This window comes from Arachis stenosperma, chromosome 8, assembly GCF_014773155.1.
Source record: "Arachis stenosperma cultivar V10309 chromosome 8, arast.V10309.gnm1.PFL2, whole genome shotgun sequence".
In the NCBI taxonomy this organism is placed as follows: Eukaryota; Viridiplantae; Streptophyta; class Magnoliopsida; order Fabales; family Fabaceae; genus Arachis; species Arachis stenosperma.
The window spans coordinates 6,077,246-6,149,334 of NC_080384.1; the positions used below are offsets into that span (position 1 = coordinate 6,077,246).

General features: G+C 33.9%; 3 protein-coding genes and 1 non-coding gene across 7 annotated transcripts; 1 reads left to right on the forward strand and 3 right to left on the reverse strand.

Annotated features, from left to right (window-relative positions):
• The first annotated feature begins 105 nt into the window (after positions 1-105).
• Positions 106-8,212, forward strand: LOC130943494 (fimbrin-2). The gene is made up of 14 exons (XM_057871394.1): positions 106-554; positions 652-822; positions 1,775-2,019; positions 2,100-2,271; positions 2,549-2,587; positions 2,669-2,737; positions 2,932-3,048; positions 3,527-3,738; positions 4,308-4,463; positions 4,591-4,790; positions 4,999-5,156; positions 5,396-5,492; positions 5,936-6,027; positions 7,700-8,212. The coding sequence occupies exons 1-14, from the start codon at positions 468-470 to the stop codon at positions 7,877-7,879; spliced, it is 1,995 nt and encodes a 664-aa protein (XP_057727377.1). The 5' UTR covers positions 106-467; the 3' UTR covers positions 7,880-8,212.
• Positions 8,213-20,824: 12,612 nt separating this feature from the next.
• LOC130946772 (uncharacterized) lies at positions 20,825-30,087 on the reverse strand. Its single transcript, XM_057875615.1, has 4 exons — positions 29,826-30,087; positions 29,484-29,696; positions 25,659-25,823; positions 20,825-21,050 (listed from the first exon to the last, which is right to left on the reverse strand). Exons 1-4 carry the CDS (start codon positions 29,829-29,831, stop codon positions 20,997-20,999), a joined length of 438 nt encoding a protein of 145 aa, XP_057731598.1. The 5' UTR covers positions 29,832-30,087; the 3' UTR covers positions 20,825-20,996.
• Positions 30,088-46,450: 16,363 nt separating this feature from the next.
• LOC130944371 (transcriptional corepressor LEUNIG_HOMOLOG) lies at positions 46,451-56,828 on the reverse strand. Of its 4 annotated transcripts, none has more exons than XM_057872666.1 (19): positions 56,635-56,828; positions 56,425-56,481; positions 56,083-56,180; positions 55,806-55,903; positions 55,305-55,414; positions 54,926-55,215; positions 54,743-54,818; positions 54,521-54,629; positions 53,337-53,386; positions 52,994-53,245; positions 51,047-51,115; positions 50,491-50,712; positions 50,044-50,185; positions 49,858-49,967; positions 49,273-49,422; positions 48,941-49,096; positions 48,745-48,861; positions 48,122-48,319; positions 46,451-46,946 (listed from the first exon to the last, which is right to left on the reverse strand). In XM_057872666.1, exons 3-19 carry the CDS (start codon positions 56,139-56,141, stop codon positions 46,803-46,805), a joined length of 2,352 nt encoding a protein of 783 aa, XP_057728649.1. In that variant the 5' UTR covers positions 56,142-56,180; positions 56,425-56,481; positions 56,635-56,828; the 3' UTR covers positions 46,451-46,802. The 4 variants fall into 4 exon arrangements, with proteins under 4 accessions (XP_057728649.1, XP_057728648.1, XP_057728646.1 ...); XM_057872665.1 differs by having other exon boundaries at positions 50,044-50,188; XM_057872663.1 differs by having other exon boundaries at positions 50,044-50,188; positions 51,047-51,118.
• An 8,903-nt stretch (positions 56,829-65,731) lies between these two features.
• LOC130947181 (small nucleolar RNA R71) lies at positions 65,732-65,839 on the reverse strand. The gene has a single exon (XR_009072582.1). It is a non-coding gene; the product is annotated as a small nucleolar RNA R71 (small nucleolar RNA).
• Positions 65,840-72,089: the final 6,250 nt, after the last annotated feature.

A 72,089-nucleotide genomic window follows, 5' to 3' on the forward strand; every position in this document is an offset into this window, starting at 1 on the left:
GATTACGAGAGCTTAAATGAATTAAAAAAAGACACGGGATTAAACTTTGAAATTAATGTCTTATTTCTCTAACGGCAACAAAGGGGCCCCTCGCCAGTGTTACAAGGAACTTAGAAGTTAGGACTTAGTGTACAAGGACCCTGTTGCAATAATTTGAATTTTCTCTCTCTCTCCTAAACAACTTTGAAATGTGACAGCTCTTCCCTGTCCCAAAGTGTTTGTTCTTCTTCTGCCTTCTTTTCTAACACACTCTCCTACCCGTTCCTACTTTTTAATAAGCTTAATGGATATTAAGAGAAATGGTAAAGGGAAAGCGAAAGCTAGTAAGAGAAAAAATAGATCAGATACATAGGCTGCTTTTTCTTCCGAGTTCTGATCTCTCATCGCCCCTATAATTCTTTTGCATTAGGAAGGATCATAAAACAGGAGAACCAAAAGAAACTAATTCAAATAAATAAATAAATAACATGTCTAGTCATTGGGGCATTCTTGTTTCAGATCCATGGCTCCAAAACCAGTTCACTCAGGTGGAGCTTCGCAGCTTAAAATCCCAAGTAAGTTTTCATGCTTTGTTGTAAATGTTTTTGAGTATCGCTTTCTTCATCGCATCATTGATTATTTTCTAATGATTGTTTGTGGATGTGGGGGCAGTTTGTAAGCATGCGGAGGGAGAATGGGAGGCTCACTATTGGCGACTTAGCGTCCAAGATGTCAAGGATGAAAGTTGTGGGAGAAAATCTAAGTGAGGAAGAGAGAGCATCTTACCTCAACAATTTGTATCCCAACACTGACGATGATGTCGACTTTGAGTTGTTTCTCAAGGTATCTTGTTATTATTGAACTGGATTCAGTGTAATCCTTTCAAGTATAAAATCCTTTATTTATTTATTTTTTATTAGAAGAACTATATCCACACAACAGATCGCGTTTTAGTTCTATCATTTTCCTGATCTCTCCCAATCTTTCATATCCGTTCATTTTTGTATGTCTCGGAATTGGGAGACTCAGAAAATGTAAGAAATTAAAGAAACTGAATTCACATGAAAAATCAAAAAGATTTAAAAAAAAAAAGTTTTTTATACTTAAAAAAAGATATTTTAATCTAATAAATAAAGAAAAAATATGTTTATATTATTGTATCTAGATCTATTTGATAAATAAAAAAAATATATTTTTACATGTAATATTCAAACATTAAATTATTTTTATTTTTTCAAAAGATATTTTAAAACAATTACTTAAATAAGATCATTTATTAGGAAATGGATCCTCTCCATTTTTTTTTGTCACTAGAGGGAATAAAGTGTAATCTCCCACCTTTAATTTTGTAAGTGGGACTAGAAATAAATGAGAGAGAGAATGCAATAAAAGGTGACATCTTTTACTGGATACCATCCAATTTTTTTTCCACTAGAGAGGATTCAGTCCCTTTATTAGAAACTCACTTAGAAGAGTCTTAGAGTTAGTTTGACTTTCAATGCACAAAGATTCTAAAACTGGAGTTATAAATTGAAAACCGAAAATGCACCAACAAAAGAAAATGAGAGAACTGTAACCATATTTACATGTTAGAATATAAATAGCGCATTGAAAATAAATTACACTACATATATGTTTATACATAAATATATATATAAACACATATAGGATTACCGTGTAAAAACTTTATATGGTACACCAAAATTAACCTCAAATGAGGCTTAGTACACATTAGCATGGCTGCGACAAAGTTTTGTTTGAGTGATAACAGATGATAGTGTTATAATGATGGCAGGTTTACTTAAAACTACAAACTTTTGCAAGTTCAAGAACTGGAAGTACTGCGAAGAACTCCTCAGCATTCCTGAAGGCTGCTACCACCACATTACTTCACACAATAAGTGAATCTGAGAAGGCATCATATGTTGCACATATAAATAACTATCTTCTTGGAGGAGATGAGTTCCTCAAAAAATACCTTCCTATAGATCCTTCCACCAATGACCTCTTTGAAATTGCGAAAGATGGTGTTCTTCTTTGGTAGTATAAGCTTACTTTCTTCCGTATCTTACATTTTACTTTCTGCTTTGGTTGCTAATGCAAATTAACATTTATTGCAGTAAGCTTATTAATGTGGCAGTTCCGGGGACGATTGATGAACGCACAATCAATACCAAAAGATTACTTAATCCATGGGAAAGAAATGAAAACCACACGCTTTGTCTCAACTCTGCTAAAGCAATAGGATGTACTGTAGTCAACATTGGCACTCAAGACTTAATCGAAGGAAGGGTATGTTTGAATTGTATACCTTTCTAGTTTTCACATATGAAGGTAGCATTATCATTGACATGTAATTTTTTGGAATAACTTAATAGATTATGTTCAAAATCAAAGCCTTTAGTATACACTTGCTTGATTGTGTTTAATCATAGCTCAAGCTTCAAAGCAGCATCGTTTCAGCCAAATTATGAGCTCAAATGTTCAAATAAGAGGACTAGATAATTCCATCTTCTGTTTTACTGTTGGGATATTCTTTCTATTTAACTTAATTTTTGTTTCGTTTCAGCGTCATCTGGTGCTTGGATTGATTTCGCAGATTATTAAGGTAAAATGATCACTAGAATGTTACTCATAACCTCTGATTTTTGAGATTCTTATTGGTGTCGGTGTGCTAACTGCTAAACAGATACAATTATTGGCAGACCTGAACCTAAAGAAAACTCCTCAGCTTGTGGAGCTGGTCGATGATAGTAAGGTAATACTCATGGTAGCGTCTATGGTGCCTATGGCGATGACTATGCACGTATTGTTAAAATTAAAGTCACACTTTTTTTTTTTTACATCTTGGTAATACATTTTCTTTTAGTTTTTTAAATTAAAAAGCGTTGTTAAATAGTATAAAAGTGTTAACTTTAATTTTATGGCATCGTAACCACCATAAATCAACAGGAAATGGAAGAGCTGATGAATCTTCCACCAGAAAAGATCTTGTTAAGGTGGATGAATTTCCATTTGAAGAAAGCAGGGTACAAGAAGATTGTCACAAATTTCTCCTCTGATGTTAAGGTAACTAGTAATTTTTGAAATCACAATCTAGTCATGCTTTCCTTTGGTTGGGGGATGCTTAAAAACTATTTTCTTTCCACCATAAGTTTTAGCGTCACTGAAGTATACCAATTTGGGATTAGTTAAGGTGATAAATACTTTGGTACTTAACCAGTGGTCTTAGATTAGTTAAAGTGATAAAACATTTATCAAATCAAATCAAATCTCTATAATAACATCTATGACTTCTCTTAACTTTTATTGGTTAACATATGCTGTTCTTACATGTTAATAAAACACCATTAAACATTTATTTTGTTCTCCAGACGATATTAAATAGTACAGAATGAAACATTTACGTTATAAATTATTTAATAAATAAGGATCTAACAATTATCAATTCTTGATTTTTGGTTTCTTTATTAGGGTTCAAACAATAAAGTGGAAATACAAAAGTTGTGTAATAGGCATTTGAACATATATTGATATTCCCTTGCAGGATGCTGAGGCTTATGCTCATCTTCTAAATGTTCTTGCACCTGAATACACAAATCCTTCCACATTGGCAGTTAAAAATCCTTTCGAAAGAGCAAAGTTAGTGCTTGAACATGCAGATAAGATGGGTTGCAAACGATACTTGACTGCAAGAGATATAGTGGAAGGTTCCCCAAATCTTAACCTTGCCTTTGTTGCACATATTTTCCAGCACAGGTGATACTATTCTTTCTCTTAAGCGATATATCAGAAGTTCAAAATGCTTCAAATCTTATGTTGACCGGCTATATTGTCATGACTCTCGTATTCTTCTGTTTGGCCTGTGACAGAGACACAGACCTGTATTAGATCCACATCAAAATGGGCAAAATGTCTCCAACAAATTAAAATTTACTCAATTTTCTATTCACCTGTAAAATGGGGACAATGGTGACAAAGATAGACACAACTTTTATTTGTTTTGGTTTGATTGCCATTTTTTGTGTTAAGACACTTTCCAAACATGGCTTACTAACTTACACTTTGCATTTGCTCCTGGAAACTTCCGGATTGTAAAGCCAAAGTTATGGTGTTTGTTCTTGAAGCTTAATTTCTTGGCACAATTAACCTCTAAACTTGTCACCCGAAGTTCAAATTTGATTACTTCACAAATAGGAATACAAAGCGCCCTTGCTCATCATGTCGTTTAGTGTCTTTGTGCACCAATATTGAATATGAACTTGATTGCCTAAGTATATTGTTTTTCTAGAGTCTTCACGGTAACTGAATTATCTATCTTCTTATAGGAATGGACTTTCCACCCAAACAAGACAGAATTCGCTGCTTGAAGCACTGCCAGATGATACACAGGACTCAAGAGAAGAGAGAGCCTTTCGCCTCTGGATGAATAGCCTTGGCATTTCAACATACATCAACAATGTCTTTGAGGATGTCAGAAACGGGTGAGTTAGCACTAAAATTGGTTCTACACACATAACAGATAAAACAATTGTTGATTTCTCCCAAAATTTGCTTCATCTTTGTCTGAGATTTTAATCTCTTAAGCCGGAGGGTGCTGCTTATTTACAGGTGGGTACTCTTAGAGACTCTTGATAAGGTGTCACCTGGGATCGTTAATTGGAAGATTGCCAACAAGCCTCCTATTAAGATGCCATTTAAGAAAGTCGAGAACTGCAACCAAGTTGTGAAAATAGGGAAACAACTTAAGTTTTCGCTGGTAAACATTGCTGGTAATGACATTGTGCAGGGATATAAAAAATTAATACTAGGTACGTTGCTGATTTCTCAGTTGATTGTATCTTGCATGGAATGAGAAACGGTAGAGACTGTATTACTATAGTTTTTAATTGGAAAGAATGAGGAAAATGGAGCAGAATTATCTTACAGAAATTTTTTATATAAATTTCTATGTCTGTTTTTTCTATCCAAACACTAAATGTTTAAAGTCTAATAAAATATTATTAATCTTCTCTGCAGCTTATTTGTGGCAATTGATGCGATACAATATTCTACAACTTCTGAAGAACTTGAGATTTCACTCTTATGGGAAGGAAATTACTGATGCTGATATTCTACAATGGGCAAACATCAAAGTGAGCAGCTCGGGAAGTCAAAGGCAAATGGGTAGTTTTAAGGTACATGGAGTAAACTTCTAAATAGTCCTTGTTGAGTTTTGAAAAGCAATAAGTGCATTGATTGGCAGTCACAAGAAGACATATTGTTTTTTATTGATGAGTTTTAATAATTTTTTGCAATCTGATGGATTGGCAGCAGCACGATTTAGGTTTAGGGTTTGAAATTAGAAAAATAATTTATACACCAAAACAACCCAATCACTTTAATTAATGTGTGTTGCAATTAACTCTCATTTCAGGATAAAAGTTTATCGGATGGAATTTTTTTCCTTGAGCTTCTTAGTGCTGTACAGACCAGAGCTGTAAATTGGGGTCTCGTGACAAAAGGAGTCACCGGTATGTTTTCGTTTCCTTTTAACTCTCAATTTTTCAGTTTGCATGTTAATTACATGATTACCAACATGATTTGTAGCAGATTTGATACTTCCATCGAGAATTCCGGATTTTCAAGGCATTCACACTTTTTAGGTAGAGAAAAAGTAAATTAAGTATGTAAAACATGAAATTGTTTGACTTTAGTTAAAATTGACTTAGTTAAAATCATAATATTGGATGATTTTAAGAGTTAGATTGAGATTTTAGCTACCATGTTTCTTCAATCTCCATACAAAATGAATGGTTAAAATGTTGACACCAACATCATGCATGGGTTTATGTATCATTAATCCATTATTCATATCTGCTCTTTCATTAGCAAACTTGTGTGCGTTTATTTTGAACAAAAATTTAGGGGAACATAATAGTCTCATACTTGGATTACCCGTGTTTATCTTACACAGATCAGGAGAAAAAGATGAATGCCACCTACATCATCAGTATTGCAAGAAAGCTTGGATGTTCTATATTCCTGCTTCCTGAAGATATCACTGAGGTAGTTCGGAATCTATATTTTTATTACTACAATTCCACCAGCCTCTTCATTTACCAAGGTCACATAATAAAACTAATCAGATGAGATAAAAACAACAAAAATAAATAAGACTCAATTTGGTCATGAATTTTAACTTGATAATCAGTTTGGTTTTAATCCTAAATTTATGCAATTGGTTTTCTTGAGTTTTATAATCGTCAATATAAGATGTTCATCTCGTCATTAATCTATCTGACAGAATGTTTATGTGTGTAGTTAATTTTCACCGTGATAGTTTAAAATCTAGTTCAGATGATAATAAACGTGCTGAAATCAATTTAGCCCCATAAAAAATATTAATTTGGTCTCTTAAATTTTATATAAATAAAGATGAAAAATACTATTCTTACACTAAATAATTTTGGCAGTTAACATTCATATAAAAATATAAGTATTACTAATTAATTATGTTTTTAAATTATTTTTTAATTAATAAAAAATGCGTATTCAGTTTTAAGAAAATACTAGTGTCAAAACGTGATTTATTATAAAGGATGTAGGCGTAATGAAATTGAATAAAAATGTTAAATTTAGTCCATTAAATGACCTTTAGTGCAATTTAATGCAATGTTATTATACGTTATCACTAATGACAAAAAGGTTGATTTATAGTTATAAAACTTAGATACAAAATTGAGCAAATTTACTTTATCAATTATGGGATAGAAATTAAGAGACTAAATTGAGACTTTTTTACTTTAAAAACATCATGTATGATCATGTTCTTTCTTGAAACAAGCATAAACTTGATCCTTTAAGAATAAAAAAAGTAAATGAATGGTATAGAGGAAGAAATATGATTTTCTCAAAGAAATAAATTTATAGTTTTTAAATTTTCTAAAAAGAATGGAGACATTTTTAAATACTTAGATATATAATTATTTGTGTTGTTACATGACATATTAAGCTTTCGAGATGAATAATTTTATACATGATATTAGAACTTTTATGACTTTTATCCTTTTATAAAAGAAAAAAAAAAGACGAACAAAATTTATCCTTTAAAAAAAAGAGCTCTGATATGGAGAAACTTGTTAAATGTATTCATTTGCTTCTCTACCTTCATTAATTACTAGTTATAAAACTAGACTTATCTAATTTAAAAAGGTCATGTAACAATATGATCTTTGATTATTATAAATTTGGTCCTTGAGATTTTATTCGATAATTAATTTAGTCTTTGAATATTTTGATATTTTTTTTCCTTCGAAAATCAAATGAGTTCTTTCTATAAGTTGTTAGTTTTTTTTATATGAAAGTCGACGGTCTAGGATATTTTTTTGCCACATTCATTATAAACCGTTGTTCTCATATACATAACATTGGGAAATTCTATTTCAAAAAAAAAAAAAACATTGGGAAATTCACATTTGAAAATACGCAAGAAATATTTTTGTTACTACGTATTTTTTTCCTTTTGACAGAAGATACTACGTATTCAAATATAAGAACTTATTACTTAATTTCTATAAAAGAATCTTTTACGTGATCCGATGATCGATAAAATAAATTGTTGAAACAAACTCTTTATGGAAATGATAAAGGAGTAGTATTTGATAATGTGGTTTAGAATTAAATTTAAAGTTTATGTAATGCATAACCGTTGCCCCGTTAATTTTGTAAACATGTTCAGGTGAATCAAAAGATGATCCTTACATTAACAGCTAGTATAATGTACTGGTTCTTAAAGCACCCTCATGAAGAAAGAGCAGGCGGAAATTCAGACAGTGAGACTGGGAGTCAATTGGAGACTACATCAAATTCCACCGTGGATGACTCCGCTTCTGATTCATCAGCAGAAGACAATGTTTAGGGTACATGTAAATATAATGACCATTTTGTGATAAATGATTGTTATATGATCCATAAAAATATAGGAAGCATTTCAAGTGCACCGGGAGTACCGATGCTCCAGTTGTTTTAACCGTTGATCTAAATTATAAAAAATATATATAATATATATTAATTGAAATCAACGGTTAAAATAATTAGTGCACCGGTACTCCTTGGTGCACTTGAAATGTTTCCAAAAATATAATATCAAAACCCAAGGTTTACCCAAGTTGATCAAAAGATCAATGACACTAGGAAAACTAATGTTGGAGAGTAAATTTTGGTACAGCAATTGTTGGAGGGAATCCAAATATTTCTACGTCTTGCATACTTTCTTTCGGTCGGAGGGGGAGGGGAGTATTGAGTTGTTAGTGGGTGTGTTTTCTACAAAATTCTAAAAGTGAAATCGGTGATCCAATTATTTTAATTTAGTTTACTGGTGGTTTCATCATAATTCAATAGAAATAACTGAATCCTTATATAATAATATATATAAAATTATAATTAAACAAAAAATATACTCTAATATAAATTTTATAAACATACAAAAAAATAATCACTATAATTATATCTTAATTTTTAAATTTTTATTCGAAAAAATTTTGTTCTTTTATATCCTTTAATTATATACACACGAGTTCACTCTTATAATTTCTTATATTTTGTATTATCTTTAAGTATCACCAATTCTCTTATTAGTCTTTCTTTTTTGGAAGCTTTGTATTATCTGCAAGTATTAGTATTTCTTAACATCATTAGCTCGATTCTCTATTAGTACTTATAATTATTTTTTGTGTATGTGTGCACGCTTGAAAAATTATGAAAATAGTTGGTATTAAAGCCAAGTGAAAGTTTAGAATTACATTATTAAGATACTTTTACTACTGAACTGTTACTAAAATTTATGATAATATTTTCTAAAGTTTTTTGGCCTATATCAGAAATGCTTTAATTTTCAAAAATATTATAGCGGTGAGAGTCATTTATACGTTGATCAGATAGTGATCCTGGTAGTAAGTCTTATACAACGGCAATAAAATCATTGGTAAATTAAGATAGACTCGTAACATGAATCTTTGATAAAGGACAATGTCTCGGTTGTTAAAGACTTTATAAGTGAGTTAAAGTTAGCAAAAAAGTGTCATAATTGGTCTGTATCAATCATAAGTAAAAATGAGGTTTGTAAAAGACAGGTCTTTTGAGAACAAAAAAATAACAATATACACATGTTGAAATACAACTATCTAAGAAATAAGTAATAATAATATTATAAATATATTAGAAAAAAGAAAGTTAAGAGAATACCAAAAAAAGGATTATAATTTTATCCATACGAAGCTAATCTAGGTAGCAGCTAAATCCAATTTTAGATTAGGAATCAATGTCTCCAATTAATGGTCCTATACTCCTATGAGATACAAAATTTAAAAAATTTAAAGATTCTTTAATTACTCTATTAGAAAGTGATTCTCATGATGGTTTGGTATTTTTGAAAAATAAATATACCTTCGAAACTCTTAAATTATATATTAAGACTCCAAAAAATATTATTAAAAAAAATATAATTCTTTTGAAGTAATTTATAGAATATGTTATAAAATTATGAGAGTAAATGACAACTTTAGAGCTAAAAAGAATCATCAAAAGATGAAATAATTATTATTCATGCTATCTCAAAGGTCTATAATTCAAAATTTCAAAAAATTCCAACATGACGAGTTATTACAAAAAATTCCTAAAGAATGGATCTTAGAAGATATAATAAAAGAATAAAATTAGAAAATATAAAAGTAAGAGAGGTTATTAGGGAAGATCCTAAGAGCAACTCTAATGGTATAAAAGTGGAGTCCCTCCTCTGACACATAAGGACTTTGAAGCGTTGGAGTGAAAAGGAATGCAATTCCTTCACGGGGCCAAGAAGAGGAGTCCCTCTGAATGGGGACTCTATACATCCAATGATAACTTGCCAAATGGCAAATTATTTAAAAAATAAATAATTATAAAAATGTTAATAAATTAAATAATTATATTAAATAATTAAATAATAATTAATTAAATAATTAATTTAATAATAATTATAATAATTAAATAAATTAAATAATTAAATATTTATTTAATTAATAATTTATATTAATTATTTATATCATAATTAATATTAAATATTATTTATATTTATATTATTATATTAATTTAGGAGAAGAAGATTTCACACCATACCATCAATTTCTCCAAAGAAATGTCCAACTTCGAAATAGGCAGCAACATAGACAATTGAAAGAGGGCTTGATTGAACACATATGGCAATTTCACAATGCTTGTCGTCAACTATAAAGCTTAATTATGTTTTTCTTTGTATTAAGTAATTTTACAAATAGTGTAATCCCGAATTATATATTGTGTATTATTATTATTATATATGATATTAATTAATATTAATATCTTTTAATAGTGAATTATTTATAAATTTATAAATTTAAATTACATTATTAAAAAAATTAATTAAATTAATTTTAAGTATTTTAATTAATTAATTAAATGGGACCACAATAGGGACTAAAGTTAGTTCCTCCTAATGGAGAAGAGAGAGATGTTTTGAGTTCCTATTTACTGTTTATGACGCAAAAGCTGATGTAGAGTTACTTTTTATGACAGGTGGACCATAAACAGGAACTGGGATGAGTTTCCTACTGGAGATGGTCTAATATCACATTAAGGATGCATATATCTCAATCAGTAAGAGTATCAGGTCATTATTAGGCAAGAGAAGTAACTGTCTCTTGACATTCTATAAAGAATTCTATTATTGTCGAAAAATTAATGGGAATAAATAACATTAGGCCTAATGTACACCCAAAACTTTTGAAAATTTGATTAAGAGTCAATTTCAATTTAAGTTATTCGTTAAAGATTTTAATTTCAGAAATTATTTTATTAAAAGTAATTAAATTAAGTTTTGATAATTAAATTAGAATTTTTAACCAACTTTATAATTATTGAGTGTTTTTCTATTATAATTTAAAATTTTAAAAATTTAAAAATAATGAAATTTTGATTATTTAAATTAAAATTTTATCTAATTTTATAATTATTGAATAATATTCTATATCTAAATTATAAAACTTAATAGTCATAAAATAATAAGAATTTTATATGATTTGGTTTAAATAATTAATATTTTTGTAATTTAATACTTTAAGATTTATGAATAAAGGAAATTAAATATATTATCTTATATTTTTAATTAGAGTTCTGATTGAAAACTAATTAGTAATTTGATATAACAAATGATATTTTTAAGGTAAATTTTAGGGCTTAATTAGATTTCAAATTAATACTCTATATCCTAATTTGATTAAAATTAACACAAACCCAAATTAATCCCAAAATTTTCAAATTGAAACTCTAACCCTAACCCTAATTACACTCAAACACACTCCCCCTACTTCCCAAAACCCTAGCCGCTATCCTCCTCCTTCAACAAACTCAACATACACAAAACACACACAGCAACAGCGGAGGAGAAAAGAGGAAGAAGGGAAGCACGAAGAGGGAGAAAGAGAGGAGGAGAGAGAGAGAGGTGACGGCGCCGGTGAGGTTAGATGCCGCTGTCGCCGTCGTCGTTGTCCTCGTAGAGGAGAGGCGGAGAGAGCGCAACATAGAGGGAGAGGAGCAGTCACCGTCATATCGTCGGTGGACCTTGGAGGTGGACCATGCCACTAATAAACCCCATTTTTAGGGTTTATCGTGTGCTTAATTTGGAGGATTTTATGACCTCTTACCCACATTTATTCAATGAAATAGCATGGTTTCATGATTGTCTCCTAATTTGTTCTTAAGTGTGAAAACATACTTTTCAAGCCTTAATTAGCTAAATTTAATTCACTTTTGATTTCACTAGATGCCTTGATATGTTTGTTAGTGAATTCAGATTGGGAAGGTTAGGAATGGATCAAAGGGATGAAGAGGAAAAGCATGCAAGAGGAGAAATCATGGAAAATCAAGGATTTGGGATGCGCCCATGGACGCGCGCGCGCACTAGATGCATACGCGTGGATCGTGAAACTCTAGAGACGCGTACGCGTACATGCTGCGTACGCGTCGATACTCGCACGTGACTCACTTAAAGGCAAAACACTAGGGGTAAATTCTGGGCTTCCCAGGCCCAGATCCAACTTATTTCTGAGGCTATTTAAGGCATAATTCAAGGGGGAGTCAACACATTAGAATCACTTCACACATTATGACATAGTTTAGTTAGAGAAGTAGTTAGAGTTAGTTTCTAGAGAGAAAAGCTCTCTCTTCTCTCTTGAATTAGGATTAGGTGTAGGTTAATCTCTTAGATCTAGATCTACTTCTTCTCTTGCTTCAATTTTCCTTTTGCTTTATGAATTCTCTTGTAGATCTATATTTCTTCTCAATGCAATTGGTAAGTTCTTTGTTGTTTCATAATTGTTTTGCCTTTCTATTGTTAATCTCTTGCTTTTGTAGTTGTAGATTCCTTTAATTCTTGAAATTCATGTTGTTTACCTTTATTGCCTTCTATGTGCTTGATGAAATGCCTCTTTTAGTTATGAATTAGATCTTGTTCCTCTTGGCCTAGGTAGCGTAATTAGTGACACTTGAGTTATCAAACTCTCTTATTGATTGATAATTAGAGATTGCTAATTGACTTGAATGCCACTAAAGCTAGTCTTTCCCTTGGGAGTTGGCTAGGACTTGCAAACTCAAGTTAATCCATCCACTTGACTTTCTTCCATGGTTAGAGGTCAACTAGGTGGGAGCAATGAACAATTCTCATCGCAATTGATAAGGATAGCTAGGATAGGACTTCTAGTTCTTATACCTTGCCAAGAGCTTTGTTAGTTGTTAGTTTATTCCCTTTGTCATTTATATTTCTCGTCTATTATCTCAAAAACCCCAAACATACTTCATAACCAATAACAAGAATACTTTGTTGCAATTCCTAGGAAGAACGATCCGAGGTTTAAATACTTTGGTTATTAGGATTATTAGGGGTTTGTACTTGTGACAAAAAAAAATTTGTATGAAAGGATTATTGTTGGTTTAGAAACTATAATTGCAACGAGATTTCATTAGTGAAAATCTATACCACACAAAAATCCATTCATCAAAATGGAGCCGTTGCCAGGGAATTGCAAATGTGCGCTTGTTATTGGTTATTGTATATATGTGAATATTGTGAATAGTTTGCTCTTTTGCTAGTTTGCTTGTTTGATTTAGTAGTTAGGTTTTATCTCCTTGTTTTTGTTTTTGCTATCATGAACTCTCATCCTTTTGGCTGAGTTTGGTACCAACTATGTTGTAGGAAATGGAAAATACAATGAAGATATGTATCAAGGATGGAACAATCAAAGTTGGGAGGAGTCTCAAGCATATGGACAACCTTCTTGGCAACAACCTCCTCCGGTTTCGTATAGGTATAATTCCACTCCTTATGCATATCAATATAATGGATGTGGTAGTCCTTGTTGCACATGTCAACAACCACCACCACATGCTTATGAGCCTCATCCTTAACATAATCCTCAACCATACTCACAAGCCTCTTTTTACCAAGCACCTCCATATGACCCTCATCCGTATCCACCATACCAACCACCTAATGAGTCATATGAACCATACATAGAAGAACTACCACAATTCCATCACAATTACTCCCAAGAATCACCTCCATACCCTTACCAAGAAGAACCACCTTCCTATCATGAACCTTTCCTCCAAAATGATGAACCCTCCTATCCACACCAAGCCCTAATGGATGATTCTCTCACTTTATCCCTTCAAAGGCAAGAAGAGATGAAGAGGGAGGTATTAGAATCCACAGCTGCCTTGATAGAGGTGGTGAACCGATTAGCCTCCCGATGTTTGAACACTCAAGGGACTCCCATGGCCACATGTGGGGAATCAAATGAAGAGCCTAGCATGAAGGAAAGATTGGAATCCAGTGAAAAAGGAGGAATGCTTTGTGTTAGAACAATTGGAGGAACCTATGCTTGTTAAAGAAAAGGAATAAGTGGTTGAAGATTTAGGAGATGCGAAACCTCCATGGGAGCATAGAATTGAAGATAACCCCTCCAAGAAGATTGAATTTGATGTTAAGGAGGGAAGTGCACAACCTCCAAGACATAAAATACCAAATTCATCAACAAAAGATTCAAAGAATCAAAATTGTATATACTAACAAAATAACTATAACCATAAGAATATAAGAGTAAATGTGATATAATTAAAGAGAAATTAAAGAGTACTTATAAAAGAGATGAGCAAGATCCAAGACCAAAATTGGAACTATAAAATTCTACAATGAAACCTAATTAAAAATCCTAAGAGAGCATTTCCTATACTACTCTATTACTACTCCTAATGTGCTGTTCTAATGTAAAATTGAGCTCTCTCCAAGTGTATGTTCATTTTCCCTTGATATAGCCTTCAAATTGGCTTTAGCAACTCCAAAAGTTGCGCCAAGAGAGCCCCAAATTCACGAGTCACGTGATTTTTTAATGAAGTCATGTCCTGGAACTTTTACGTATGCACACTTGCTGATTTTTCCATGCACACTTCAATGTGTACTTCTCCTTTGTTTTCATCATGAAATCTCCCATTTTGCATGCTTCCTTCCACTTTTGCCTAGCCATTCTTGCTTCTAAGATCTAAAATCACTTAACAAAATATATCACGACATCGAATGGAATAAAAGTGGGATTAAAATTATCAATTTAAGTGCAAAAATGCATGTTTTCACATTTAGGTCCAATCTAGAGAGAATTAACAATAGTATGCTATTTTGGTGCTTAAGTGTAGTTTATGTGATGAAATCCATCCAATTCAAGCCAAAATCATCATCAAATATGGACTCATCACCTGCCCTATGGTCGATAAGTCTCATCTGTCAGTTATCAATCTAACCCGACATGTCTGGTAGCGAACCCTGGACAGTCCCTAAGCACGCATCCCCAAGAGTCTATTCATATAATCATAATCATTCATCAATCAATTATCATCTCATCGGGAGAATCTGGAGAGTTTAAGTGCCCGGTCACAACTTGCATCAAAAGGTCAAAAGAATCTCAAATCTCAACCTGGAGCAAGTGGAGCCGACCCACCACATCTACCTAGGAAAATCCAAAACTCAGATAATTTTTCAAATCTCATATCATTCTCGACCGGGATCAAGTAGGGGCAAACCACTGTATCTATCCTAGGAAACTCAAACTAAACCTAGAGCAAGTGGATTAGTGCCACTGCATCTAGCTAGGCAGGTGTAACAAAATCAGAATCATGTTCAAGATCAACCTCATTAACAATCTCCTCTTCAATCTCATCTCAATTCATATTCAATCTTAATTAATCTCATTCATCACCATCATTCATCCTCATAATCAATCATTACTCATCATCACATTCATCCTCATCACGCATCACTTCACGTCTTATTCATTTTTCTTAATTTCACTAAGTCAACTCTTTAGATTGGGTCCTTAACTCTTCCATCCTTAATTACACCAGCTTTATACTCTTATCAGGGGTTATAAAGGTTTAGAGGGCTCGAGGAATGGTTGAGAACTTAAAAATTTCACTTTTGAGAAAAACAGGGTGGTCGCGTGCGCATGCACATGCTCGCGTGAGAGCAAATTTTTCAAACTCACGTACGCGGAAGGGTTGGGCAGTGAGGTTTGCTCGCATATGCATGACTTGCGTCATGTACGCATGAGCATCTTTTTGACAAATTCGCATATACATCACCATGTCTGCATATGCAGGAGTGTCATTTTGGCAAATTCGCGTACGGAGCCCATGTTCACGTACACAAGGGTGTTGGACCGAGGCCAACTTTTGCGTACGCACAACAGTGCTCGTGTACGCAACCCATATCAGAACTTGAAAAAGCTAATATGGTGGAAAAATTAGTTTTTCCGCCCCAAATTCAAACCTTCGTATCTTTTTCCACAAAATTCATTTCTCAACCATTCTTGAACCATTCGAAAGATCAATATATGAGTTTTCAAAAAAATCTAATTTTGAAAAGTTTTCAACTTCGAAGATTGAGTTATGGCCCACCGAAGTTGGCCAAAAATTAACTTTTGCCAAAAACACACATTTACCAAATCTTTCAATTGTTCACAAGCCAAATCAGTTTTAACACATCAAAAGGACCTCAAACTAACTCAATTCACATATTCACACTCAACCAAATTCAAACCTACTTCATTTACTTATTTCAACTTAAATTTCATCCACTTCATATCTCAATCCTCAATTCTCAATATCCTATTAATCATTCCAACTCTAACACATTCATTAGACCTTAACACCTAGGCATACTTAACTTTTTATCATCTTTCATTATTCTTAAATGCATATTACAAATAAAAAATTTAATTAATAACAATAAACATCCAACTCAAACACCCTTTTTAATAATTAATTCAATAACGCTAAATAAATCAAAATTTTCAGCAACATTAGTCCCAATTCCAATAAGCACTCATCAAACAAGTCACAATTTACACATATTCAACCAATACCATAAAATCAACAAATCCAAGCACATTCATAGCGAATCAATCTTATCAATCAATTACTCACAACAACTAATCTTATTTGCAATTATTTAATAAACTTTATAAGCATTCTTAAATTAAAATCTTTAATTTTAAAACGCATTCCCTACCTCGATTTGTTGAAATTAGAAGAAATTGGAGACGAAACCATGGAGGTGGTGGCTGGATGGACTACGCCAACAACGCAGCAGCTTCATCATTCTCCATTATTCAACATCAGTAACATTCACAACAACTTTGGCAGAACAGTAGCTACACGAGGCGACCACGGCAGTAAACAAAAATGATGAATTCAAATTGGATAAAACGAACAATTTTGGAAATTCAAAGGCAGTGTAGAGACTAAAATTAAATTAGACCAAGAACATAGCAAATAAAATGGTGATAGAATAGAACGTGTAAATGGGGAAGAACCAGGAAAAAGACTAGACCGGAACAAGGTAGTAGTATCAGAACTAGTAGTAGCAGCAATACCAGTAACACAGATGACTCTCTAAGACGTTGACACCTCAAAATCTTCAACAAGGGACAACAAAACAATAGCAATGAAATTTTTAGAGCAAGAACAACTTACAAAAATTAGGGAGGAATAAGGAGCAGTAGCAACTTCGGCATTGGCTTCCGGTGACAACAACGCCATTTTCCAGCGGCCGGGAGCACGGTAACAGTCGCAACAATGGTACTAGAACGATTCCTCCTTCATCACATTTCTCTCTTCTTTGTAACTCCTTCCCTCTCGTTGAAGCTCTCTCGTTCTTTCTCTCACATGCAGTAGCAACGATGGAGCCTTCCGTAGCAGCGACGGTGACTATAGTAGCAGCCACATTGGAGACTTTGGCGATGAAAAAGAAGCAACGCCTCCTTCTTCTTTTGATTCTCTCTCTCCCCTCCTCTCTCCATGTGCGGCAGCAATAGATTCAACTCTCTCCCTCTGCGTTGGGTGACAACAACGACGGCTTCCCCCTTAGCCATCACTACCTTCTTCCTCTTTCCCTGCTCCTTATCTCTTTTGAGTTCTCCTTCTCTGCTTCTTCTCCTCTCTCGATCCCTCTCTGTCTCTTTATGTGATATATTTTGTGCGTGAGTGAGTAGTGGAAAGATAATGAGTGAGTGTGTACGTTGAGGGAGTGATAAGTGTGAGGGTACGTGTGTGGTGAGAAAAGAAAATAGTGTGTGTAAAAATAAGAAACTTAGGGTTAGAATTAGAGTAAAATATATACGAGTAATATAATAATTTTTACAAAATTTTTAGGATAAAAGAATAATTTAGGATTAAGATATAATATTATAAAATTTTATTTATCAACATACTAATAAGTTCAAATAATTATTTTTTATTTATATTTTAATGTAAATATATTATTTGCATTTTATAAAATACAATTTAAACCTAAAATATCAATTACTCAATTAAATGGTGCAACTCTTCATTAGTTTTTAATCACTGAAATTTTAATTTCAATTATGGAAAGTATTCAATTACAACAAAATATTATAAAAATAATCATTAACTTGAGCTGAAAGTATCATGGTACTTTTAATAAAATAATTTCTATGAATAAAAAACTCAAACTGATAAAATATATTATAATTTATTCATATTTAAATTTTTAAAAGTACGAAATGTTACAATTGTGGACACAAGATCCTACAAATAATGTATATTTTCGAATCATTTGCTCTCTCTACTCGCTCCTAACATTCATGGGTGCATGAAAGCCTATAAATAGAAGTATTGTTCTTTTTTTTCAGTACACAATTTTCTTTCATGCTATAAGCTTTCATTGTAATCAAAATTTATAAGTTTTTAAAGTGTTTTTTCCAAACATTTGATAGATATTTTGAGATTATTCATAGTGATTCATTTGTAACCATATACTCTTTTGAGAGCTTATTATTTCTAAAATTCACTATCACATATTGTAAAAGAAGAGTTTGTAGCTCTTCTTGTGTGTTGAGAGACTTAGATGTTATTTTCTCTAAGTGGTGAGACTTGCTAAACACTGTAGTAGATAAGGATACCTAAGATCGTTAAGCACTCAAGAGAAAACACTCGAAGTTGGTATTTCTTCGAGTTCCTAGAGAATGAGTCTCTAAGTAGAGTGGCATAATCAAAATGATGATTATATAAAGTAAGATGTTCATCAAGTGCTCTATCTTGTAGCAGTTTATCAAGCACCCTATAAGCTTGGTGATATAGTAAAAATTTATGCACCTTGGTGGGGAGGACTAGACGTAGGTAAAAAAGTTATACCAAACTAGAATATATCATGACTCGACGTAGGTAAAAAAATTACACCAAACCCGAATATATCGTCCTTGCACATCTTTCTGACCCTTAAATTCTTTACATTTCTTACTATTTATTTTTTAAAAGTGGTGTAAAAAATTTGCTCGTTCTAAATGCTTGGAAACTTGTTCAGCCATAAAAAAGGTTCTAGTACGAAACCACTCGCATTTAAGCTTTTATTTATTTTATATATAAGTGGTACAGAAAATATTAAGTAGGTGGTTTAAATGCTTGAAGTATAAATCCACGAAAAATAGAAGTAGGTCACCTTTGTTCGCATGTTATATTTTCACAATTTGACTTTTCAGCTATCTTTTCAAAGTTTTAAATGTCATTAATATTCAATTCAACCTCCCCTCTTAAATATATTTAGGTGGTCAGGTGCAATCAACTTCACGTGAAATTGATAATTGAGAGCTGTTAGATGATTTGACTAATTTGACTAAATTTTTATCTAACAACTCTCAACTATCAACTTCACATAAAGTCAACTGCACCTGAATTTTCACCGTATATTTATCTTGTGTTTATCGATTAATAGTGGTGATGGTGAGATGGCAAGGACATAGAGGTGGGAGGTGAAAGGTGGTGGAGATGATAGAAGAATAAAAAAAAATAAAGAAGATTAGGAAGACCATAAAAAAAAAAAAGGATATTCATATCAAAATTTTACAAAATATTTAAAATACCACATAATTGTTATGTACTAATCAACGTGCCTTCTAAACTTTTTCATTAGTCAGTTCAACATTTTCTATTAATGAAAACGGATTTAGTTAATGTTTAATCATTTTTATCAAATTTAACAATTTCTTTAAAAATTCATTTATCTTTTGCATTGTTTAATATTATTTTTTCGGATTAATCTCTATATACAAGTGTTTTGCGCTTACAAGCTTTACAAGTCTGGAGAGAATAAAACATTCTAAATGCGCTGTTTATGTTACATGCCTCTTTAACAGACTTTTAAATTAATCCAAATCAATTAACACGTGAATATATTAACTTCCATTTTTCAAAAGAATTCATTTCTTTTTTTGAGTTTCTTGCCAAATTTGTTCGATCTCCTTCGTGAGTTCTCTCTTTGCCTTCGATCTTCTTCGGTTTTTTTTCGATTTTTATGGTATCTGAAATCAAACTTTGAAATTGTTTTGAAAATAATGGAACTTCAGAAATACACCCAAAGGATTATAGAAATACACCCAAAGAATTTAAGAAATATACCCAATATCAGATGGGAGACAGTATATTTCTTCTTGAAATCTTTTAATGTTTTGCTGGTTAAGGATGAGGCACATGGTAGAGACAATCTAGAAATAAAAACCTAGAAGAACAGTAAAACAGTACCTTGAATAATGTTTCTTCGTTTTTCTGGTAATTTTTTTTATGGAGATTTATATCTTTTCTTCTTGATTTCTTCTACTCTTTGCGAAGAGTTAGAACATTTCTTCATTTGTTTTGAATGTCGCTTGAATTTTGACTTGCATTTTAATTGAAGAAGAAGAGGAAGAGTGCAGCATAATGAATGTGTTGTGAAAAAACGCAAAGAATGATTAAGAATGATTAAGGCGTATGCATTAGACGCTCAATTCTAAAGGAGTGGTGCGCGTGTTTTTATCTTGGACTTGGGCCAATTTGTATAGTTTGTAAGCCAAAAAAAAGACTTGTATGTGTGGCAAGCCTCTATTTTTTGAGTATCAAAATTTTTTGAATAAAATTTTAATAATTTATTCTATTGAGTTATAACCAATTGAAAGTCTTATTCTCTGAACCACGAGCTAAACACCTGCCTAACACATACCATCCTTCTCATTTCTTGGGGAGCAATCATTAAGGCCAATAAGAATTCTTTTCCCGATAACTCTTCCTGTCTTTCATTTCTTTTTTAGTAGTTAACGTCAGTCAACAACATAGAATAATTTAACTGTTATTCATGAATATTCGTATATTTTAATAAGAATTGAGCTTTTTTGGCAAACCTTTTCCCCCTTTGATTTTCCTTTACTCAGCTTTTCAAACAAAAGTTCGAGTCCCAAACAAAGACTACATCAACTTCAAAGACAAAAGCATAAGTGGCAAGGGGAAAAAAAAAAGCCCTTCAATTGGCAGGAACATTTCCACAACAATCATGAGTAATATGGGGATTTTACATTAATATCCTTCCATTGAGTATCTATTATCACGTATATGTACATTGGCTTCTCGATCACTTCTTGGGGTTTCATTCAAGCAATGCAAGTTGGCAACAAGCAGCAAGAAAAGAAACACAAACCTCTCTTCTGCGCTCAATAAAATGAAACAAAACGCAAATAAGAAAAAGAAATCGCCAAATATAAAACGTTAATTTTCTCAATATATGCAAAATAGATATCAAATCTGTACGCAGAGTTGAGAATTAAGATAACATAAGCAACGAAAATAAAGTACCGAATTATTCACAAAAGATTATGTCTATGACAGAGAATTAAGATAACATAAGCTACGAAAATAAAGTACCGAATTATTCACAAAAGATTATGTCTATGACAATTTCATCCATTAACAAAACACAATTTCAAAACTTTAAAGAGAATTATATGCTCTATTTGAAATCTGTTCTATTATATAAAAATTGAATTTCTGCACTTAATGATACAACTGGCATAGAATATTTTTGAAAATATTTTTTAATTTATTGAATATAATTTTTTATAATAAATTAATTATATCAACTAACTAATATAATTATATATTTAAATATTACATAATTTATTATAATTTATATTAATTAATTAATTGTAATTCATTATATTAATTATTTTGATTCATTAATTTATAAAGTACATAATAAAATAAACAATTTGTTACTTATTCTAATTAAATATAATAAATAAATAATTAATTTGGTTAAGAAAATAACTGTCTCTTAAGATTTTTTATTTTTTTTAAAATATTATTTTTTATAATAAATATGTTATAAACTATGATGGATTATATTTAATTAATTATTTTATGATTATTATATTATGTATTTTTTTTTTAAAATTTTTAAAGAATATCAATACATATTTGCTGCATTTTTTAAGGGGATAATTAAATGAGAATTTACAACAAAAATGAAAAGAGTACAAGAGAGATTATTTTTTAAACAGAAGTGAAGGAGAAAAAGAGATCTGTTATGCCCCACAAGTACCCATTAACATCCCCAACTAAGAACGAAGATTTAATATAATCCAATTTGAGAGGATACATCATATTTGTGATCTTAATAATGAGTTTAGATTTATCTTACTTGTTTGTGGGTTTTTTTAGGCTTAAGCCTATCTTAAATTAATATTTTAAGTTATTATTATAATAAATATATTATTAAATATTATAACATTTAATATATATAAAAGTTGAATATTCTTACAAACAATCTTTTGTAATTCAAATAAAAAAATTTTTTAATTATTTTTTTTCTCATTTAATTTTAAATATTATTTATTAATATAATAAAAAAGTAAAAAAATAATAATCATGGACATATTAAAACATTATCCTAATATATACATGACATCACATATATCAATGATTATTATATATGATAAATAATTTTTTTTATTTTTTGTAACGATCATATAGTGAATTTATCTATAAATCATTTAATCTTTATAATATATAATTTATTGTATAAATTTTCTCTTATTAATGGGTGAATTAATAAATTTAAGATACAAGATATTATAATATTATTTAACATACGAAATAAACAAAACTTAAGTTTTCATTTAGGATAATAAACATAATAGTACAAATATCTATTTACTTATTTGTATTGAAAAAATATATAAGTAATATAAACTGATATTTTGTTGGTGAAAAATAATAATAAAAATTATTAATTAAGTTAATTACATACAGGATTATGAGATATGTGTTTAAAAAAATTTAAAAAAATTATATTTATATATAAAATATGTGTTTAAAAAAATATAAAATATTGTATAAGTTAATAATTTTATATGTATTATTTTTTATTATGTGATTGATTTACGTCTCAATTATTTAACTTACTAATATTTTTCACTTAACAAAATTAATATCATACCTTTAAGTCTTTGTATCTTTTAAATTATATTTTATATAAACATCTCTATATCCATTTTTAAGAAAATTCATTTGTTTTTAATATTAATATATATGATATTTATATTATTATATAAAAGATAAAATATATTTTGTCACTGAAATTTGACAAAAGTTTAAAAAATACTCCTAAATTTTATTTTGTTTGAATTTTGTCCCAAAAATTTTGATTTGCATCAAATATACCCTTGACAGCTAAATTTTCAAAAAATTTAAGACCAATCTAACAATAATGTATGAAAATTATGTTTGATTTACCTGTGTTGAGGGTTATTCTTATGAAATTATTGTTGAATCGGTATTAAATTTTTTAAAAAATTAGCCGCCAGAAGTATATTCGACGCAAATCGAAAACTTTTAGGACAAAATTGAAACAAAATAACATTTAGAGATATTTTTAAAACTTTTGTCAAACACCAAAATAAAAAGTATACTTTACCTATATAAAATATTAATAATGACTTACGTAGTTATGTCTTTTGTATTTATATTGTGTACTTTAGATTTTTTTTTCTTATAAATAATACTCATATTTTTTGTGAATTTACGTTGTTAAAAAAATTATAAAAATATTCTATAAGGATACTGTGTCTTTTATATAATTAATAATTTATAATTTATTTTTAACATTTTTCAAAATTTTTAAAAGAATTAATTTTAATTAATAAGATATGTTATAATTTTTTAATTAAATACACTATAAAAAATTATCGAAATTCATAATATGATATTATTATGTTTCTTTTATATAGTTGTCAAGTTAAAAATAAATTTGTGAAAAAGAATTTATTTTTTAAATATATATATATTAATAAACTTTTTTGAAAAACTAACTCAATAATTATAAGTTATGTCTAAATTAGTTTTATGAAATGAAAAAATATAAAAAAATAATTAAAATATTTGTCTAAAACTTGACCTATCCATATCAAAATTTTTGGAGCCGACCCTAATTACATATTAAAAAATTATAGATAATTTATTAAATAATAAAAAATAAGGTCACTATATCTATATACTACAAAATTTATAAAAAAAAAGTTTTAGATAATAAATTAATCCTCAAAATATTATACATTAGTCCCGTCAAAAAAATAAATAAATTAGATATTATTATTTGCGTACCATATATATATATATATATATATATATATATATATATATATATATTATTGGTGATTAAGTTTAATTTTTAATCTAATTTTTAGTAATTAAAATTTAAATGATTAAAGTTATTAAATATTGAATATTTTGCAACTAATTAATTTTGGTTTTACTATTAAAATTAAAAAAAAGATTAATTATTAATCAATTTAAACTCAAATTTAAATTTGAGTGAAAAATAAAAAAAAATTTAAATTTTATGTCACAGTTCATTTCAAAATAAAAAATATTTTTTCCGTCATATTGTAAAATAGTATGGTCATTTATTTCTTAATTTCTTAATGACAATTACTACTGAATAAAATGGTGTAAAAAATCGAAAAAAAATATATTTACCAATCTAGGTAATAATTATTTTTTTTAATAAAATAAATTATTGAATAATGAAATTGTTATGGTTTCTCTTTACATAAATTAATACTTAATGATAGTGTGCGAGTGATGTTAATAAGAAATATTAATTAATTTAATAGTTTTTGTAATGACATAAATCTACAAATTTAGAGGTTTGAAAATTATGTTCCAAAATATGAAATTTCAACAAATAAAAATGTTGATCATATTACTTTGATTTCACGAATGAATATGATATCAACAACTGCAATTGTTTAGATTAATTTTAATATACACAAATCTCCACAAGTATTGCTATCGATGAGTAATAATTGTTATGTTTTAAAGACAAATACTATTCTTTTCATGGTATTTTCCAACTCAGTAAACCTTAAAGATAAATACTATTTTTTTTCATGATAGTTTTTGATTGAATAAAATGAAACTAATCTACCGCAGATTGAAGCTCTATTTAAAAATCTGTCGCTAACTAATAAATTACTACACATAAATTTTGGTTTTAATTATAATTTTATAAAATATTTATAATAATAATTTTTATATATTTTTTGTTTAATTTTTTAATAAAAAACTTTATATATTTTTATGTATTATCATATATAGGACATAGAAACATATACTAGTAATCATAAAAATAAGGAATTGCATTGATTTTGAAGTTAAGAGGTTGCCAGTTTTACAGATATTAGATGACTAATATTCTTTCTTTATATTTGTCATTTATTTAAATTAAATCAACATTAGTTAAAATTCTAATTTTTTTCATAAAAATATTGACTCCTAACGTTTTTTCATAATTATTTTGCAAAGATATTACTTAAATCAATTCTCATTTTTGTTAATTCCTAATTAATTTGTAAATTAAATTAAATTAATTTTAATTTTAAAAATTTCCATAGACACCCTAAAAATCATTTCACTTATAAAATATCTCAGTCTAATATTGACTATGCTATAGGTTATTTTTTAATCAATTATGTTAGTATATATTAAAATTAACTACTAAAATTAGTTATTAGTATAAAATATATATTAGATTATAAAATATATATTAAAAATAAATTAAAAATACATATATTTATATATATTTATCTATAAATATATAATGATTAATTTTAGTATATAAATAATATTTTTATTTTTTAACAACACGGTGCTTATAAACTTCACTTGAAAGTAATTAAAGATAGATCATCGAAAATTTTGAATTTTTTTTCATGGTGAAATTAGAAAAGTAAAAAGATATGTGGTGGGGGGCCAACCTTTTTAGTTTTCTCATAAAGAAGGCCAGGTGATATCTTATACAAATCCTCATCAACAGGTTTGGGCGTAGGTCTCTGCAGTGGAGTTAAGCTTAGTTGTTCATTATCAATACTCCCCCAATTCTTCTTTCTTGTTTCTTTTTCATGTTGGTCACACACCTTTGCCTGCAATGCCAGCAACGCATTTATAATAACAAATATTCTCTATCAATTATGAATGCTTTACATAAAGTCATATTTGAAGCCCACACATGGCTCTCTACACATGTGAATCTATAAATAAAGCTGGTTCTGTAAACATAAATCTCATTACTTTTTGTGATTTATTGATTTCGTTTATTTGGATAAAGAATTTAGTGTTTGTTTGTTCGCTATAAAAAAAGATTTTTTTATTTTTTAATGTATTTAACAAATTTCTAATAATAAAAATAAAAATATTAAAAAAATATCTTTTGTGAAAACTGGAAAGCTACACATTCTATTTTTTTTAAAAGATTTTTTTTAAAAAAAAATATTTTTTACATAATAAATAAACAAAAAAATACTTTTATTTTATTTTATCCAAACATAAATTTTTTTTTTTACATAAAATATCCAAATATAAAATCACTTTTATTTTATAAAAAATCTTCTTAAAAAAATTATTTAATTTTTTTTTTCTTTAAAAATGACATCCAAACAAATTCTTAGTTAATTTGTACTCTAAAAGTACATGTTAATATAACAAATTAAAAATTTTTAATTAAAAATATAAAAAGGTTTAACTTTTTAATGTATTCATTTTACATTCGTTAAAAAAATTTAAAAACATTTATTAATAATTGTTTTATTATATATTCTTAGGATTCATGTTAATTAAATCTATCACTTAAATATGATTTAAAAGAATGTGCTTTATGAGTATAATAATAAGTATTTTATAAATTTTAATTTAATCTACTGAAAATATAAAAAATTAAAAGTTTTAATTTAAAAATTATAAAAAATGATAAATTACTAAAATTATATCCAAAACTTTATATCGCTTATAAAAATAACTCTAATAAATATGAATGACAAATAAATTTCAAAAAAACATGTGTACCAAAAAAAATATGATTACTAAAATCACTTTCCATTTTTGAACAAAAATATCTTTCATTTTTTTAATGACAAAATGTCCTCAAATCATTTTAAAGTGCGATAAAAATATCAAAGTTAAATATATATTCATGAAAAATGTTTTAGAGATAGAATTTTAATATAATTTTTTGTAAGCATAATTAGTAAAATAAAAGATTTTTATTTTTAAAATTTAGTAATTTTATTTTATGCTTAATGAAATTTTTGTTACAAATTTTTTTGTTAATGGCCAAATAAACCAAAAAAAAGAACTCTAGAGATCAACTATTTTAGGTATTTTTTAAATAGTTATACAATATTCTTATAAAATATTTTAGTTATTTTTGTTTTGATTTATAATATTTTAAAAATATTTTTATCATTATGAAAATTAAAAAATATTTTTGTGACGGTATTAAAAAATGAGAGACAGTTTGAGTAGTTTTAAAAAAATTATATACATATACTAAAAAATATTTTGGAAATCTGATATTGATGCAATTTTTATAAATATAATTAGAAGAATCAAACTTTTTATCTTTAAAATCTGTCATTTTACGTCAAGTGAATTTATTTTTAAACGTTTATTTATTTTTCTTATGTTTTAAAATTTTTTTTGACAACTATATAAATTTTTATTTAAAACTTTTATAATTTATCTGCAAAAAAAAGCAAATAATCAATTTTATTTATGAAAAATTACGCCTTCAAATTTTAAGTTAGTTATATTAGTCTTTACATTTTCAAAATTTTAATTAGTTACATTAGCCCTTATTTCACTTCCGTTGCTCATAACGCTATAAAAGTTTGCTGACATATACTTACCAAAAAAATAGTGTGCTCATATAATATATTAAATAATATCATAATATATATCTAATATTTTTAATTAGTGGCTAACATAATAAATTTATAAAATTATATCAAATCAATTCTAAATTAAAAAAATTTTTAATGCCACGTAATCTTTTTCAATTTAAAGTTTGTTTGATTTAACGGTATAAATTTATCTTGTAGACAGCCACTTTAAACCAATAAATATGTACTCTGGTCAATATTACTATTATGTCATTTAATTATTGTGTCACTTAACGTGTTATATTAATAAATTTTAGAAAAAAAGATAGATAAATCATTGATTTTTTAATTTATAAATATTTAAGTCTTTTAAAATTTGAAAATATATTTAAGTTTCTAACTTTTTTAAAATTTGAAAATATATTTAAATCTCTAACTTTTTTAAAATTAGTTAATATGAATGAACACGTAAGAAAATTTTTAAAATAAGACAAATTAGACGCAGAGATTAATGTGTCCAAATTTTGAAAAAGTTAGAAATTTTAATGTATTTTTAAATCCTAAAAAACTTAAATATTTGTGAACCAAAAAATCAAAAATCTATTTGTCATTTTCTCTAAATTTTAACGTTATTAATAATAAAAATAACAGAAAAATTAATATAATTAACTTAAAATTTTAAAAAAATAAATTTAAATAAAAAATTTAAAAAAATCAATTTAAAAAATAAATAATTTTTTAAAGATAAATTTTACCATTTCCTAGGCAAAATAAATTTGTAAACCAACAGCTTTGGACATCATCATTAATTCACCACTAGCAACCACCTGCTACGCCTCGTGAACATATAATTTCTAGTTACGCATGAATCATGAATGTCTAGCGGGGTCCTCTTTGTAAAAGAACGACCCGTGAAGATACCAAAAAGCCGAAGTTACTTTCTTTTTTAAAATCTTCAGAGTCTACTCTAACCCAACCGTGAACATATAACTGGAGCTTCTTTAGATGAGATACTTAATTTATAGTTATTGGTCAGCACCTTGTTTCACATGGACAAAGTCTTGGTGAATGGTGACCAAAGAAAAATTGCATTCTGTGATTAGTTACTGGTTTTCTTATATTAATTATATATTAAAATAAAAAACTATTTTCCTTTTAAATTTGTTTCTTCATTTAATTCTTTTTCTCACATTTTTTCTTTTCACTTTTTTCTTACAGAAACTTTTTTATTATTATTGTATTTTTTAGTCTTTTGTTATATAATTATCAATTATTAAACTTTACAATCATTTCTTTAAGTTATCATGGTGCTACATCTTTTTAAGAGGTGAAAATCATATATAAAGAAATCCATACGTATAGCTTTGCTTTGATTTTATCGGTTTAGATAGCCACTCTTTTAGTAAATTAAAAAATGAAATTAAAAAAATAGAAATTTCAATGATTATTGTCCTATGCATACACTTTTGGAGGAAAATAATAATAATATTAGCATTAATTCTAATGTATTGTCAATATAAAATTGTTTTATATATGTATCTAATCACGTAACGATGTATTAACATTAATAATTATTTTTTATATAAAAAAAATAATTGTGTCAATATATTAAAATTAAATTTATAATAATAATAGTAAAATATATTTTTTATTTCTAATATTTATAATTTTTTAAAAATATTGTTAATATTTAAATTTATTTAATTTTATTCTTAATATTTTTTATTCATATCAAAGTCTTTTTAAAATTTTTTTAATTTTATTTTTAACATTTTAGATGAAAATTAAAGTTTAAGAATAATTTTAATACAAATAAAAAATATTAAAAAAAAATTAAATATTAAAAAAATTACAAATGTTAACCACGAAAGATAACAAATGTAATAACAGCCAGAGAGGAAAAGAGAGAGTGGAACTGATGTGTACCCGTGTGCGAGGAACAACGATCATGGCGGGTGTGACAACATCGTTAGCATACAAGTCCCCTGTAACGTAAAGGTCGCCGACCTCAGACTGGTCAGAGTAACTGTATGGAAGCCAACCAGCTTCCCTCGCTGTCTCGAAGCACTCTGTGAATGGAAGGTTGTCATTCCAATCCCAGCTCCCAAATGCTGGTACATGGCTCCTCTTGTAGTAGTACTCCATTATATATATACATTATCACACATACATCGATAAATAAGACAAAACAACAATAATGCATACTCTAGGAAGAAAAATAGTGGAATTTGAACCAGCAGTAAATTAAAACTTAAAAGGATAACTCACTTCCATTGTAGCTCAAAATGGGAGTAACTGGTGAAGAGCAAGAGAGAACGAATACAAAAGAGTGAATGTGTTTGAGAGTAGATGGCGTTAGCTGATCGGGCTGTGTGTAGGAGAGCGCTTAATAAAGTGTGGGGTAATGGGTATAGGACTATAGGATGTAAAACCAAAGGAAAAATAACCGGTAATGGTAGGAGTCCGAGTAATAGAAAAAGTAAAAGCGGATGATGAAATTTCACAGCATGTGACAGAGGGAAAAAGAGGTAAGGTAAAAAAGGATTGGATCAGAGAGAGTGCGAAAAAGAACGGGGTGAAAAGGAAAGCGCGAGGGTTGCTTTATTATCATGGGTACTGTATTACACGCGCGCTGGGGAATCTTTGGGTTACCGCTCATTTATTATCTATCTATGTGTGTATTTGGATTGTGGTTTGTCAAACTGGAATTTGAATAAAAGCGATTTTATAGAATTGATTTTAGATACAAGTAAGTTTTTGTCAACATGATTTATGTTTGGCAATTATTTACTAAAATTGATTTTGATAAAATAGATATTGTTTGGATAATATTAGTTAAAATCACTCTTAGATAGATAATTACTTAAAAAAACATGATATTAAAATTATAATATTATTTTTGTATACATGTTTAATTTTTTTATACTTTTTTTCTTATATATTTTTTATATAGTATATTTTTAATACTTTTAGTACTCTTTTTTAGTACATTATAATTTTTAACTATTATTATTTATGATTAATTTTGTATTTAATTTATTTTACCTAATGAAATCAATAAATTTTATTATAAAAAGATAATAATAAATATAATACACAAAAATTATAACTATAAAAATATGTAATATCAAATAAAAAAATAAATAAAAAATATAAATAATAAATAATAAAAAAAGATTTCATATAGAGAGGAATGATAAGAATTCTATAAATAATGCAATAATATGTATAAAGGATAAAATTGGTAAAAGAAAAATAAATATTGAAGGTATTGGCTAAAAGCACGTTAGTGCAACGGAGAAGCTAGAAATTATTGCTTCTTGTAAACGTGATTTCATGAACAAAATCACTTTTGCCTTTGTAGAGAAGAAAATTAGCCAAACAAAAAAAGTGAAGCTTTCAAGAAGCTCTAACGTGCTTTTTTCCTTCAAACGTGGTTACTAAATACACCCTATATCTATAATAATATATGAAAGGAGTAAAAAAGTTTGGCGTCCAATTTTGACTTATTTATCCTAACTCCATTAATAAAGAGTAATTGATGTATTTTTTTATTATAACAATATATAAATTTATAATAATATATAAAGGGAATAGAAGAGTTTGATATCTAATTTTTGTTTGTCCATCTTAATCTTATTAATAAAAAAAACTGATATATTTTTTTATTTTAAAAAAAATTAAAAAATAAATTATCAATTAACTTTTTTTTCATTTATATTACAGTTACTTTTCTATTCCACGCATAACTTTTAATTACTTTTCTTTTTTTTATTCCATTTTCTCCTTTCAGGTCTTTGTATTTGATTTTGCTTGCAAAATAGAGATATTAACCGAGTTATGTCTCCAGAGGCCGAACCTCCAACTCTCAAAACCGAGCTTTTGCTTAGTGTCGTGTCGTGAAAGTACGAACAATGAATAGGAGGGGGAATGTACCTGCAAAGGCATTTCGAAGCTTAAGTTAGGGGTGTTTGCGGTGCGATTTGGTTCGATTTTTGAGGAAAAAGCCATCCGATCTGATTGTCTAATTACAGTGCGGTTCGGTTTGGTTTGATTTTTTTTGTTAAGGTCATCCGAACCAAACCAAACCAATTAAAATCGGTTTAATTTGGTTCAATTTGGTCGGTTTTTTCAATCAAATATCATATTATTATGCAAAGTCATAACATTGAAATCGACAAACCGAAATAACACTTTTCTTATTGTATTGAAGTTTATATCATCTCTCTCAAAAAGAGGACAACAATATTTCCAAAATTTCACAAATTTGGATAACACATATATAACTAGTTACATACTTAATGCTAAACTCTATACCAACACCAATATTTAAATCCGAACCCAACCCATTAAATTTTGCACCATCTCTTGAAGAGAAGATTGAAAAAGGACGATGATGATCACTATGGAGAAGGGGTAGATGCTGATAAAATTTTTTAAAAGAGATTAGAAATAGGTCTTGGGACTGCTTCTCCTGAGCTCATTAGCTCATCCATGACATGGTGAGGGTTTATCTTGTGTTTCTCACATAGCTTTGGCAAATACACTCCTACAAAAATTTAAATGTAAGAGGATTTAATTTATGTAATTAATATATATATTTTAAGGTGAATTTTATGGTAGTTATTATTCCAATAATTATGGACTTATGGTGATTATATATTTTGATGATAACACTTAAAAAGTATAGCTAAAATTAATGTTACATTTTTTTATTTGTTTGTATTAAAATATTACAGTACCACAATACACCTATGCTAACATGACCATACTTAATAAACATGAAAATTAAAGAAATATAAACTTGAACTCAAAAGTAAGAACTGAAGCAAAACACAATGAGGGTATTTTAAATAAGTTAAAATTAGAACCATTTTAAAAAAAGCAAACCATTTGAAGACAATTTTAAATAAGCTAAAATTAAATTCATCACTAATCCAAAAAGAATGAAAACCTGTAGAAGTTTTCAGATCCTCTTATGGCAACCAAACAATAGGCATTAGTAAGTTTAGAAAACACTCCAATTTCACAATTATTCTCAAATTGTAGTCCTACAAGGAAATAATATACATTCAATATCTTATCTCAAAAAAGCAAAAATGAGTTCTAGTAAGGAAGACTAAAGTAGGGAAGGCATATATGATTGCTTACTAGTTGCCATGATTGAGAATAACAGAGATCTTTAACCCAAATAAGCAGATTGAAGATCTGCAGTGAAAGAATGCGAGTTAGGAAAACAACATAAAAGCATCTATGTTCTGTATATTAAAATTATGCTTCAAACCAAAAACAGCTTTCCAGATATCATGATCAGTAAATACAACTTTGCTTGCTAACATCCATTCCATACAGTGGGAACTGAAAAAATAACTATTTAGTAAATCAACAACAAATAAAATCAGAACAGAGAATAAAAATCTAACAACCCTCAACTAAAATATCAGAACCAACAACCTTAAACCTATGAACCAAAATATACAAATAGAATTAAAAATCATGAATCAGAATTAACCCTAAACCCCTAAATCAAAATAGAACAAAAAGTTTATAATTGAAAAATAAAATCAGAATCAACAACTCAACCATAAAATCAAGAACAACTCAACCAAGTATTAATTATAAATTAGAATCAATAAGAAGGCTAAATCAGAATTTAAAAATAAAAATAGAATCAGAATAAAAAAACAAACATGAGGCTTATCCTCCATTACAAAAGACGATGGAGGCTTGGTGGGAACTGCAGTCGGTGGCTTGGCGCTGCTGGGAAGAACGTTCCTGGGCCGGTGCTCACTGGCGATGCTGGGAAGAATGCTGCTGCCTGCTGGGAACTGGGAAGAAGGCTTTGGTGTTGGTGGCTGGTGGGATTGCGACTCTGCGAGGGCGAGACTGAGAGCAGCAGAGAGAAACTGCGACGGGCCGAAGGCTTCGCGGTGGTGGGTGGCTGGGTGCGCAGGTCGGCAGATGTGGAGATTTGGAGAAGAGGGAGCGATGAGTACTGACTAGGTTAGGGATTGGGGATTTGGGGGTTAGGGTAGACGCTCACACTCGCGCAGTTTCGTTTGGGGGGGGGGGTAATGTTTAGGGGTTTTTTTCCTAACCGGTTCGGTTTGGTTCGGTTAGGGTTTTCAGATTCAAAACCGAAAACAGAACCGAACCGCACAAAAAAGCAAAATTAATTTTTTTTGGTTTTTTCGGTTATCGGTTAATTTGGTTTTTAATTTTTTCGGTTTGGTTTGTCGGTTTAGTTCGGTCCAGATCGGTTTTGAACACCCCTAGCTTAAGTCAGTATATTATTCTGTTTGAATGATATGGAAAAGAACACTTTACCTTGCTTTATATGGTAGGCTGTTCGTCCGTTACGCTTTTGGTAATAAGGCCTGTTCATAAAAAGGTGGATAACGTATCTTTACTAGTATACCGTTATGTCATCGGCAATGATGGAAACACTTGTTTTTGACCGAGTTATGACTTATAAAAGGACGAGCTTATAACGTATTACGCCGAGTTATAGCTCATGAATAAGTGAGCTCATAACGCACTACACCGAGTTATAGCTCATAAATCGACGAGCTCATAACGCACTACACCGAGTTATATCTCATTTATTACGACCATATTACAGCCCCCAAGCTTGGCCTGTGGAGAGTTTTTAATGAAGCAGGTTGAGCTTCTTGAGGAGTTATAACTCGGTTGGATAGGTTACTTAGTGAGCCCCCAGTTCAACTTAGTTCATTAAAAAGTCATTATGTTTGTGACATGGGGAGTCGTGGCATTGTGTTAGTGAGGAGAGAGAAAGAGTAACGGATCATTAAAGCCTCTTATTTTTTCAAAGCAACTGCACCGTTTGATGTGATTGAGGTAGCAGTTACTTTTACAATGTGGTTAAGTGAATGGTTTGGGAACTGAGTTGCTTATCCCTGACCCTTGATGTTGCTTCTTTGAAAACAGAATGAGTAAAGAGGTATGCATGTTTTTTCTTTTATTTTGTAGTTCATCGTCTGCTTTTTGCTTTTTATTTGCTTCTGGGTTTGGTTGTGGGGTTTGAGAAGGAGAAGAAAGGTGAGATTGATTGGTCGTATGACTGGGTTAGTGAGGATGTGAGCGGTCGGGTATCTTTGTTTCGGGATGATGCGGCTGTGAAGGAGGTTGATGCCGGCAGAATTGTTAGGCCTGGGTCTGGGGTTCAGGTCGAGTTGCTGCCATGCAGTAATGAGGATAGGGTCTATCATAGGGGACAAGGGTTTGAGTATTTTTATATGCATAGTTGTGTGTTGGAAGAACTGAGGGTGAGGCTGCCATTTACAGTCTTTGAATGTCAAGTTTTGAAGCAACTAAACTGTGCTCCTTCACAATTGCATCCCAATGGGTGGGTGTTTTTGCGGTGTTTCGAAATACTGATGGAATTTCTTGAGGATGATCCTTCTGTAGATTTGTTTTTTTGTTTATTTCAAGCTAAAGGAGTTTGGAAAGGGGGGTGGGTTAATCTAAACAGTACTCCTGGGTTTGGTATCTTCAAATTGTATAAGTCCTCTTTCAAGGACTTTAAGGAGATGTATTTGAAGGTGAGGAGTGTTGAAAAAGAGTTTCCATTTTATATTGACGAGTTTTTGGCTGAGAAGTTTCTGTTGTGGTGGTGCTCGGAACCTCAGAACATACTCGGTGCTGAAGTCATTACTCCGAGGAATGTTTGTATTATTGAGTTTTTGGTGGAACAAATTGATCGGAAAGATTTGATCTCCATGTTTGAATTGTTAAAGTGGGAGGAAAATAGGGCTGCTGTGGTAGATTATATGGGTGAGTTGTGTCTGTGTGTTATTGATTTACTTCTGTATTTGAGCTTACTTAGTTGCTTTTTTGTTTCTTGAATCTGCAGGGGGTAAATATCCTGGGGTATCAGCTGCTTCACTTAGGTCACGTTTTAAAAGTAAGAACTTGGAGAAAGAGGTGTCGTCGTCTAATCGTGAAAAAGGTGGTGGAGATGGAGAAGTCAGTCAACCTCGTCAGGGGCGGAGGAAGGTGATTTTGAAGAAGAGGAAATCAAGTGTGGTGGATTTGTCAGAGGATACTAACGAGAAAGAACAGGGGGTTTCTTTAGACGAGATTCGTGCTTTTATTGTGACTCAGAAAAAACTGCATGAAATGGCCGAACATAGTGAGGGTTTATCTGTATGGGGTAAGGAGTATCCCTATATGGCTGTGGCTGATGAGCATTGCCATTCTGAAGCTGACGTATCGTTGGCAAATGAGGTTGGCGAAATGGCTGTTGGTCAGTATATGCAGGTAATGTCTTTTAGTTGTGTTATGGTTGTTGTTTTTGTTGGCAGTTGCTTATGTGTTTTCTTGTGTGTGGTTTGTAGGTGGTTGGTTTGAGGTTAGCTAGTTTAGGTCGTAGTCAGGAGTTGAATCATAAAAAAGTGATGGTGGAGAAGGATGAGGTTTTGCTGTTGAAAGAAGAGTTGAGTAAGTCTAAAGGCGTTGTTTCCGATCTTTAGAATAGGCTGATTGAAACTGAAAAACAATTGAAGGAGACCAAAAAGAATTATGCCAATGATGCTGAGGATTTGAAAAAGAAAGCAGCTAACTTGGTGAGTATGGAGGTCCGGCTGGTTAAGGTAACTGCTAAGCTGAAAGAAATGGAGAAGAAAAAGAGTGATGAGATTTTGGATTCGTTTGTTGAGGGTTTTGAGAGGGCGTCTTTACAGGTGAAGTTCCTTTTGCCTGATGCTGATCTGTCTGAGATGGACCCTGGCAACAGGGACGGACATAAGAGGGGGCGAGTGGCGGCCTCGGCCCCCCCAACTTTTTTTAATAGTAATAAGTTATTGTGTATAATTTAATTTTTTTAAAAAAATTATTTATTATTTTGTCTAGTATAAATAAAAGTTCAGTCTAATTTAAATATTAATAATTTTTAATATCTACAAAGTAAGTAACAATATTAAAGAAATCTGAAAAAGATATTATTACTAATATTTTTTAATTAAATAAAAATTTTCAAATCTCATAAAGTGAATTCTTTTTCTTCTTGTGGCCGTCTTTTTTTATTCATTTGGTATTAATTTTCTCTGTTTCAACTGCTACAATTAAGAGATCTTTTTCAACTATGAATATTGTGAAAAATAACTTAGAAACAAAATAAAAGATGAATTTCTTGCTAATTGTCTTTTAGTTATATTGAAAAGAAAATTACTGAAAAATTTGACACAAAATCTATTTTGGTGAATTTTATGATACGAAGATTCGACCACTTCGTTAATAAAAAGTATACACATAATTTTTTTTTTACTTTAAAATATATTCTCTGTCGGTATATTTTTGTAATAAATCTTATATTATATAATTTTTTTACATAATTTTTAATATTACATGTATTTTTTGCCCCCCCATAATATCATTTCTGGATCCGTCCCTGCCTGGCAAGATCGTCCGAGACGGAAAAATGGTTGAGGATGATGGCGTTGCCGAGGATGAGGCAGAGAATGTTTAGGATATTATTGTAATCTTTTGTTTAGTACTCTTTGTGTTTATGTGTGTTTTGATGACCTGATTGGTGATAAGTTTTTGACAGTTGCTATTTTGTAGCTTGCTAATAGAGTTATTTGACTTTTTATTTGTGGCCGAATTGGATTTTAAGTATTTGAAAGGCCTTTGCGTAATTGATGGGAATTTTTGTTAAGAATATTCCTTTTAAAGTTTGCCGAGAATGCTCGGATTAGAATCAAGCGAGGATACTCGTCTTTTTGAAACCATAGATGAATCTGTATCTATGATATTTATTTTAAAATCAAATGTTGGAATGATATAGTGATAGAGTTGGTATAAAAAAGAATGAAATAGAGTTTATTCATATAGTAATATTGGCAATCCTTTGGATACAAAGGTTCGGATAGGCTAGCCTCGTTAAAACCTCTCCAAGCAAAACCCTTTGGGGATAAAATCTTGATAGTAGGAAAAAGAGTACAAGCCTGTCCCTGAGTTTTAACTATAGAATTTCTTTAGGGAGGATACATTCCAAGTGTTGGGTAGGATTGTACCATTTAGAGTTTCTAGTTTATATGCTCCGTTGCCGAGGACCTGTGTTACTCGATACGGGCCCTCCCAATTTAGGCGAGTTTGCCATGTGATGGTGGACGTCGTGCGACTTCTGTCTTTCGGATGACCAAGTCTCCTTTGTCGAATGTTTGGCTTCTAACCGACTTATTGTAACGGCGAGATAGTGTTTGCTGTGCTACGCGTTGTCTCAGTGTGGCTATATCTCAGATCTCTTCGATGATGTCTATCTCGGCTCGCCGAGCTTCATCATGGTCCCCGAGCTATGTCCTGATTGAGTTTTGGGAGATTTCTAGTGGTATCATTGCTTCAGAGCCGTAGACCAGTCGGAATGGCGTCTCTTTTGTTGATGATTGGGGTGTTGTATTATATCCCCATAGGACTTCAGGTATAAGGTCGGCCCATAGGCCTTTTGTGTCGTCTAGTTTCTTCTTGAGTGCGTGCAAGATCACTTTATTTGCTGCCTCTGCTAGTCCGTTCGTCTGAGGATGTTCAACAGAGGCGAAATGTTGTTTGACTTTAAAGTTCTGAAAAAAGATTGAAATTTTTGATCGGCAAACTGGCGACCATTGTCAGTTATGATATGATGAGGAATGCCGAAACGACAGATAATGTTCTTCCAAACAAAATATATTATCTGGTGTGATGTTATTTTTGCTAAAGGTTGTGCCTCGACCCATTTTGAGAAATAGTCAATTCCAACTATGAGAAATTTTACCTGGCCCGGTGCCGTAGGGAACGAGCTGAGAATGTCCAATCCCCGTTGGTTGAAAGGCCAGGTGACATCGCTATGATGCATGTCCTCGGCTGGAATATGGATGGTTGGGGCATGCTTCTGGCAATTTATGCAGGTCCGAACTTTGTTTTGACTGTCTTGTTTTAGTGACGGCCAAAAGAACCCGGCGCGGAGGATTTTGGATGCTAGGCTCCGAGCTCCTGTGTGTGTCCCGCAGATCCCTTCATGTGCTTCTGACAGTGCTATTTCGGCTTCCGAGCTGCTGAGGCATTTGAGTAAGGGGCGAGTGTATCTTCGCCTGTATAATGCTCCGTTCAGTAATGTGAAAAAGGGGGCTTGTCTTCGGAACCTTTTGACATTCTCAATGTTTTCTGGAATGTGGGACGTTTGTAGATAATCTATGAAATCTGTCCGCCAATCACTTTCCTGAGTACACTTAGTATTTTTGTCAGGTTAACGCTTGGAGATTTTATAGAAAATTGATGTAACGTGGAGATCTCGGTCTGAGTACTGCCGAGCTTTGATAAAATATCTGCTCGTTAGTTTTGTTCTCTTGGTATGTGTTGTATTTCAAAATTTTTAAATTGTGAAATTAAATCTTTGACTAATAGTAAATATTTACATAGAAGAGGATCTCTTTCTTAAAATAGGTCATTTACCTGTTGAACAACCAACAATGAGTCACAATATACCTTGATTGTGTTTATTTGGAGATATATACAAAGCCTGAGTCCGGCGACCAGGGCTTCATACTCGGATTGATTATTGCTGGCTTTAAAAGATAAGTGTAAGGAATGCTCAAGGATGGAACCATCATCGGCTTCCAGTCGTATTCCAACACCACATCCTTCTTTGTTGGATGAGCCATCTATGTACAAAGTCCATTGTTTTGTGTGGTCTTCTTTTGATGGGATTGTAAGCTCTACGATAAAGTCGGCTAAAAATTGTAATTTAATTGCCCCTCTTGGCTGATATCTGATGTCGAACTCGGATAATTCGATTGACCACTTTATAAGTCTCCCTGCAATGTCGGGCTTGTGTAACACTTGTCGTAGTGGGTGATCTGTTCTGACATTGATGACATGGATTTGAAAATAAGGTCGGAGTCTTCGTGCTGAGAAGACTAATGCCATGGCCAGCTTCTCTATTTTCGAGTAATTAAGCTCGGCATGGTGGAGTGTTTTGCTGACGAAGTATACTGGATGCTGAATTTTGCTTTTTTCTGTGACAAGAGCAGAGCTTATCGCTCAATTAGTAACTGATAAGTACAGAAATAAATCTTCCCTTTGGAGGGGCTTTTGTAGGATCGGGGGTTGTGAGAGAGTTGTTTTTAGTGTGTTAAAGGCTCTTTCACAATCGTCGGTCCATTGAAATCTGTTTTTCTTTTTTATTGTTTGGAAAAAAAGATTAGACTTTGAAGCTAAACAAGGTACAAATCTTGATAATGCAGCAAGCCTTCCTGTGAGGCGTTGTACTTCCTTTATAGTGTTCGGGCTTGCCATACCCATGATTGCTCGGCATTTGTCCGGGTTTGCCTCGATGCCCCTGTTTGTTAATAAAACCCCAAGAACTTACCACCTTGTACTCCAAAGGCGCATTTTTCCGGGTTCAAGCGCATGTTGTAGTGGCGTATCTGGCCGAATATTTCTGTTAGGTCGTCAATATGGTTGCTGCCAACCTTTGTTTTGGCGACCATATCATCGACATAAACTTCGATGTTTCTGCCGATTTGTTTGGTGAAAACTTTATCCAGTTGCTCCTGCATTCTTTAGTCCAAAAGGCATAACCTTATAATAGTAGTTTCCGAAGTCAATAATAAAAACTGTTTTACATTGGTCAGAGGGGTGCATAAGTATTTGGTTGTACCCTGAATATGCATCCATGAAACTTAAGGTAGCGTAACTGGAAGCGTTATCTACCAAAGAGTCTATGGATGGTAACGGATAAGAATCCTTCGGGCATGCCTTGTTTAAGTCAGTAAAATCGACGCACATGTGCCACTTACCGTTTTGTTTCCTTACCATAACCACATTGGCCAGCCAGGTGGTAAATCTGATCTCCTTGATGAATTTTGCGTTTATCAGTTTTTGTGTTTCTTCCAACAATGCTTTTCGCTTTTCTTCGCCGAGTTTTCTTTTCTTTTGCTGCACAGGTCTCGCAGATGGGTTTATAGCTAGTTTATGGATGATGATTTGTGGGTCTATGCCGGGCATATCGGAAGGTGTCCACGCAAATAAGTCGGCTTGTTCTTGTAGGAAGGTGGTGATGGCGTTTAGCTCCTCTTTGCTTATTGACTTACCTACAAAAGTGAATTCGTTAGGGTCATTGTTAAATATGCCTTCTGTAAGTCGTCGGACGGAGTTGGTCTTTCTCGGAAGTCGGTTCTTGGGTCTAGGTCGGCTAAACCCGAGATATTGTTTGTGAGATCGACATTATTAACTTGTTGTTTCGAATGATTTTGAAACTTCATGCTGACGTTGTAACAGTGCCGAGCTTCCTTATGGTTTCCATGGATTGTGACAACATGATCGTCCTGTAAGGGGAACTTAACACACAGGTGAACTATAGATACAATGGCGCTAAACTTATTTAGGAAAGGGCGGCCAAGGATAATATTATATGGACTGAAGCAATCTACTACTAGATACTGAATATCACAAGTTTTTGAAAAAGGATGCTCACCCAATGCGGTTTGTAACCACACTGACCCTATTATTGGAACTCGTTCGCTTGAGAAGCTGACCAGATCTCCTCCTGTTGACTGGAGGATGTTGTTACTGAGCTTCATTTTTTGAAATGTTGAGTAGAATAGGACGTCGGCACTACTTCTAGGATCTAGAAGGACTTTCTTGACCAGTAGGTCTCACTGAAGAGTTATAACCACGGAGTCATCCAAGTTCTGTATACTAGAGTTGTAGTCTGCTTGTGTAAATGTGACTTGCGGTAGTTGTGTTGTAGTTGCTACTTCGTTCTGTGGTCCTTCTAGCGAGCATATTGCTCGGAATGACCTTTTTCTTGCCGAGTTTGAGGAACCTCCACTTGCGTATCCTCCTGAAATATAATTAATGACTCCCCGAGGCTTTTCATAATTGTTCGTCATTGAGTTTTCCTTTCCTCGGTGCTGTTGTTCTGACAAATCCTTGTTCCTGGAAGGTGTGGAGCGTTTTTGGATATGACTTCTGATGTACTTATTGAGATGACCTTGCCGAGCTAACCGTTCTAAGAGGTCCTTTGCCACCACGCAGTCATCAGTGGTGTGGCCGTGCTTCTGGTGGAAGGCACAATATTTAGATTTGTCTATGTTCTTAATGTTCTGGTAGGTGCCGGCCTTTCTTGTTGGTTTGATGAGTTTTGAATTGAGAATCTGTTCATACCCTGGGTCAAGCTGTCCGACCCGAGATGTTCTACCGACAAAGCGACCGACATCTTCAGGTCAGGACAATCCGACCTCTTCTCAAAGAGCTCGGCCAAACTACCAGGAAAGCCCAATAAAGGGCCCAAACAGCGAAACACGACCCAAATCCTAAGGCGGCCCAAGCCTATAGAGATAAGGGCGGTTCCCTTGAAGATAAGATGACCTCACTCAAAGATAAGATGACCTCACTCAAAGATAAGATAAGATAAGGTCACTAAACTATCTTATCTCCAGAAAGGTCACTCCACACCATTATAAATACACTGGAGCACCCAGGTATAACGCACACTCTGATTCTACTCAATACTTGCTTAATACCCTTGCTAACTTAAGCATCGGAGTCCCTTGCAGGTACCCCCCACCCTCCGGGGACGAAGGATCAGCACCACCACCAAGTCCAACAAGTCAGACACGGTAGCCCCAGCCACCATCATCAAGTCGGACACAACAGCTCCGACCAGCACAGAAGATCTCGTCCGAGATCGACCTACAGTTTCAGGTAACCCCCGGAACATTGGCGCCGTTACCGGGGAGCCTATAAGTCATCCCATCTCCATGGCAGATGACCATGACAACGACCACACTTCAGATCTAGAGGATAGAATGCCGCACAAAAATGCGGATACCACACCAATAGATACTTCCCAACCTAGCAACAAGAAGAACTCCCCAAACGAGGGAGCCGTGGATGCACTTCAGGACCGGTTAAAACAACTTGAAGAAGAAGCCCTACATCAACGAGAGGCCGAGAAAGACCTACAGAGGGAAATAAGGCAACACCGAGAATTAGAGAACAAACTCCTAAAACTTGAAGCCGACATCAAAACCAAAGCCAGCCGATCCCCTCCCAAAGATAGCCCCCGCAAGGAACAGGATCCATTCACTAAGGAAATCATGAAGACCAAAATCCCAAAAGACTTTGATGACCTTATACGACGGCACTATAGATCCCGGCCATCATCTCAGCAATTTCAAAAGTAGAATGTACCTCACCGATGCATCAGATGCAGTTTGTTGCAAAGCCTTTCCGACCACTTTGATGAAGACGGCGATTAGATGGTTCAACAATTCTGCCGCCTAGGTCCATCTCGAGTTTCGACGACTTGGCCAAGAAATTCTCGGCTAGATTCTCTATCCAAAAAGACAAAGCTAAACACGCTCCAAGTCTATTAGGAAGCAGGCAGGGAGAATGGGAGACCCTTCGCAACTACATGGAAAGATTCAACAAGACATGCCTGTATATACAAAACCTACCAACAGAGGCCGCCATTATGGGCCTCATTAACGGCTTGCGAGAATGACCTTTTAGTCAATCTATATCAAAGAAATACCCCACATCTCTGAACGAGGTACAGGAACGAGCGGAGAAGTACATCAACATGGAGGAAAACTCCCGACTAAGAGAGACCTCGAAAGTCGGGTTCGCCTCCCGAGATAAGGACAAAGATTCCAGGAAGAAAAAAGATCGGCATGGAGAGAAAATCAGAAAATACCATAATTACACCCCCCTTAGGGTGTCCCTTGTAGATGTTTACAGAGAAGTTTGCAACACTGAGAAAATACCTCCAGCTCGGCCACTCAAAGGCAAAAAAGGAGGGGAAAATCGGTCTGAATATTGTGAATACCATCGGATTCGTGGACATTCCACCAATGAGTGTTTTGATTTAAAAAATGTCATAGAAAAACTAATAAGAGAAGGAAAGCTAGATCGATATCTGGCCATTCGTGATAATGAGCAAAGAAAAAGAAGAAGAGCAGAAGATGTCGGACAAAACGAGCGATCACCTCAAACTCCAGAAAGACATGTTCACATGATACACGGCAGATTTGTAGGGGGAGGAATCTCCAAATCATCTCGTAAAAGACATCTTAAGGACGTATACCATGTCGAAGGGAAAGAGGATGCATCCGACATCCCTGCGATCACTTTCACCAAAGAAGACGCATCTGGTATCATCTCAGGACACGACGATCCCATGGTCATCACTATTATACTGGCAAACGCAAATCTCCACCGCACACTGATAGACCAAGGAAGCTCCGCCGACATTCTGTTCAAAACTGCCTTCGACAAACTCGGCTTGGAAGAAAAAGAACTGAGAGCATATCCGAACAGTTTGTTCGGACTAGGAGACACCCCGGTTCAACCACTCGGATACACCTCACTACACACGACCTTCGGAAAAGGAAACCAGTCAAGAACACTCAAGATAGATTACATCGTGGTTGATGTGAGTTCAGCCTACAACGCCTTAATAGTTCGGACAACATTGAATCAGCTCGGCGCAATAGTCTCGACCCCGCATCTATGCATGTAATTTCCAACTACAGGGGGGATAGCCACAATAAAGGTAGACCAGAAGATGGTGCGCCGCTGTTACCACGAAAGTCTAAACCTCAGAGGCAGATGAGAAGAATTCCACACAGTCGAACTTGGTGGGGTTCAGATACGGGAAGAACTCCGCCCACAACCTGAAGAAGAAATAGAGAAAGTCCAGATCGGGGTCACCTCGGACCAAACGACTAACATTGGTACAAACCTCAAAAGTGGCATAAAAGAGTCACTAATACAATTCTTACGAGATAACGTTGACCTCTTTGCGTGGAAGGCCGCAGACATGCCAGGCATAGACCCCAAACTAATGTGCCACAAGCTAGCAGTCTACCCAGGATCTCGGCCGGTACAACAAAGGCGTAGAAAGCTAGGAACAGAGCGCTCTCAAGCTGTGGAAGAACAGGTACAAGCCCTACTGGAGGCAGGTTTCATAAGAGAAGTCAAATATCCACTATGGCTTGCTAACGTCGTATTGGTGAAAAAGTCAAACGGGAAGTGGCGAATGTGCATCGACTATACCGATATCAACAAAGCCTGTCCAAAAGATCCTTATCCACTCCCAAGCATCGATGCGCTGGTAGATGCCTCCTCTGGATATAAATACCTCTCCTTTATGGACGCATACTCGGGATATAACCAAATCCCAATGTACCCACCCGACCAAGAGAAAACCTCATTCTTAACCCCAAAAGCAAACTACTGCTACATTGTCATGCCCTTCGGTCTTAAAAACGCGGGAGCCACTTACCAAAGATTAATGAACAAGGTTTTTTCGGATCACATCGGAAAAATCATAGAAGCCTACGTAGATGACATGCTATTAAAGACATAAAATGAAGAGACGTTATTATCCGACCTGACCCAAGTATTCGACACTATAAGACGACATGGCATGCGACTCAATCCTGCAAAATGCACCTTCGTAGTAGAAGCTGGTAAATTCTTGGGTTTTATTATCACACAGAGAGGAATCGAGGAAAACCCGGATAAATGCCGGGCCATACTCGACATGAAAAGTCCGACTTGTGTCAAAGAGGTACAACAACTCAACGGGAGGTTGGTAGCCTTGTCCAGATTCCTGGCCAGATCAGCAATAAGATCTCTCCCCTTCTACGCCACTTTAAGGAAGGGAAATGAGTTTAAATGGACAGCGGAATGTGAGCAAGCCTTTCAAGACTTCAAAAGATTCCTGGGACAGCCACCTATACTGACTCGGCCACGGGAAGGAGAACCACTCATGTTGTACCTCGTAGTAGGAAATCGGGCAGTAGCCTCAGCACTGGTCCGAGAAGACGGCAGCAGGCAGCAGCCCATATACTTCATCAGCAAAGCGTTACAAGAATCCGAGCTAAACTACCAGAAAATAGAAAAGGTTGCTTACGCATCATACTAACATCCCGACGACTCCGCCCATACTTCCAGGCCCACACCATTAAAGTTCGGACCAACCAGCCCATAAAAGGGATCTTACAGAAAACAGACTTGGCGGGCAGAATCTTGCAATGGGCAGTCGAGCTGTCCGAATTTGATCTTCAATACGAAGCTCGGACAGCCATCAAATCACAATACCTGGCCGACTTCGTCGCGGAATTCACGGATATAACGGAAATCCCCACAGATGTCGTGTTCAAAGAAGTTTTTAATAATATTTAGGTAAGAAAAATATTATTTTTCATTTTAATAACATGTTATAATTTACATTTTTGTACAAATATTTACTGTAGATATAACTAATTTATCTGCAACTCTGCTTTCAAATTTGAGATAAAATGTGTAACAGAGAGCACAACATTATATGCCAATTGCTTTTCTAATGAGGTTACTAAGGCACTAGGTTGTCAATAAATTTTTATTAGCCTTAAAATTGACATGTTACTATTACAGTTATATATGTTTTTATTTTTTCAACTCTTCTTTATGGTTCAAAAATATTATAAACTTCAGACTGTTCCATTTATATTTTACTTTAAATAAAGATAAAATAGTATATTCTATTCTATTTATATTTTACTTTGAGTAAAGATAGAATAATATATTCTGTATGTTTATTATATAATAACAATAATAATGTTATATTAAACTCAAAATTTATGATTATAAAATGTTATTTTACCAACCATGTCAAATTTAAATGTAAATCTGTGCATCGTACCGGTTTAACATTAGTCTACTTTTAAAACATTCCAATAGTGATTTGGATAATTACTCTTAAAAAATAAATAAAAAATAAAAAATAAAAGACCACCACACATTAAGACTTTGTTAAATTTGCTTAAGAACTAATTCCTAACGTTTCTAATAACAAATGTACGAAGTTAACACAAGTTGGTTCTACCCAAAGTCAACTTAGTTAAGTTTAATAAATACCAAAGACCAGTTTATAGAAAACAAGATTAATAATACAAGCAATCACAAATAGTCGGATAATTACATCTTCAGCGACAAGACAAACATTTCCCTTAACAACAACTTTGATAATCGTCACTAGAACTACGAAAATCGCCACATGCTTGTTCTTATGATACTAAATATAGCGCAAAATTGTATATATGTGACATTACACTTACACCTTATTGCAGACTAATTAATATTATTGCATAATGTTCAGAGACCCAATTTTTCCTTCCAATACAGATCTCCGAGTTCTTTCATAATAAAGGGTGTGACTCAAAGAATTGAGTAAGTACAAGAGAGCCTATAACCTGTTAATTATTTCCATAACTTAACAGAGCAGTCATGACTTGCAGAGGCGACCATACCGGTTACAGGAGATTGAGCCAAAGCGGAAATTATATTCTCGTGTGCAGAAATTGTCATGCTTTTGTTCTCAGCCATGTTCCACAGCTCCAAGGACTGCAGACCACAGAACCCAAAAAAAAAAAAAAAGGAGAAACTTCAGCAGTAATAGAAATAGGTTAATATCCGCCATGATGTTTATTTAATTGGATGATCACATATTCGGATCATAACAATAAAAGGGTTAAAGGTCACTAGTCAGCGGTTGGCACTTTTTACCCCATTTTGATAATTTGAGATGATGAAAATTCTGAATCAATAAAAATTATTTCCAAGACATCAACAACAATCCTCAATGAATGATGATTAATGCAGGGTGCTAGTTAATTCATGGCTAACACAGGGCTCAACCTTTGACGCTCAGTTGAGCAAATTTAAACAAATGCGACAGCAAGAAAAACTGGAAGCAGTGTTGGGTTTACAATGAGGAGAAACAGTGAAGTTACAAAAATTGTTTGACTTCTAAAAATTGTTGAACACACAATTACAGCCGCAATTCAAAATTTGTGTCAACTTTAGTAGTTAATTTGAAATACATTCACACACCAAGCCTAATGTTGTCAAGTTGGAATTTGATACATGTCATCTGTATAGGAAGATTAGAAGGGAAGAACGTTTAGGCCACTGGCGAGTTGGCTGAAAGGAAAGATCTCAGAAAGATTAGGAGGAGGAATACAGAAAAAGAATAAGCAGATCAATCTGAGGATACGCAATCAAGTATTTTTTTTCTAAAGGAATTAAAAAAAAATACATTTGGCAGCTTGACAGTAAATACTCCTAAAGGGTGCATAAGAAGTTGATTGGTGGTAGTTGGACATCAAGTAACAATTTCAAGGGCAAAGACTGTTCATATTTGCTTTGCTTATGGTTTCTTTATTTTTTCCTACATGATTATGGATACTAGTGTCAAGATTTCCTGCAACAAACATGTAATGATGAGTCCTGCTCCTAAAGAAAAGACAAGATGAGCAAAGAAGGCTTCGTTTTAAATGATGGATTGCAGGGATCTAAAGGAACACCAAAGGATCTCTTGATGGAGCCTGATGATGTCAGTTGATTCAGATTGCCAACCCAACTGAATGCATTAAGGACAGGCTTTTGTCATTGAAGGAAGGAATTTCTTTAGGATGTTTTTCTGTGTTGTGAATAGATGCAGTTTTGCTGATCCGAAAGTATGAGGCACCACTTCAAAAACATCCATTTAGTACAACACATATCAAACAAAAACTTACCGAAAACCCTCCAATCACCAACAAAGTTGAATAGCTTGGATGAAAGACACAAGAATGGAACTGGTTTGCATTTGAGCTAAGCTCCTGAATGCATTCTCCAGAGGCCAGTGTCCAAATCTTCACCAAATTTTGACTCACAGTTGCCAAGAAATCTCCAGTTGCATCCCAGCAAATATAGTTCACCGCTTCAGAGTGTCCCTATGAAGACAAATAATTTAACAACAAAATCAACAAGACAAACAAACCTTGAAATAAACAGATCACAGTGTTGCAAAAGATAACCAATCTTCAGTTCCACCAACAGCTGCAAGTGTCTCATGTGGTGATTGATTCTGGTTTCTATTTTGTTAGTTGGGTCGACAATATCATAAAATAATTTGAGCTGTAGCAAATATATTGGAATAAGAAAGGAGGATATCATTTTAAAATGAAAAAGATAGAGGCAGAAACAGGACTGAATAATACTGAGGAACTAGAAAAAACAAAAGAAAATTCAATAAAACGAGCAATTGTCAAAAAAAGAGGTCAGGGACATAACAAAATCAGCAGTGTCATTGATACTTTTTAAGATGAGATCAGATTATATCATAAGCAGGATGAGCAAGCATGGATATAGATTATACCTGAAGTGAATAAATTTGTCTGTCGGTTTCAACATCAAAAATTGACACTACTTTGTCAGAAGCTGCTGCTAGTACTTGCCCCACTCTAGGCTGAAACCGCACTTGAGCATTTCCACCCTGAAATCATCAATTGTAAAGCATACAAGGCACACATGATAAAACGTTCTAAGAGGAAACAAAGATTGCATGAACTAACCTTCAATACATGCGTGCAGGAGGATGAAGTAATATCATAGTACCGAATTGCATTTTCACTATCACAAAAGCAGAACATATCAGTCTTCTTTGGGTGGAAATCAAGAGACATAATTGCTGCACTGTGCCCACCGTATTCTTGCACACAATAGCTTGGCTGCATTAAACAAATAAACCAAATAAAAAACCAAAATATAAGAGTTATATCGGCAAAAGGCCTTGACAAACCCCACACAGGGAACAAAGCATAAAGAAGCAAGAATCTAGGTTTAGGTTAGAAAATTAAAATGTCCAAGCTGAATGTAAATCTCGGCAAGTTAGTAAAACTGTTACATTGGCTGCATCCCATAACCGCACAGATTTATCGATTGAAGCTGTCGCCAACTGAGATGAATTTGGTCTAAAACGGACATCTGAAATAACCAACTTGTGTTCTTCTGGAGTGCTCTCTGTCTGTAAAGTGTCCATGTTCCAAAGGACAACCTAGTTTGGGTTTCCATGAAAAAGTTAACACAAACAACTATTAGTAACTAGATAGTATACAAATTTGTTTCAATGAGTTTGTTCAGAAAATTAAATCTAGAGATTAGAGGCAATCTTATTAACCCCACCACAAAAAAGGGGAAAACATTCATAACTAAATCAAAATGTCACTATAATCCATTATGTATATGGCATATGATAGAAGAGCACACGTTTAGAATAAGATAACTCATGAGTAGATAAAAACATAGTTTCATAAGGTTTGGTAGAAAAACTCCAAATGGATGTGATCAAATAAACTAATTTAGAAACAAAGGGGAAAAGGCAAGATACAGTGTAGCAAAATGGTTAGCATGTAGAAGAAGGGGACAAAACACCATAATCTTCACCATACACATTTTTCAAATAAGCCGTACTTTGTATATTATGCAATACCTTGTTGTCATGTCCAGCACTGGCAAGTAATTTTCCATCAGATGAAAAATGACAGCAAGTAACTTTGCTGTTCCTTGTTCGTATGCAACCAAATTCAGCAAAGGTGAAACCTGAAATGCAAAATTTGGTCAATGATACTTCCCCTTAATTTACAAATACACAAGCGAATCAGTCATAAAAGACTACCTTTTGATGATTCCTTTTGTTGCTCAGCCGGATTTTGTTTTATACTTCCATAGAGACTACCTTCATCTCCTCCATCATTTGATAGAAAGGATTCCACATTATCCTCTAAAGTACCAACATCTCCAAATCGGTCCATATCCTCCTGCTTTATGAAATGATGATGATGATGATGATACAAAGGACAATTGGACAAAATAGCTTCTTCAGCTTATAATACAGTATCCAAAACACTATGAGTAAGGAAATGCCTCAAGAGGATTGATGCTTAGCAATTGAGGATTTTCAACTAGTCATAAATGACTTAAATATGATTGGCGAACAAAAGGGCTAGAAGTAACAGATAAAAAAAGCATACTGTACAACTCAACAGTAAATCAAATGTATATATGAAGCATGATTTATATACTGTAACAACTAACAAGCTAAATAAATTGAAATAAAACTTACAAGCAAATTAGAAGACGATGCAAGGCCACCTGTTGCTTCTGTACCATACATCATCATACTCTTTGGCATACTGTTAACATGCTGCATGCTGCTTGCTGTATTTATTCCATCACCAGGTGTGTGAGTTGATGGTGGTGAATTAGGTGAAGGACCTACTGTGTTTCCAGTACCAGTGCTATTGCCAGGTCCAGAAGAAGAATGTTGTTTCCTTTTCCGGTTGTTCTGAAACAAACAAGAGATAGTATGTTAGTTGGCTCTGAAGTGCATAGGGGGAATAAAGAATGATAGAAAATGAAATACTAAAAGTGATTGCAAATGAATCTAATAACACCATCAGCAGCACATAATGTCATAATGCATGGTAGCATATTCACAAGATTATGCAGCTTTGTTTCGTGCCCTCTACCATTCATAAATTGTATAACAAAAATAGAAAATAAATAAATAAAAATATGGTGAAAGCAAAACCACCAAAAATAGACAACCATATTGATCTGCTTACATGCATAAAAATTAATAATCAAATAAATAAAAGAAAGTGATATGAAGCAAAAACCTGCTGCAGTTGCTGCTGCTGCAAATGATCCTGTTGAGATAGTGAATGTTGTGCCTGGGACATCTTCACCTGCTGAACCCAATTAAAGATTTAATATATATATATATATATATATATATATATATATATATTAAAAATTGACTATAAAGAGTGAATTCCATTGCAAAAAGCACCACACAAGACAGGAAAGCATACTTTTTCTTGCATAACACGGGTTTATATTGCCTATTCTTCAAGCAGAGAACAAAGCTGATACATATGAAATGAAGACAATTTTATTTTTCTTTCTTTGTTTACTTTACTAATTCAATTAGTGGACCAGCTCCAGAACTTTACAGATACATTCTCCTTTTGGAATCAAAAGCAGAAAAACCATGTTACAACCACAGGGTAAAAGGAAAACTTCTTAGGTGCCCAACTACACATGTATTGGTGAATGCTATAGAAGGGGATTTCAGCATGAAGCTTATACACCTGTCATGTTGAGAAGTTTAGAGGTATCTATTTACAAAGTTATAGACTAATGCTCTGAATGACTTTCTACTTCATTAGGATTATTGGAATATCAAGGAGTCGTGTAACTGATGACCTTTAGTTGAAACTTTACAGGTTGTTGACTGGAATTCTGGAAAACATTCTCTTTTAGTGTACTACTATTAATACAAAACTATCACCTTAGTTTGGTTGGTTTCTTGAAAAGTGAACATTGATGGCAAAATTCTATTAGTAGAATGTAGAGTAAAAACAAGGCGGCACTTTGTAACTAAAATTAAATACAAAAGATAAAAACAAGAAACACCAAACAGATCCACTCTTTGTTGTATTTATTCTTAAATTCTTGATATAAATGCTTTAACATCAAATCCATCAAATTAATTAATTTTGTAGTAGATACTTTAGAGCATAGAGTAAGAACAGCTTCTTTAATGATAGTTTACATAATGCAATATCTTGCAATGTATATTATGGCATAGGTTAATAAACTTAGGCAAGGTAAATACATAACATAGAAACAAGTTTTGAAATCCTTTTATATAAGTTCAACAAAGGGTTAGATTAAATGCAATCAATATTTGACAGATTTAGGTGAACCAGAGAGATTGTGAAGGAGAAGAGAAGAGGTGTGTGTGTGTGTGTGTCTCTGTGTGTGTGTGTGTGTGTGTGTGTGTGAGAGAGAGAGAGAGAGAGAGAGAGAGAGAGAGAGAGAGAGAGAGAGAATTGCGAGAATGATGATTCTGTTATTATGAGGAATAATACTAAGCCCATGAACTTATATACAGGAGGGACTTGCTTAAGTTAGTTAGGCTCTAAACAGATTCTAGAAGCAACTATCTATTTGCTTAGCTAATCTAACTGAACATCTAACTAATTCTGACTCTTCTACATTCTTCTAGACTCTTCTAGAGCTTCCCTCTAGCTCACTCTATTAATATAAAAGAACACCAGGAATTCTGGGGGAAGAAAAAAAGGGTAAAAAGATCTAAACAAATCGTTTTCTCATTTAAAAATTTATGAATTTGATTTTGATACACAGCAAGTATAAACTTCCTATACATTGACCAATTATATATCACTGTGTGACATTTAACAGTAGCAAAAGCGATAGTTTCTAATATGTGGCAATGCATAGAAAGTTCTTTTTTAAACAAATAATATTTCACTTGCAAGGCGCAATAGCATTGTTTGATCTATATAACCAACCTTACCTAATGGGACAACCTTTGTTGTTGTTGTTGTTGTTGTTGCTGTGTTGTCTTATTTATTTAAATTTTCTTTGGATTATAAATATCCATACATTCAAACAAATTATAGATAAAGCATATGATTGTGTTTTGAGTGTTAAAGCAAGTACATTAACTGACATTGATTTTAATGTATTTTTTGATACAAATTATAAGACAATATTCATACATTCAGGCACATTAATATTTGAAGAGCAAATTCAACCTTAGGTGAACCTGACTGCACTTGGGAGCTGGTAGATTGACCATCTTTTGCACTTAAGCCACCTCGAGGGACCGTAGAAAGTCTATGTGGATCCATATCACCTTGACTATTAGAACTTCCAAGGTTGTTTTGTGCCTGAGACTGTGCTAAGACTTGCTGCTGTTGTGATGCCAAAAGAAATTGGCTTTGAGTTGTCAAATTAGGCTTCTGAACTTGTACGCCCAAACCGCCAGGTCTTAGTTGATCAATACCCTGTGAAAAGGTGATAGCTCATTTTCTATCCTATTTAAATGACTACATGAAAGCAACTTTTATGATGAAATGATCATAAACTTCAACTTACAGTTAAGGGCCACCCCTTTAGTGGAAGACTTGTAACCCCTGGATTTAACCCTGGAGGACAACAATAAACATCTTATATTCTGCCTAAATATTGAAGGCAAAGTTAAGTAGCATTATTTTGTCAAAACCTATGATGCATGGACACTGACACGGACACGGGACACGACACGACACGGGACACATCGACACGCGAATTTTAAAATTTTATAAGACACGGGGACACGCATACATATAAAATATAAAGTATTTTTTTAAATAAATCGTAATAATATTTTAATATTTTATTGATATTGAAATATAAATTATTTTTTATTATTTTTAATGTCTTATTTTAATTATATCAAGTATTTAAAATATTTTTTGTTTTAATAAATAATAATATATACTATATCTAAATTTATTTTAAGAATATATGTTAACAATAAGACTGGACACGCTGACACGTGATAGTATTTAGGTGTGTCCAAGTGTGTCCGGCAAATTTTTTTTTACTTTTTATTAAGACACGGTTGGACACAGCAGACACAAGTGTCGGACGAGTGTCAAACGAGTGTCGTGTCCGAAATGTGTCCGACACGCAGACACGGCAACTCAGCCAAGTGTCCGTGCTTCGTAGGTCAAAACTCAACTACACTGCTTCAGCAAGATATCAAAATTGAAAATTCAAATAAATATCCCAGTTATCAGAAAGGGAATCAACAAATACAGTATTGCAGAAAGCATCTTTCTTTTACCCTATATATATAAAATAAATATTATAAGGCATCATGAAGCAACAATCTGGCCCTAAACCACAATTTGTATTGATATTTGAAAATTCCAATTTGTATCCATAAAAACAAGTGCAGAAATGATGGGAATTGAATTGCATCTATCTACTCAATTCCTGTGTAATTCATGCGCTTCAATCCAATTTGTCATTCCAGTTATACAAGTCAGAGATGAATCAAAAATAGCATCGAGTCATGATCCAATCTCTAAAATTGCACAATTCTATATCAGCATTGCATGCGATTTATGCAGTATAGTCAAAGCAACATATTTAATGCATTGAATTGGGGGATTCATAACATACGATCTAGCACAACATCACAGAGACAGAATGATAAATGCTATCCCAACAGACATTAGACCACAAGTAAAATATTAATATAAATTTTATAAAAGAGGGCCACGGAATAATACCTGTGCCGCCTAGCCCAGATTTTGATTGTAAAATTGCTTGTCTGTACACGGAGTTATCCATAGGCAAACTCTTGGGAGTGGCACCTAAATTGACTTCTCCTTTGATGTCCTATAAGTTCAATACATCCAGTTGCTTATTATGGTAGTAGTGAAAATCGAGAAAAGCTGGGGGAGAAAAAATGAAAAAACACATGACAAGGCTAAGTATGTTGAAGTAGTTACAGTTGTCAAAGGAGTCCGGGCCTGAAGTTGCTGCAATGCAGTAGACATATTTCCTGAATTACCATGGACCAACTGACTGAAGCAACAAAATACCCAAAATATTAGCAGTCCAATCCATGTTATGAAGATAAAGTTAGTAGGAAAACTCTAGTAGACATTAACTATAAAGAAAAGGAAACTTACCCTTGATGACTTGTTCCAGATTTAAGAAGGGCCATCCTATTTGCATCGATAAGTGTTGGAGATGCCTCTGACTCCATTGAATGAGAGTGTTTCATTCGGTCTTCATACATTTTAATGGCCAACACATTTGTTGGTTGCTGCCCCAACATTCCTTCAGAGTTCATGGCACTTAAGGAACCACCTAGAGGAGGATGATTAGGATCCCGGCGTTGCAGCTGTGCACCGCGCTGCTGCATAAGTTGCAATTGTTGCATCTGAAGTTGTTGTTCTCTAGCCTTCATTTGCTGGGTCTGCCAACAAGCAAATACATATATGATTCACCTTGCCATAAATTTTTTAAAGGAATTAAGAAATAAAATGGTGCAGATTACAAGATCACCTCAATGTAAGCTGCAGCAGCCTCAGAATGTTTCTCGTTTGTCCTTGAGATGAAGACATCCCAAAAGACAGACCACCACTCGTACAGAAATCCTCCAGGAGCGTCAATTGCTGTAGACATGCAAACAAGACAACTCACGTCGATACCAAATTGAACCACTTCCAGTTTCTTCAGAATATACATTATATTCTAGTTTTATCTTACTTCACATTATTAATGTCTGTTGAATTTTAAGGGAGAAAAAATCCAATAAATGATGAAATTTTTTAAAAACACAAAGGAAGAAGCAGAAACCCAAAGGGTAAGTTAACCTCCGAGTAGAAACCAATGTTAGAATTCTTACATTTCACGTCTGCTCCACCTTTTACTATAAAAAGAGAGCGATGCCCATGTGTTTTATATAGGCTACTTTGGTTGTATGTTTGATGAATGTGTAACTTAACACACAGCAGCCCTAAAACTGAACATCTGAAGTGTAAAGTCAGTAGAATTGAACATTACCTACAGGATCGGTGGAAACTTTGCCTTCTGTCATAAAAGCTTTTGCAGTGTTATGTAATTTTCTCTTTACAAAATAATCATGGATGTAAACATCAAGCCTGAAGCATAACAGGAGAAAAAGTTAAAAATAAAATTTATATTAAAAATATATAAATGAATTGGCAGGACACAAGATCAAATATATACCAAATACATGTACTCTCCAGATCAAATAAAACAGTATCAAATGCAGAAATAAAAAATCTAAATTTAAAATAAAAATTGGCAGGACACAAACATTTTATCAGCCTCCCAATTACTCTGCGGCTGAGCCATGTTGGTGGTAGCGGGCTTCATATGGACAAACCCAACTCCCAAGAGACCAAGTTGTATTCTCTGCAAAGAAGAAACAAACTAACTAACTAACTAAATTTAAAAAAGAAAAAAGATCACCCGTAAAACATCTAAATGAAGAACTCTTTGTTAAAAATTAAATATGCGAAGCTGTAGTGAGCTGAACAAACTTTCACAATTAGAAAACAGGAATCATTGTATTCCTCTCAAATTAAATATCTGCAGAATCAAATTCGACAATCTTCGACGTTAATTCTCAAAATTGAAGCAGAAAGAGAGAACATACCAGTCTCTTGGATCAGAGGATGCAATCCGCACCCACAACGTACCGATCACACCAAACCTAACACAAGCCACGAAAAACAATAATTGAGCAAAAAGAATAACCAATCTGAACTCAATTTGAAAAGTGAACAATTAGGGGAAGAGGGAAAAATAAAAATAAAATCTTTTTCAATTAAAAGGTAGTAGTGGTAGAGAGTAAGGAGTTACATACGTTGAAATTGTTGATAATGTTATTGAGAAGAGAGGAACATGTGAGATAAGAGAATCTAAAGAAATCTAGGAATTTTGGGCGAAGAACAACAAGGGCGGAAGTGAGTGAAGTGCATCAAGCCGGAGTTAAGAGTGTTGATGCGATGGTTAATAATGTGAATGTTTGGGACTTATATATGGCTGATCGAGTGGGTCGATGGACCCTTGGGAGAAGGCATCTAATGCCTTACATATAGCTGCTGTATGTACAACGTATAACTTTTAAATCGGGCAAGATTTTTTTTTTAATTAAACATGTATTTTATTTTATTTGCACTAAAAGTCGTTTAGATGGAGGAGCCACAAAGTATTACATGTTATCTATAATAATATTGGAATAATAGACAAAAATACACATAAATTTTTATACGGTGGATGGATATATGTTTTAATTTTTTGAATGAGTCATCTGTATATATTAATATCGAGCTTTGTTGTCATTTCTATTCTTTTGTCACTTGAATAATTTTTTAATAATAATGACTACCAAGTGGTCCTGTATATGATGTGACATGAATCTTTTGATGACACGGTAAAAATTAAATAATAAATTATTAAATTTATTAAATTTTAATAATAAAAAAAATTTACTAGTTATTAAGAATTTTCATTTTCTTCCTTTCTTTTCCAAAATTTACTTCGAACATTGTCCTAACAGTTATTTCTGAGTTACAACCCTTAATTAAGGAAATGGATCCTCTTAATTTTTTTAACAATTGAAGGAGTAAAGTGTGATTTTCCACCATTAATTTTATAAGTGGGACAAAAAATAAATATGAAAAAGAGAACAATGAAGAGTTAGAGATCACACTTTATACTCTCAATTTTTTTTAACAATTGAGAGGATCCATTCCCCTTGATTCACATCTACTTTTTGGAGAAGGAAGGAAAAGAAGCAAGATTCTAAATCACTTGTAAATTTTATTTATTCAAATTTCACAAATTCAATCATTTATTGTTTAGTTTTCAATGTATCGTCATCGAAAAGGTCATGTCACACAATGCACAAAGTCACCTGACATTCATTACGACGGGAAAAGTTACTCAGACGACGAAAAGGTAAAAATGACAATGGTGCTTGATATTGGTGTGTACAGATGAGTCATTAAAAAGTTAGAGTGTACATCTGTCCACCGTGAGAAAATTCATATGTACTTTTGTCCATTATTCCCCATATAAAGAGGATATAGAAGTTTGATGTTTAATTCTATCTTCCTATTTTACTTTTAGAGGTAAATACCAAATCGGTACTCAAAAGATTCTGGCGCTGACAAAATGGTACCTGACTTTTGTTATTAACAAAATAGTCCCTAGAAGATTTTAAAATTTGACAAGCGTGTCCCGAACTTGCCGGAGCAAATCTCCGACAATCACAATACTGACATGGCCACCGTATTTTGGTGACATGGCAAACCACCCCCCAAACCCTAAGCCCTCCCTTCCCAATGCAGACTCTCCCTCCATCTCCCTCCCAATCGCAGCCTCCCCTACCCAACGCAGCCCCCCTCCCCTCCCCCTCCATCCCCATCGCAGCCCCCAACACACTCCCCCCTTCCTTCTTTTCCCATCGCAGCCCCCTTCCCTTTCCCTCTCCATCATTGCCCCCTTCCCTCTCCTTCTCATCGCAGATCATATAAAGGCACATATATAAGCATGCACAACAGAACACAATATTCAAATTACAATCTACCAATACCATTTGTGTTTTTTTTCAAAGGTATTATACTATTCCATCAATTATATTAAAAAAGAAGAAAAAGAAAAAATTTCACCTACAAACCCCCAAATTTCTTACCAAGATGATCATGTAAAGCACTCTTATCAATTTCTTGGTGATGGTTACTCTTACAAATAGTAAAAAATGTTCTACACCAACAATCTCACCAAATTCACAATGACCAACACAAGATGAACATCAAAAGTGTGACCCAGAGGTAAGTGATGAACAAATGCTTGAAGATTTTGGAGATTGCAGAGACGGTGGAGGAAAAGGAGACAACTTTGTTGGTGTAGAGGGAAGCAACGGCAAAGACGGCGACGGCGGTAGAGAGGAGAGAAAAGGCGAAGAGGAAAAAAAGGGTAATAGATTTCTGAGATGTTCAGAAATTGTAGCTCCTCTAGTGCTAGATCCATTATTCCTTCTTCTTCTTCTTCTCAGATTCTTGTTCTGTTCTTCTCTGATCTGAGAGAGAGAATCGAAAGTTTTGATTTGTAGTTGCTTTGAAAGGATAGAATTTTGAGATATTAGATTGTTGTTCTTTTTTATTGCAGAAATGAGATGAGATGAGATGAGAGGGAGGGAGAGGGAAGGGGGCTGCTATGGGGAGGAAAAGGAAAAGGGAAAGGGGGCTATGATGAGGGAGGGGGAGGGATTAGGGTTTGGAATAATATTTTTAATTACAAATTCCAACTCAAAATAAACTTCTCTTGTCAGCAAAAACCAGTGAACACGTAAGCATCTTACTCGCCGGAGCCATGGTCCGGCAAGCACGAGGACACGCTTGGCAAATTTTTAAAATATTCAGGTACCATTTTGTAACAATAATCAGGTATCAAAATGTCAGCGTTTGAATCTTTCGGGTACTGATTTGGTCATTACCTCTTACTTTTATTATTACTAGTGGCTTAACAAGTACGACAATATAGGAGTTTGGTGTTTAATTCTATCTTCCCATTTTACCTTTATTATTACTAGTAGTTTAACCGGCATTGTTAGTCGCTTTTTCTATTGGATTTAAAGTTGATTAATTTAATAATTTTGAAACTTTAAATTCGAATAATATAAAAATAATAATATAGAGTAGTCAATGATAATATGAAAATGATAAAATTAAAATAAACATATATCACCTATCTACAAACAACGACAATATAAAAATGATAAAATTAAAATAAACATACATCACCTATTTACAAATAATATAATCTATAAAATAATTATCACAATAGTATTTTATCTTCTTCTATCTAACTCAAAGTCAAAAAAATAAATATAAAAACATGATTGTTTACAAAAGATGAGCTATATTCAAAAGTCATATATATTTATTTTTGTTTAAAGACTTTTTTGTTAAGTGGTCAGCCAAAGTACGGATCTGTATTTAAAGAATCTTTCGTGTGCCTACAACAAGTGCAAAGAAAAAAATAATTATGTGTGTTTTTTGGAATTATTGATTAAATTATAAGTAAAAATATTAAGATAAAACTAAAGTAATTTCTGAATTTGTATTGAGTAAAAATCTTTCGCAATTCCTCATACATCTCCTTATCAATAAATTCTTGAGTCTTGAAGAACTACAAAATTTAGAAATAAATAAATATATCATATGCCAATACTAATTTTATTATATTTGAATGATAATTTAATAGAAAAAAATAATAAACCTGTAAAATTAAAATTTCTTGTTTGGCATTGAATTTTCTACACATGCACAACAAAAGAAGCTATTAAGCCCTCTACAGAGCATTTAAATATATTTTTATTTGATATTATCTCTATTTTGTGTGGTTTCTTAATCTAATGATAGGTTCTTGCAATGTTGTTCTTTACTAACATGAGTTGGTTTCGCTCTTGTGAGTTTGTTGTGGAAAAAGAAAAATATTTAATTTACTATCACTGGTATAAAATTATTTTTTGTAACTTTATTCAACATGAAAAACATAATCTCCATTGCAATATCAGAGCAACCTTCTAACATTTTAGACATAAACATTTTTCCTTTATATAATAGAAGAAGAAGATAGAAGGGGATAGATAATAGGCATATCTATAACATTTTGATTACGATGATTGCATTATCTTGTATTTTTTTGGAGCAGTTGATGAGAGAACTTTTGCGTGGTCTAGAAATTTGCGGATAAATCCTCGTTGCAAGTATAGTTTCTAAACCTTCAAAAGTTCTTTCATACAAACTTTTTGGGTGTCACAAGTAACAAACCCCTTTAAAAATTGTTAACCGAGTATTCAAACCTCGGGTCGTCTTCTCAAGGAACTGCAAGGAGGTATGTTCTTATTATTGGCTATGGAGATTGTGAATTCGGGGTTTCAAGAATGAGGAATAAATAATATAAATGGCAAGTAAAATAAATGGCAATTAAAATAAATAAATACTGTAAAGCAACTTTTGGCAAGGTGAGAGAAATTAGAAGTCCAACTTAGTTATCCCTCTCAACAATAATAAAAGTTGTATCTTAATTCCACCTAGTTAACATTTGAAGCAAAGGTAAGTCAAGGGACTAATTAGTTTGACCTTCGAATCCTATTTATTTCCTAAAAAAAAGTTGGGATTGTTGAAGTTCAGTTCAATTAGCAAGATAACGATTATCACTTACGCTGAGTTTGATAACTGTTGAGTTACTGATTTCTTAACCAAGACCAAAAGGGGGAAAAAGTAAATTGCTGGAATAAAATATCTTCAGATCGGAAGCAATGGTAACGTAAATAAAAGCAAGCAATCATAAACTGAAAATACCTCAATTATCATTAATTCAAACAATAATCTGTGACATGGAATAATTCATAAATTAAATTATAAAAGTAAATAATTAATTCAAATGTTGGAATAAATAAATAAAGTGAAAGGGAAGCTTAAAAACAAAGGAACATAAAAACCTGGATCGAGAGTCACTCTTACAAGTAGGGGTGAAAAAAGGCCAGGCGGCCTGTCAGGGGCCTGCAGCCTGGCCTGTGTTTGGCCTGGCCTGTTATAAAATAGGTACAAACACAGGCTCTTTTAAAAGCCTTATTACATTAATAGGCCAGGCCCAGGCTTACTAATTAGCCTTATAAGCCTGTCAGGCCTGCCTGGGCCTGTTAAAATATAATTAAATATATAAATAATTATTTATTATTAATAAAATTATGAGATATTTTAAATTTATTATATTTTATTATAAATATTTTTGTATATTTTAAATATGTTAAAAGTTTAAAATTTTTTATAAATATTAAATATATGACATATTACATATAACTATTTTTATTAAAAAATAATTTTTTTAAATAATATTTTTATTTTTGTAAAAAAAAAATTATCAAGCCTTTTAACAGGCTTCAAGCCAGGCCAGGCTGAATAACAGGCCAGGCCTAGTACTTTATAAAGAGCCTATAACAGGCTGCAGGCCAGGCTCAGGCCAATCAACTGTATGACAGGCCAGGCCTGTTAAGAGCAAAGCCTGGCCTGGCCTGGCCTGTTTCCACCCCTACTTACAAGCTAAGAGAAGTCCTAAATCCTAATCCTAAGAGAGAGAGGAGAGAACCTCTCTCAAAACTAAATCTAAATCATCAGAAGTAACAAAAATGCGAGCCCCCTCTGAATGGATGCATTCCCACACTTTATAACTGATGAGCGGATAATTTGTACGCTTTTTGGCATTGTTTTTAGTATGTTTTTGGTAGTTTTAGTTGAGATCTTAGTATATTTTTATTAGTTTTTAGCTAAAATTCACTTTTCTGGACTTTACTATGAGTTTGTGTGTTTTTCTGTGATTTCAGGTATTTTCTGGCTGAAATTGAGGGACCTGAGCAAAAATCTGATTCAGAGACTGAAAAGGACTGCAGATGCTGTTGGATTCTGACCTCCCTGTACTCGAAGTGGATTTTCTGGAGCTACAGAAGCCCAATTGGCGCGCTCTCAACGGCGTTGGAAAGTAGACATCCTGGGCTTTCCAGCAATATATGATAGTCCATACTTTGCCTAAGATTTGATGGCCCAAACCGACGTTCAAAGTCACCCTCAGGAATTCCAGCGTTAAACGCCGGAACTGGCACCTAAATGGGAGTTAAACGCCCAAACTGGCACCAAAGCTGGCGTTTAACTCCAAGGAGAGTCTCTACACGAAAATGCTTCATTGCTCAGCCCAAGCACACACCAAGTGGGCCCGGAAGTGGATTTTTATGTCATTTACTCATCTTTGTAATCCTTAGGCTACTAGTTTTCTATAAGTAGGACCTTTTACTATTGTATTCGACATCTGGAGATCTTTGAATCTTTTGATCACTGGGAGGCTGGCCATTCGGCCATGCCTAGACCTTGTTCTTATGTATTTTCAACGGTGGAGTTTCTACACACCATAGATTAAGGTGTGGAGCTCTGCTGTACCTCGAGTATTAATGCAATTACTATTGTTCTTCTATTCAATTCCGCTTGTTCTTTGTCCAAGATATCACTTGTTCTTCAACTTGATGAATGTGATGATCTGTGACACTCATCATCATTCTCACTTATGAACAAAGTGACTGACAACCACTTTTGTTCTACAAGCAATCAAGGCTCTAGTGTTTATCTCTTGGATTCCTGATACACGATGCATGGTTGATCGCCTGACAACCGAGTGCTCGCCTGACAAACGAGCCAGCCATTCCGTGAGATCAGAGTCTTCGTGGTATAGGCGAGAACTGATGGCGGCATTCAAGAGAATCCGGAAGGTCTAACCTTGTCTGTGGTATTCTGAGTAGGATTCAATGATTGAATGACTGTGACGTGCTTCAAACTCCTAGCAGGCGGGGCGTTAGTGACAGACGCAAAAGAATCGATGGATTTTATTCCGGCCTGACCGAGAACCGACAGATGATTACCCATGCTGTGACAGAGCATAGGCAACGTTTTCACTGAGAGGATGAGAGGTAGCCACTGACAACGGTGAAACCCTACATGAGCTTGCCATGGAAAGGAGTAAGAAGGATTGGATGAAGACAGTAGGAAAGCAGAGAGACGGAAGGGAAGACATCTTCATACGCTTATCTGAAGCTCTCACCAATGATATACATAAGTATCTCTATCTTTATCTCTATGCTTTATTCGTTTATCACTATACCCATTTGAGTCTGCCTGACTGAGATTTACAAGGTGACCATAGCTTGCTTCATAGCAACAATCTCCGTGGGATCGACCCTTACTCGCATAAGGTTTATTACTTGGACGACCCAGTGCACTTGCTGGTTAGTTGTGCGAAGTTGTGTTTATGCCATGGTATTGAGCACCAAGTCTTTGGAGCCATTACCGGGGATTGTTTGTGTAAAAGTAGTGATCACAATTTCGTGCACCAAGTTTTTGGCGCCGTTGCCGGGGATTGTTTGTGTATGGACAACTGACGGTTCATCTTGTTGCTTAGATTAGGTATTTTTTTTTTCGGAGTTCTTAAGAATGAATTCTAGTGTTTCATGATGATCTCTTGAAATCTGGCTGGCTGTGAAGCCATGTCTAATCTCATTGGACCGAGGTTTCAACTGATCATCACAATAGCTTGTTGATCTCTATCAATCTTGCTATTGGAGCAATGATCTGCTAAGGCTTGGCTGGCCATTGGCCATGTCTAGTGTTTTGGACCGAAGCTTTCTTTGAAAGCTTGGCTGGCTGTGAAGCCATGTCTAATTCCTGGACCGGAGTCTTAGACTAGCATTGCAATGATTCCTGGAAATTCAAATTGAGAATTCTGAAACTTTCATTTTCTGTTTTCATATAATTTTCGAAAAAAAAAGCACAAAAAAATTTTACAAAATCATAAAAACCAAAAATATTTTTTCTTGTTTGAGTCTAGTGTCTAATTTTAAGTTTGGTGTCTTGCATGCCTTGTTTATTTGATCTTGGTTCTATTTTCAAGTCAATAGTACAGGGAACTGAAGATTCAGAACATGCAGCAGAGGAATTACACAGAAAAAGCTGGGCGTTCAAAACGCCCAGTGAAGAAGGACAGACTGGCGTTTAAACGCCAGCCAGGGTACCTGGTTGGGCGTTTAACGCCCAAAAAGGTAGCATTTTGGGCGTTAAACGCCAGAATGGATACCATTCTGGGCATTTAACGCCAGGATGGCACAAGGGGGAGGATTTTGTTTTCAAATCAAATTTTTTTCAAGTTTTCAAAGTTTTTCAAAATCAAATCTTTTTCAAATCAAATCTTTTCAATCAAATGTTTTCAAAATCAATTTCTTTCCTTTTTCAAAGATACTTACTAACAATTAATGATTTGATTGAACAGTTCAAGTATGTTGCCTTTTCTGTTGAGAAAGGTTTAATGTTTGAATCATATCTTTCCTTGTTAGGCAAGTCATTAATTTTTAAAATCAAATCTTTTTAAATTGTTTTCAAAATCAAATCTTTTTAAAATGTTTTTCAAATCATATCTTCTCAATCACATCTTTTTAACACCAATCATATTTTTTTATCACATCTTCTTCAAAATAGTTTTCAATCAAATCTTTTTAACTTCTAATTTCAAAATCTTTTTCAAAAATCACTTGATTTCTTTCCCACTCTTATTTTTCGAAAATCAATTAGTGTTTTTCAAAAATATTTTCAAAATCTTTTTAATTAATTTTCGAAAACTCTCTTCCCCTCTTCTCACATCCTTCTATTTATGGAGTACCACTCCTTCTCAATGCACAATTCAAACTCTATCTGATTAAGTTCGAATTCTTCTACCTCTTTCTTCTATTTTTCTGTTCTTCTGACACCTCAAGGAATCTCTATACTGTGACATAGAGGATTCCATATTTTCTTGTTCTCTTCTCTTTCATATAAGCAGGAGCAGAGACAAAGGCATTCTTGTTGAAGCTGACCCTGAACCTGAAAGGACCTTGAAGCGAAAGCTAAGAGAAGCTAAGGCATAACTCTCTGTAGAGGACCTAACCGAATTCTTCAAAGAAGAAGAACCCATGGCTGCCGAAAACAACAACAATGCCAACAATGCAAGGAAGGTGCTGGGTGACTTTACTGCACCTACTCCCGACTTCTATGGGAGAAGCATCTCTATCCCTGCCATTGGAGCAAACAACTTTGAGCTTAAGCCTCAATTAGTTTCTCTAATGCAACAGAATTGCAAGTTCCATGGAAACCCATTGGAAGATCCTCATCAGTTTTTAGCTGAATTCTTGCAAATCTGTGACACAGTCAAGACTAATGGGGTTGACCCTGAGGTCTACAGACTGATGCTATTCCCTTTTGCTGTAAGAGACAGAGCTAGAATATGGTTGGACTCTCAACCTAAAGAAAGCCTGGACTCTTGGGAAAAAGCTAGTCAATGCCTTCTTGGCAAAGTTCTTTCCACCTCAAAAATTGAGTAAGCTTAGAGTGGAAGTCCAAACCTTCAGACAAAAGGATGGAGAATCCCTCTATGAAGCTTGGGAAAGATACAAACAATTGATCAAAAAATGTCCTTCTGACATGCTTTCTGAATGGAGCATCATAGGTATTTTCTATGATGGTCTCTCTGAACTGTCCAAGATGTCTTTGGATAGCTCTGCTGGAGGATCTCTTCATCTGAAGAAGACGCCTACAGAGGCTCAAGAACTAATTGAAATGGTTGCAAATAACCAATTCATGTACACTTCTGAAAGGAATCCTGTGAACAATGGGACTAATCAGAAGAAAGGAGTTCTTGAGATTGACACTCTGAACACCATTTTGGCTCAGAATAAAATATTGACTCAACAAGTCAATTTGATTTCTCAAAGTCTGTCTGGAATGCAAAATGCACCAAGCAGTACTAAGGATGCTTCATTTGAAGAAGAAGCTTATAATCCTGAGAACCCTTCAATGGAAGAGGTGAATTACCTAGGAGAACGCTATGGAAACACCTATAATTCTTCATGGAGAAATCACCCAAATTTCTCATGGAAGAATCAAGAGAGACCTCAACAAGGTGTCAACAACAATAATGGTGGAAGGAACAGGTTTAGCAATGGCAAGCCTTTTCCATCATCTTCTCAGCAACAGACAGAGAATTCTAAGCAAAACCCCTCTGACTTAGCAACCATGGTCTCTGATCTAATCAAAACCACTCAAAGTTTCATGACTGAAACAAGATCCTCCATTAGAAATTTGGAGGCACAAGTGGGACAGCTGAGTAAGAAAATTACTGAACTCCCTCCAAGTACTCTTCCAAGCAATACAGAAGAAAATCCAAAAGGAGAGTGCAAAGCCATAACCATGGCCGAATCTGGAGAGGAAAGAGAGGAGGTGGACGCCACTGAGAAAAGCCTCAATGGGCGTGCACTGACCCCCATAGAGTTCTCCAATGAGGAACCATGGGAATCTGAGGCTCAAAATGAGACCATAGAGATTCCATTGGACTTACTTCTGCCTTTCATGAGCTCTGATGAGTATTCTTCCTCTGAAGAGGATGAGTATGTCACTGAAGAGCAAGTTGCTAAATACCTTGGAGCAATCATGAAGTTAAATGACAAGTTATTTGGAAATGAGACTTGGGAGAATGAACCTCCTTTGCTCACCAAAGAACTGGATGACTTGTCTAGGCAGAAATTACCTCAAAAGAGACAAGATCCTGGGAAGTTTTCCATACCTTGTACCATAGGCACCATGACCTTCAAGAAGGCCCTGTGTGACTTAGGGTCAAGTGTAAACCTCATGCCCCTCTCTGTAATGGAGAAGCTAGGGATCTTTGAGGTACAAGCTGCAAGAATCTCACTGGAGATGGCAGACAACTCAAGAAAACAAGCTCATGGACTTGTAGAGAATGTTTTGGTAAAAGTTGAAGACCATTACATCCCTACTGATTTCATAGTCCTAGAGACTGGGAAGTGCATGGATGAATCCATCATCCTTGGCAGACCCTTCCTAGCCACAGCAAAGGCTGTGATTGATGTTGATGGAGGTGAACTGATCATTCAAGTGAATGAAGAATCCTTTGTGTTTAAGGCTCAAGGATATCCCTCTGTCACCATGGAGAGGAAGCATGAAGAGCTTCTCTCAATTCAGAGTCAAACAGAGCCCCCACAGTCAAACTCTAAGTTTGGTGTTGGGAGGCCACGACCAAACTCTAAGTTTGGTGTTGAACCCCCACATTCAAACTCTAAGTTTGGTGTTGGGAGGTTCCAACATTGCTCTGAGTATCTGTGAGGCTCCATGAGAGCCCTCTGTCAAGCTACTGACATTAAAGAAGCGCTTGTTGGGAGGCAACCCAATGTTATATTTCATATATTTCCCTTTGTTATTTTATCTCATTTTGTAGGTTGATGATCATAAGAAGTCACAAGATCAATTGAAAAAGCAAAAACAGAATGAAAAACAGGAAGAAAAACAGCACACCCTGGAGGAAGAACTCACTGGCGTTTAAACGCCAGTGAGGCTAGCAGTTGGGCGTTTAACGCCCAGTCTGGCACCATTCTGGGCGTTTAACGCCAGAAAGGGGCACCAGACTGGCGTTAAACGCCAGGAAAGGGCAAGAACCTGGCGTTAAACGCCAGAAATGGGCACCAGCCTGGCGTTTAACGCCAGAAATGGCTCAAAACGTGATTTTGAATGCCATTTGGTGCAGGGATGACTTTTCCTTGACACCACAGGATCTGTGGACCCCACAGGATCCCCACCAACCCCACCACTCTCTCTCTCTCTTCTTCACCCATTCACCAATTACCTCAATACCTCTTCCCCAAAAAAACCTCTCTCCTATATAAACACCACTTCTCCCCCCTTTTTGGCCGAATACACCACCATTCCCTTCTTCCTCATTTCTTCTTCTTCCTCTACTCTCTTCTTTCTTCTTTTGCTCGAGGACGAGCAAACCTTTTAAGTTTGGTGTGGTAAAAGCATTGCTTTTTGTTTTTCCATAACCATTTATGGCATCCAAGGCCGGAGAAACCTCTAGAAAGAGGAAAGGGAAGGCAAAAGCTTCCACCTCCGAGTCATGGGAGATGGATAGATTCATCTCAAGGGTGCATCAAGACCACTTCTATGAAGTTGTGGCCTTGAAGAAGGTGATCCCCGAGGTCCCCTTTTCACTCAAAAAGGGTGAATATCCGGAGATCCGACATGAGATCCGAAGAAGAGGTTGGGAAGTGCTTACCAACCCCATTCAACAAGTCGGAATCTTGATGGTTCAAGAGTTCTATGCCAATGCATGGATCACCAAGAACCATGATCAAAGTGTGAACCCGGATCCAAAGAATTATCTTACTATGGTTCGGGGGAAGTACTTGGATTTTAGTCCGGAAAATGTAAGGTTAGCATTCAACTTGCCTATGATGCAAGGAGATGAACATCCTTACACTAGAAGGGTCAACTTTGATCAAAGGTTGGACCAAGTCCTCACAGTCATATGTGAAGAGGGCGCACAATGGAAGAGAGATTCAAGAGGCAAGCCGGTTCAATTGAGAAGGCATGACCTCAAACCCGTGGCTAGAGGATGGTTGGAGCTTATCCAACGCTCAATCATTCCCACTAGCAACCGGTCCGAAGTTACTCTAGACCGAGCCATCATGATCCATAGCATCATGATTGGAGAAGAAGTGGAGGTTCATGAGGTTATAGCCCAAGAACTCTACAAGGTGGCGGACAAGTCCTCTACCTTGGCAAGGTTAGCCTTTTCTCATCTTATTTGTCACCTCTGTTATTCAGTTGGAGTTTGACATAGAGGGAGACATCCCCATTGATGAGGATAAGCCCATCACCAAGAAAAGGATGGAGCAAACAAGAGACCCCTCTCATCATGAGATCCCTGAGATACCTCAAGGGATGCACTTTCCTCCACAAGACTATTGGGAGCAAATTAACACCTCCCTAGGAGAATTGAGTTCCAACATGGGACAACTAAGGGTGGAGCACCAAGAACACTCCATTCTCCTCCATGAAATTAGAGAAGATCAAAGAATCATGAGAGAGGAGCAACAAAGACAAGGAAGAGACATTGAGGAGCTCAAGCACTCCATAAGATCTTCAAGAGGAAGAACAAGCCGCCATCACTAAGGTGGACCCGTTCTTTAATCTCCTTGTTCTTTACTTTCTTGTTTTTCGAAATTTTCATGCTTATGTTTATCTGTGTTTGTGTCTTGTGATCATTAGTGTCTTAGTGTCTATGCCTTAAAGTTATGAATGTCCTATGAATCCATCACCTCTCTTAAATAAACATTGTTCTTAATTGAAAAAGATAAGAATTGCATGAATTTTGAATTTTATAACAGTTTAATTATTTTGATGTGGTGGCAACACTTTTGTTCTATGAATGTATGCTTGAACAGTGCATATGTCTTTTGAATTTGTGGTTCATGAATGTTGGCTCTTGAAAGAATGATGAAAAAAGGAGACATGTTACTGAGGATCTGAAAAATCATAAGAATGATTCTTGAAGCAAGAAAAAGCAGTGAATACAAAAAAAAAAGCAAGCGAAAAAAAAAGAGAGAAAGAAAAAGAAAGAAATAAAGTTGTGATCCAAGGCAATAAGAGTGTGCTTAAGAACCCTGGACACCTCTAATTGGGGACTTTAGCAAAGCTGAGTCACAATCTGAAAAGGTTCACCCAATTATGTGTCTGTGGCATGTATGTATCCGGTGGTAATACTGGAAGACAGAGTGCTTTGGGCCACGGCCAAGACTCAATAAGTAGCTGTGTTCAAGAATCATCATACTTAACTAGGAGAATCAATAACACACTATCTGGATTTGAGTTCCTAAAGAAGCCAATCATTCTAAGTTCCAAAGGATAAAGTGAGATGCCAAAACTATTCAGAGGCAAAAAGCTAAAAGCCCCGCTCAACTAATTAATACTGATCTTCATAGATGTTTTTGGAGTTCATTGCATATTCTCTTCTTTTTATCTTATTTGATCTTCAGTTGCTTGGGGACAAGCAACAATTTAAGTTTGGTGTTGTGATGAGCGGATAATTTGTACGGTTTTTGGCATTGTTTTTAGTATGTTTTTGGTAGTTTTAGTTGAGATCTTAGTATATTTTTATTAGTTTTTAGCTAAAATTCACTTTTCTGGACTTTACTATGAGTTTGTGTGTTTTTCTGTGATTTCAGGTATTTTCTGGCTGAAATTGAGGGACCTGAGCAAAAATCTGATTCAAAGACTGAAAAGGACTGCAGATGCTGTTGGATTCTGACCTCCCTGCACTCAAAGTGGATTTTCTGGAGCTACAAAAACCTAATTGGAGCGCTCTCAACGGCGTTGGAAAGTAGACATTCTGGGCTTTCCAGCAATATATGATAGTCCATACTTTGCCCAAGATTTGATGGCCCAAACCGGCGTTCAAAGTCACCCTCAGGAATTCCAGCGTTAAACGCCGGAACTGGCACCTAAATGGGAGTTAAACGCCCAAACTGGCACCAAAGCTGGCGTTTAACTCCAAGGAGAGTCTCTACACGAAAATGCTTCATTGCTCAGCCCAAGCACACACCAAGTGGGCCCGGAAGTGGATTTTTATGTCATTTACTCATCTTTGTAATCCTTAGGCTACTAGTTTTCTATAAGTAGGACCTTTTACTATTGTATTCGACATCTGGAGATCTTTGAATCTTTTGATCACTGGGAGGCTGGCCATTCGGCCATGCCTAGACCTTGTTCTTATGTATTTTCAATGGTGGAGTTTCTACACACCATAGATTAAGGTGTGGAGCTCTGCTGTACCTCGAGTATTAATGCAATTACTATTGTTCTTCTATTCAATTCAGCTTGTTCTTTGTCCAAGATATCACTTGTTCTTCAACTTGATGAATGTGATGATCCGTGACACTCATCATCATTCTCACTTATGAACAAAGTGACTGACAACCACTTTTGTTCTACAAGCAATCAAGGCTCTAGTGTTTATCTCTTGGATTCCTGATACACGATGCATGGTTGATCGCCTGACAACCGAGTGCTCGCCTGACAAACGAGCCAGCCATTCCGTGAGATCAGAGTCTTCGTGGTATAGGCGAGAACTGATGGCGGCATTCAAGAGAATCCGGAAGGTCTAACCTTGTCTGTGGTATTCTGAGTAGGATTCAATGATTGAATGATTGTGACGTGCTTCAAACTCCTAGCAGGCGGGGCGTTAGTGACAGACGCAAAAGAATCGATGGATTTTATTCCGGCCTGACCGAGAACCGACAGATGATTACCCATGCTGTGACAGAGCATAGGCAACGTTTTCACTGAGAGGATGGGATGTAGCCACTGACAACGGTGAAACCCTACATGAGCTTGCCATGGAAAGGAGTAAGAAGGATTGGATGAAGACAGTAGAAGAGAGAGGGAAGAAGGCATCTTCATACGCTTATCTGAAGCTCTCACCATGATATACATAAGTATCTCTATCTTTATCTCTATGCTTTATTCGTTTATCACTATACCCATTTGAGTCTGCCTGACTGAGATTTACAAGGTGACCATAGCTTGCTTCATAGCAACAATCTCCGTGGGATCGACCCTTACTCGCGTAAGGTTTATTACTTGGACGACCCAGTGCACTTGCTGGTTAGTTGTGCGAAGTTGTGTTTATGCCATGGTATTGAGCACCAAGTCTTTGGAGCCATTACCGGGGATTGTTTATGTAAAAGTAGTGATCACAATTTCGTGCACCAATAACCTCTAGTCTATGCTGTCTGTACTTGAATCTGGGCCAAAAAGGGCTTCAAAAATCGCTGGGGGCGTATTCTGTAAATTTTTATTCGTGGCCTCTGTCACGCGTCCGCGTGCGTCA

Bases quoted from the DNA above. Each gene is read 5' to 3' on its own strand.
- LOC130943494 (XM_057871394.1), top strand. From the start codon at position 468: ATGTCTAGTCATTGGGGCATTCTTGTTTCAGATCCATGGCTCCAAAAC. The intron at 3,739-4,307 runs GTGATACTATTC...ATCTTCTTATAG, and splicing joins GCACATATTTTCCAGCACAG to GAATGGACTTTCCACCCAAA. The intron at 5,493-5,935 runs GTATGTTTTCGT...TATCTTACACAG, and splicing joins CGTGACAAAAGGAGTCACCG to ATCAGGAGAAAAAGATGAAT.
- LOC130946772 (XM_057875615.1), bottom strand. The intron at 25,824-29,483 runs GTACACATCAGT...CTGGCATTGCAG, and splicing joins TCGTTGTTCCTCGCACACGG to GCAAAGGTGTGTGACCAACA. The intron at 21,051-25,658 runs GTTGGCCCCCCA...TATTGAGCGCAG, and splicing joins TTTATGAGAAAACTAAAAAG to AAGAGAGGTTTGTGTTTCTT.
- LOC130944371 (XM_057872663.1), bottom strand. From the start codon at position 56,141: ATGAAGCCCGCTACCACCAACATGGCTCAGCCGCAGAGTAATTGGGAG. The intron at 50,713-51,046 runs GTTTTTGCTTCA...TGTTTGTTTCAG, and splicing joins AGCAGCAGCAACTGCAGCAG to AACAACCGGAAAAGGAAACA. The intron at 50,189-50,490 runs GTAAGTTTTATT...CATTTCATAAAG, and splicing joins CATCGTCTTCTAATTTGCTT to CAGGAGGATATGGACCGATT.